The sequence below is a fragment of the Diceros bicornis genome, chromosome X (assembly GCF_020826845.1).
Source record: "Diceros bicornis minor isolate mBicDic1 chromosome X, mDicBic1.mat.cur, whole genome shotgun sequence".
Taxonomy (NCBI): Eukaryota; Metazoa; Chordata; class Mammalia; order Perissodactyla; family Rhinocerotidae; genus Diceros; species Diceros bicornis.
In genome coordinates this window covers 122227488-122299576 of record NC_080781.1, presented here as the reverse complement: position 1 = coordinate 122299576, position 72089 = coordinate 122227488, and the positions used below count along the sequence as shown (strand labels likewise).

At 38.6% G+C, this 72089-nt stretch overlaps 1 protein-coding gene across 1 annotated transcript; it reads right to left on the bottom strand.

Annotated features, from left to right (window-relative positions):
• Window positions 1-62515: 62515 nt before the first annotated feature.
• CCDC160 (coiled-coil domain containing 160) lies at window positions 62516-69964 on the bottom strand. Its single transcript, XM_058536779.1, has 3 exons — window positions 69955-69964; window positions 68910-68956; window positions 62516-63901 (listed from the first exon to the last, which is right to left on the bottom strand). The coding sequence occupies exon 3, from the start codon at window positions 63875-63877 to the stop codon at window positions 62897-62899; it is 981 nt and encodes a 326-aa protein (XP_058392762.1). The 5' UTR covers window positions 63878-63901; window positions 68910-68956; window positions 69955-69964; the 3' UTR covers window positions 62516-62896.
• Window positions 69965-72089: the final 2125 nt, after the last annotated feature.

Sequence of the window (72089 nt, the reverse complement as noted above, 5' to 3'; positions counted from 1 at the left end):
TTGCTCATCTATCTGCATATTCAGCAGACAGTGCCAATGTAAATTTTGGAAATCAGACAGCTTTAGAATTCAAAGTAAAATGTCACCAGAAAAGGGCAGTCACATTAAACAGGACTTTCTCAATTTCTTACAAAAACTCTAACTTATTTGGAATCCATTTTTGAATTCACAATTCTTAGTTATCTCTGTGCTTGAACCATTTTCCCTGAGAAAGAGTTAACTTATAATGACATCCAATATGCTTCATGATGTTTAAAAATTATGGACATTTTAGACATGCATAAGCCTGTATGATGAATTTATAGATGTAAAGGATTTGTTTGGCAAACAGCTGGTCTACCAAAAGTAGCTTGAAGATACAAAATGAGTGTACATTTTTGGAGAGCTGGAAACTAATTCCTACAAGTCTAAAAACCTGATGTTTTTACTTGGTAAAATCTATGTATTCCATGCTCAGCACTTTTGATGAGAAAATATTTTAGCTCTTACATTTAAATCTTTAATCAATTTTTGGTTAATTTTGTATATGGTAGGAGGTAGGGTTCCAACTTTATTCTTTTGCATGTGGATATCCAGTTGTCCTCACACCATTTGTTGAGGACACCATTCTTTGCACATTGAATTGTCTTGGCACCCTTGTTGAAAATCAATTAACTGTAAATGTGAGAGTTTATTTCTGGACTCTCAATGTTCTTCCATTGATCGATATGTTTATCTTTATGCCAGTACCACATTGTCTTGATATTGTAGCTTTGTAGTAAGTTTTGAAATGAGGAAATATGACTCCTCCAACTTTGTTCTTCCTTTGCAAGGTGTTTTGGCTATTCTGGGTCCTTTGAATTTACAGATGAATTTTAGGATCAGCTTGTCAAATTCTGCAACAAAGCCAGCTGGGATTTTGATAAAGAATAGTGTTGAATCTGTAGATCAATTTGGGGAGTATTGCCATTTTAACAATATTAAGTCTTCTGATCTATAAACATAAGATGATTTTTAATATTTTAGGTCTTTAATTTCTTTCAACAATATTTTAGAGTTTTCAGTGTGCAAATCATCACTGTTTTGTTAAATTTATTCCTAAGTATTTTATTCTTCTTGATGCTATTATAAATGGAATAATTTTCTTAATTTCATTTTGATTCATTCATTGCTAGTGTATAGAAAGACAAGTGATTTTTGTTTATTGGTCCTGTGTCCACAACCTTGCTGAACTCATTTATTAGTTCTAGTAGATTTTTAGTGTATTTCCTAGGATTTACTATATACAAGATCATGTTATCTGCAAATAGAGATAGCTTTATTTACTTCTTCATTTCCAATCAGGATGCCTTTTTTTTCTTGCCAAAGCCCTGGTTAGAACCGCCAGTACAATGTTGAATAGAAGAGTTTGAGGGTACAAACTTGCAACTAGTAGATAAATAAGTCCGGGAGATCTAATGTATAGTATAGTGATTATAGACAACAATATTGTATTATAATCATCGAATTTGCTAAGAGACTAGATCTTAATTATTCCTATCACAAAAAAAGAAATCATAATTATGTGACATGATAGAGGTGCTAATTATTGCTACAATAGCAACAATATTACAATATATAAATGTATCAAGACAAAATGTTGTATGCCTTAAATTTATACAATGTTATATGTCAAATATATTTCAATTAAAAAAATGTTGAATAGAAGTGAAGAGAGCAGACATCCATGTTTCATTCCTGATCTTAGGGGAAAAGCTTTCAATCTTTCACCACTAAGTATGATGTTAGTTGTGGGTTTTTCACAGATGTCCTTCATCGAGAAAGTTTCCTTCAATTCTTAGTTTGTTGAGTATTTTTATCAGTAAGGGATGGTGAATTTTGTCAAATACTTTTATTGAGATAATCATGTGAGCTTTTGCCCTTTATTCTATAGATATGGCATATTACATTAATTGATTTTTGGATGTTAAAATGACTTTGTAATCCTGGAATGAATCCCTCTTGGTCATGGTCTATAATCCTTTTTTGTATGTTGCTGGATTCAGTTTGCCAGTAGTATTTTGTTGAGGATTTTTGCTTCTATTTTCATAAGCGATATTGGGTCTTTAGTTTTCTTTACTTGCTATTTTTTGTCTGATTTTGGTGTCAGTGTAATACTGGCTTCATAAAATGAGTTAGAAAGTGTTCCCTTCTCTTCCATTTTTTGGAAGAGTTTGTGAAAAATTGCTATTAATTCTTCTTTAAATATTTGATAGAATTCACCAGTGAAGCCCTGAGTTTTTCTTTGTGGGTAGTTTTTAAATTACTAATTCAACCTCTTTGCTTATTATAGGTCTACTCAGATTTTTCTATTTCCTCTCCTGTCAGTTATGATAGTTCGTCTAATAATTTGTCTATTTTATTTAAGTTATCTGATTTGTTGGCATACAGTTGTTCATAATATACACTTATAATCCTTTTTGTTTCTGCAAGGTTGATAGTAATGTCCTCTCTTTCATTCTTGTTTTTAGTAAATTGAGTCTTCTCTCTTTTTCCTTGGTCAGTCTAGTTAAATGTTTTTTAATTTTCTTGACTTTTTCGAAGAGCCAACTTTTGGTTTCATTCATTTTTCTCTATTCTTTTTCTATTCTCTACTTCATTAATTTCACTCTAATCTTTATTATTTCCTTCTAGTTGCTTTGGGTTTAGTTTGTTCTTCTTTCCTAGTTTCTTAAGGTGGCAAGTTAGGTTATTGATTCGAATCTTTCTTCTTTTTTTAATGTAGGTGTTTACAGCTATAAATTTCCCTCTAAACACTACTTTAGTTGCATCTCATAAATTTTCCTATGTTGTGTCCACATTTTTATTCATCTCAAAGTATTCTGCAATTTCTCTTGTGATTTCTTCTTTGGTCTATTGTTTATTTAGGAATGTGTTGTTTAATTTCCACATATTTGTGTATTTCCCAATTTCTTTATGTTATTAATTCCTAATTTCACTCCATTGTAATCAGAGAAGATACTCTGTATGGTTTCAATCCTTTTAAGTGCATTGAGGCTTGCATTGCCTAATATATAGTCTATCCTGGAGAATGTTCTCTGTGTGCTTGAGAAGAATGTGAATTCCACTTTTGTTGTGTGGAGTGATATATATATCTGTTAGCTCAAGTTGGTTTATAGTGTTATTCGAGACTTCTATTTCCTTTTGATTGTCTGAATAGTTTTTCTATCCATTACTGAAAGTGAGGTATTGAAGTCTTCAACTATGATTGTTGAATTGTTCAATTTCTCCTTTCAGTTATGTCAGTTTTTGCTTCATGTATTTTGGGGCTCTGTGGTAGGTGTATATGTGTTTATACTTGGTATATGTTCTTGGTGAATTGACTCTTTTATCAATATGTAATGTCCTTCTTTGTGTCTAGTAATGGTTTTTGTCTTGGTGCCTATCTTGTCTGATGTTAGTAAAGCCACTTCAGCTTTCTTATGGTTGCTATTTGCACAGTGTATCTTTTTCCATCCTTTGACTTTTAACCTATTTGTATCTTTGAATCTAAAGTGTGACTCTTCCAGACAGCATATAGTTGGATCTTGTTTTCTTAATCCAGTCTGACATTCTTTGCATTTTGATTGGATTGTTTAGTCCATTCACTTTTAATTTTATTATTGATATAGTTGGATTTACATTGATATTTCCCTTCTTGTTTTCTATGTAATCTTATATCTTTTATATTTCTCTATTCCTCTTTTACTACTTTCTTTTGTATTAAGTGAATATTTTCTAGTGTAACAATTTAATACTTTTAATGATTTTTTTATTCTATTTTCAAAGTTATTTTCTTAGTAGTTGCTTTAGGGTTTCTCATATACATCTGAACCTATCAGAATCTACTTCACATTTATATGAACTTAATTCCAGTGGCACATCGAAGTACTCCTACGTAGCTCTATTCCCTCGGCCCTATTTTCTACTGTTATTGTTATACATATTGCATCTATATATGTTACAAACCCAAATATACAATGTTACAATTATTATTGTATACAATTTTACATCTAGTGAAGAAGCTGAGAAAAGATACCAAGTGTATATTTATAGAGTTTGTTACATTTACCTTCTCAATTACCATTTCTAGTTCTCTTCGTTTGTTCCTGTAGATTTGAGTAACCATCTGGTATCATTTCCTTACTCCAAAACAACTTGTTCCCACCCATCTCCTTTGTTCTCTTATTGTCAAATATATTACATTTTTTTATATGTTATAGGCACCACAATATAATTATACACATATTGTTTAATATAATTGCTTTTTAAATTAATTAAGAGAAGAAAGGTGATGAAATATGGATTTGTACTGTCTTTTATAGTTGCATAATTACCTTCACTGGTGCTCTTTGTTTTTTCATGTGAATTCAAATTACCATCTGGGGTCACTTGCTTTCAGCTTGAAGAACTTCCTTTAGTATTTCTTGTAAGGTGGGCCTGCTAGACTACATCCTGATTCATAAAACAAAGCAAATTTGATAGGATTGAAAAATTTTCTGACCATAACAGAATAAAACTAGAAATCAATTCCAGAAAGATAACAACAACAAAACCTTCCAAGCTCTTAGAAATTCAGCAACAGATTTCTGTATAATTCATGGATTAAAGCAAAAATCTGGAGGTTACTTAGAAAGTATTTTGAATGAATTAAAATGAAAATACAGTATATCAAGATCTGGGGAATGTAGCTAAAGCAGTCTAAAAGGGAAATGCCTGTTCAAGTCTTTTGCCCATTTTTCTATAAGACTGTCTGCTTTCTTAATTATTTGTAGGAATTCTTTATGTTATTATATATACGTAGAAAAACTAGAAGGACCTACAACTAGGATATACAACTATGTACTGGGGCTTTGGGGAGAAAAAGAAAAAGAGGGAGATTGGCAACAGATGTTAGCTCAGGGCCAATCTTCCTGAAAAAAAAAAGAAAATAAAAAAAAAAAGAAATATATTTGGGTTTTTAACTTCTGCTTTTTTTTTTCTATTGGCTCACCTGTTTTGTGTTCCCTTCTCTTTCCTTTTTTGCTTTCTTTTAGATCAATCATTTTTGTTGTTGTTGTTATTCAAGTTTTCTCTTGTATTAGCTTGTTGGTTGTACATCCTTTTGTTACTCTTTTAGTGGTTACCTTAGAGATTACACATGCATCCTTGACTTATTGCCAACTAACACAAACTATTTCTTTTCCACTTTCCCAGTAATGTTATAGTGCTAAAGATCTTTAACTCCATTTACACTCCCATTTTGCTTTATTATATTCGTGGTTTAAAAAAAAAGGAAAAAAGGAAGTGAATTAATACACCTAATTGCAAATTTCAGAGATAAGACTAGCTTCACGTATGGCTGGATCCAAGAGCTTAAATCCAAAATAAACCTCTCTCCACCTATCATTTCTGCTTCCTTCTGTTCTGGATTCATTTCAAATAGGCTAGCTCACTGTTACATTAAGATCTCTTAATCTGGGGGCGGGCCCCATGGCTTAGCGGTTAAGTGCACACACTCTGCTATTGGTGGCCCGGGTTCGGATCCCGGCTGTGCACTGACGCACCACTTCTCCAGCCATGCTGAGGCAGTGTCCCACATACAGCAACTAGAAGGATGTGCAACTATGACATACAACTATCTGCTGGGGCTTTGGGGAAAAAATGGAGGAGGACTGGCAATAGATGTTAGTTCAGAGCCAGTCTTCCTCAGCAAGGGGAGGAGGATGGGCATGGATGTTAGCTCAGGGCTGATCTTCCTCACACACACACAAAAAAAGATCTCTTAATCTACGTTAAGCCTTTGCAACCTGCTGCTTAACAACCCCAATGGAAAAAGAGTGCCTGTATCACAACACTTTCAGCTGAAGTTTCAGGGCTGGTGCTTGTTGGCTCTTATGTGTCCATCTTTGGTCACATACCCCTCACTTAGCCAATCATCATGGTATTTTATTGGCCAAGTCTATCGCACATGACCAACCCTGAAGTTAGGGATTGGGATCAACTCCACCCAAACTCCATGGTGTTGTCATGCATTTTAATTCTGTATATATTTTAAACCCTACTAAGCATTACTACTATTGTTTTGTGCAATCAAATCTATCTGTTTTTACCCACATATTTACTTGTACATTGCTCTTCATTCCTTCCTGCATTTTTAGTATCTATCTGGAATTGTTTCCCTTCTCCTTGAAGAATTCCTTTTAGTGCAGGCTCGCTGACTATAAATTCACTGAGATTTTGTTTGTCTGACATATCTATGACACCTTCATTTTTTTAAGGATATTTTCACTGGTTATGGAGGTCTACTTTTGTAGTCATTTTTTTTCACATTATAATAATGCCATTCCATTGTATTCTGGCTTCTATTGTTTCTGTTGAGAAGTTAGTTTTTTTTAATGCTATATTTTATTTGCAAAATATATAATTAAAACAGCATGGTGTTTACACTTTTTCATGCACACTACTTTGGAACCGACACATTTATTATTTATAAATGCCCTCAATATTGAATATCTATATATTTTTAAAGTCTAATATATTATTATATTGCTTTGGCATATTGTGGCAATAAACTTCCATTTATAGAAATTTGAATTTACAATTCCAGTTTTTCAAGTTCTTCAAAAATGAAACTCCTTAAGTATATATCTCTAAGTGCACTATTTTGTGTGTACATGTGCGTGGGTTTGTGTTATTCAGTTTTTCTCTTAGATATCTTCTTCTGACCTCAGACTTCGCTTGTTCAAAAGCAACATCATCTACCATTTCATTCTCAACTTTCCACATCACAACTCATCCAGTCAGCCAGGATTGAAACTTTGAAATCATCTTGGAATCCTTCCCTTTCTCCATCTATTTATATTATATCAAAGAATAAAGGCAGCAGGCAACAGACTTGGATCAGGAGAGATGCTTACATTTCAACTATTTATCTTGAAATATATAGAATGGGTCTATGTAATGAAGCTAGTGAGGTAAGATGTGAATGTAAATCCATATAATTAATTATTATCTTCTTGATAATTAGAAAAACTTTTGCCCGACTTTTTGTTATATCTGATTAGAATGTCTCAGTCTTCACCTTGAAAGAGAGATGAATAAGTGCTTATACTGGGAGAATGAGAAAAGTCTGCTCTGCCATTTTCTTTGTGCTTGCATTGTTAGCATTCACTTCAACCCCTGGATTCTTTGCAAAGATCTTCTGAAACCATTTGTCCATTACATTAGAGTTGGTTTAGCTAAAATTAGATAATATTATGCATAAATACATTTAACCCTCCACAGGCAAATTGCAAAACTAGAAAGCCAAGGAATGTGGGAGAGCACCACTGGCAAGCTATTTGCTTTGTGGAATTCCTCCTCTTACTGAAGAATCCTCCAGGCCTTGTATGTGTCCATCTGATAATATGAACCCACAGAAGGTGCTGATGTCAATTTGCTTATTAAACAGTGAAGCTGACTTAAAAAAATTTCTTTGGATTAAAAAACTATAGATAGAGGTTCTGATATTTTCTTACAGCACCCAGTGGAGCATCTTGCACCTCCCCTGGGTATATGTGCCCCATTTTGGGGATCATTACTATCCACTGTGCTGTAATGATGACCAATAAATGAGGGAGAGGAACCTCAACACAGACAAAATGACACTCTGCATTCCTCTTCCTCCTTCCTATCCCAACCCTAAGGGTCTCAGTGCAGAGAAGAGGGAAGAGAGAGCAAGAGAGAAGGAAACCTCCTACTCTGCTCTAGACCCGTGTTGGAAACTCTTTGTTGCCCTGAGAGAAGTGAGCTTTGAATGAAATCAAAAGTTGAAGCTTAGGGGTCAGCCCGGTGGCATAGTGGTTGTTTGGTGTGCTCTGCTTCAGCAGCCCAGAGTTCATGGGTTCAGATCCCAGGGGCGGACCTACACCACTCATCAAGCCATGCTGTGGTGGTGACCCACATACAAACTAGAGGATGATTGGCACAGATGTTAGCTCAAGGCCAATCTTCCTCAAGCAAAAGAAAAAGGGGGGAAGATGGGCAACAGATGTTAGCTCAGGGCCAATCATCCTTACCAAAAAAAAAAAAGCAAAAAAGCTGAAGCTTAGAAATCAGCATAACTGAATCTTAATTACTAAAATAAAACTATTACTCATTGAAGGGGATTAGAAACTTGTGGGATTGGACTGAGATGTCATTGAGACAAGTGAAAAGTGGGAAAGGGAAGTTCAATACAGTAGAATGGTAACCATATTAAAAAAGAAAATCATAGGGAAATGTCATATTTTGAGACTTCAGAGGCATCCAGTTGTGTGCAAGTACAAAGAGCAGAGAGTGAAGAAACCACAGAGAAAAACTGGGCAAGGCTAATGGAGGGAGGCATGGAAGCAGTATCACTGTGGGGTGTAACACAGGGCTTCCAGATGGATCGTGTGGACAGTCTTGCCAAGAGCCCTGCCCAACCTCGCACAGAGAAGAGGTGGGGGTCATCTAACATCCTGAGCACAACTTCAAATTCGGGGACGTATTTTGGATCTAGGCTCTGCCATTTCCACTTTAAGCATGTTGCTTATCCTCCTTAAGACTCAATTTCCCCAACTGTAAAATAGGAATGACAGTAGTACTGATTTTATAGGGTTATTAGGGGTAATTAAAGATAAATTTGCACATAGTAAGTGCTCCAATAAATGGTAGTTAGAGTCATCATCATCATCACCATCAACCTCTTTATCATCAGATGGTTATAGATGTTTCTCTTTCTGCTAAAAGTGAAACATTTGGTAAACTCTACTTGCTCTGCTGAAAATGTTCCATCTTGAGAGAAGATATTGGCTGCCTTTCACAGAACTCCTATATCATAATGAGTACTGTGCTAACAGCATTCCTCACATAATTGCCACACTAAGCCCACAAGATGGGTACTGTCTGTATTTTACAGATGAGAAGCATCACCAAGGTTTAAAGAGGTTAACCAACTTGCCCACGGTCACATAGCTTGTTAGAGGCAGAGCCCTGCTCTTTCCACCATACCATACTGCCTCCCACCTGAGTATGGACCCCATTCTGGAGAACCTGTTGATAATACGGATGTGCCAATAACACTGAAAGAAAGTGACTAGGTTGACAGTAAGTTGCAATTGTAACAGAAAGAACTAAAGGCATACTCATAAATGTATCCTTGATCTTAAGGGAGTATACTTCAAAATGTTCACAGTTGGGGTGGGGAAGTCATTTTTAAGACTTATTTTGCTTTTTTGAAGGTAATTTGTCTTTTTCCCTCTAGTTGCTTTTAAGACTATGTCTTTGATCCTGTGCAATTTTACTATGATATGCCTATATGTGTTTTTTGTGTACATTTAGCATATATATGGTCATAGAATTTCTTGGATCCACGTATTAACGTCTTTACTCAGTTTTGGAAAATGCTCATTCATAGTCTCTTCAAATATTACTTCTGCCCCGTTTATTCTCTCACTTCTCCTTCTGGAAATTAAATTACATATATATTTAACATTTTCAATGTGTCCCACATGTCTGTTCTTTTCTCTATTTTTTTATTCTTTTTCTCTCTCTGTACTACAATATATGTGCTATGTATTTAACTGTCTATCAATTCACTGAGTCTGCCTTCTGCCAGGTCTATTTTGTTGTTAAATGCTTATAGTTAGTTCTTAATTTCAGATATTAGTTTTCAGTTCTAGAATTTCCATTTGATTGTTTCTTTCCAGGTTTATTGTGATATAATTGACATATAATATTGTGTAGGTTTAAAGTGTACAATGTGATTATTTGATACATGTATATATTGCAAATTATTTACCATAATAAGGTTAATACATTCATCACCTCACACAATTACCATTTTTTTGTTGTTGTAAGGGCAAGAACATTTAAGATTTACCCTCATAACAACTTTCAAGTATACAATACAGTATTGTTCACTATGGTCACCATGCAGTACATTACATCCCCAGAACTTATTCATCTTCACCAACATCTTCTCATTTCTCCACTACCCCAGCCCCTGGTTTTCTTTATCCATTCATCCACCAATGGATACTTAGTTTTTTTCCATGTCTTTGCTATTGTAAATAATGCTGCAATGAACATAGGGGTACAGATATCTCTTTGAGATAGTGAATTTGTATCCTTTGGATATATGCCCAGAAGTAGGATTGCTGGATCAAATGGTAGTTCTATTTTTAATTTTTTAGGAAACTCCATACTGTTTTTCCTAGCAGGTGTACCAATGCTGCAGGATCTCACCACAGGTGTGTGCCTGGCCGTGGAGACTGATGTTGGGAGATGGGCTCGGGGGGCATACAGGTGCACAGCTGGAGGGGTTAGGCCTGAGTGCATGCACAGTGGTGGGGATCAGCTGCGGGAGTCTCAGATGGGGAGCTATCTGGGAGGGACTCACGTGGCTGGTGTCTGCCAACATGAAAACCTGTGGGGCAAAAACCGATAAGATCTGTATGGGGTCCTCAGTGGCTGTGCTGTGCTGCCCAGTGGCAAAAGCTACTGGGGTCCTCTGCAGAGAAAGTCACAGGGAACAGCTGTTGTTCCCACTGTGTGGTTGATAATAGTAGCCCTTGACTTTCTTCTTTGTTCCCAGCTGCTTTTATACATTTCGGCTTTGCCAGTCTCTGGGTGAGGTGAACCAAAAGTGGGTCCTTCATGTGGTACCTCAAAAGTCTGAGGAAGCTGGTTGCTCATCCTGCTTTTCCTTTCCCAGCAAGGGGAACTCTTTCTAGCTGGGCCTTCACCCTAGACACTAAGCAATGCTGGCTTGGGGGATGGGATGATGCAGGCAAAATGAAGCTGTTCTCCCTTCCCTTCTTGTGCAGTTATTCTCGGATTTTTTGTTCCACGGTGTTGCCGAAGTTCCTTAAGTGGACTCCAGACCTCTCCCAGAGCTGTTTTTGTTTGTGAATAGCTGTCTAATTGTTGATCTTTGTGGGAGAATGGAGCCTGAGGTCTCCTAGTCCACCATCTTGGTCACATCATCCTGTGATTCTTTATTATAGATTCCAAGTCTCCGGTGAAATTCTTCATTTTATCGTGTATTTTCTCCAACACATTAATCATCACTATTTTAAAGTCCTTGTCCGTTAACTCAAATTTGTGGATCCTCTGTGGGTCTGTTTCTATAGTATGGTTTTTTCTCATGGCACACCCAGTAATTTTTAGTTAAATGCTGGACATTGTATATGAAAATTGTGGAGACTCTGACTCCTGCTGATGTTCTTTTCCTTCAGAAAGTGTTCATCCTTTTCTCCACTAGGCAGATAGATTGAATGATCAATCATTTTAGCCCAACCAAAGACTGAGCTGATTAAGATTGGTTTGCAGTTTGGTAATGCTTAGGCTGCTTTGGTTCTCCTTTATTCCTAGAGCATAGCCCTCCAGGGCCTGCAATGTGTACCAGGTCTCCCCGCCTGGAGAGTCCTTAATGCTAATCTTTGCCTCTTGAGAACCAGTAGAGTCTAGAAAACTCTGCTTTGATTTTGTGAGGTTTTTCTCTTAGGTTTTTTGCCTCCCACCCCATGTATATTCTCTTCGTTGGTCTTCACACTTCCGCTCTTTGTTCCCCAACCCAATTTATTCTCCACCTTGCTTCCAGATTGATTATAAAATAAGCATTGATGTCATCATGCTACTCCCCTGCTTAAATTCAATCAAACACTTTCTATAGCCTTCAGGATAAAGTCCAATCACCTTAGCGTAGTTTCCAAGGTCCTTTATGATTGTGATCCAGATTACTTTTTCCACCTCTGAAAAAGGTATTCCTCTGCTTTCATCCTACAGTCCAGCCATACCACATTATTCATATTTCCTGAAATAATCCAGCTCGCTTTTCTTTCCTGGCCTTTGAACATGTCTCTCTGTTGTGAATCCTTTTTCCTGCTGTTTTCTCCAGGCCTGCTACTCATCCTTTAAAATTCAGTTCATATGTCATTTCCTGGAAGATTTCCATGGCCCTGCCTCCTCTCCTTCTGCTTGCCCCACTGTGCATCCTTAATTGGGTTAAGGTTGGGTTTCTCTCCTCTGAGCTTTCACAGAACTCAGTGCTCTACCTTTATCATAGCACTTTTCACATTGCAAAATAAATACCTTCTCAACTGTCTTTCTCGTTAGACTATAAACTCCGTGAGGACAAGAACCGTGTCCATTATGTTTATCACACACTCTCAGTGCTTAACCTATATGATACTCAGTTAATGTTTACTGGTTGAATGAATGAGTGAATGAAAACAAGAAGGCAAGAACACATATGCGAGGAAAAATACATAAGAGGGTTTCATAGCTAATTATGAACAGTCATGTGTTACTTCATGATGGGGATATGTTCTGAGAAATACATCATTAGGCAATTTTGTCATTGTGTGAACATCATGGAGTGCACTTACACAAACCTGGATGGTATAGCCTACTACACACCTCAGCTCTATGGTACTAATCTTATGGGACCACCATTGTATATGCAGTTTTTCATTGACTAAAATGTCATTATGTGACACATGACTGTACTGACAAGAAGGAGCTCTAAATGATTTGAGACTTGCAATGAATGCTGAAAACCAAAAAGGACTCTTAGGGAATTTATATTCAGAGAAGAAGGAGGAGGAAGATTAAGAAAGGTATACAACTGGTGCTTAGGGCTGATGATGCAATTTGATGGGTGACATAGAAAAGGAACAACTCTTCAACTCTTATTGTGCTTCTTTCTTCTCTGATTGAGGAATTGTTGGAGAAAAGAGATGTTCTGCAGGAGTAGAAGTAGGCAAAGGAGCTTGGAGGAATAAACATGGACATTAGAACTAGACAACATTGTGATGAATCCTGGCTCTGACATTTACTATTGTGTGGCCTTGGTGAAGTCACATAAATAATTCTCAGAGCCTCAGTTTCTCCCATGTGTAAAATGAGGATATACCTAATGTGCAAGGTAAGGATTTGAATAATAAATGTTATGTGTGTGATGCTTAATATATTATCGTTAAAAAGAAAACCACAGCCCCAAAATGGCATCACTCATGCTAAAGCCCATGATACCAAACCTAGATTTAATACCTGATTTAACTGAAGTTTCAACTTCTCCGAGAAATGCAATCTTAATCAGCCAGTCTGGAATTTTCTGGTCAAAGTAATCTGTCACGTGGGCCCCCTCCATTTCCCAACCCCCCACCCCCACCCCCCCCACCCCCCCCACCCCCCCCCCCACCCCCCCCCCCCCCAAGAAGAAGAGACAATCTGCATGATAAAGACCCCTGCCTCGCCCTTCTCCCAGGAGATGTCCTGGTCTACAAACAATCCTTTCTTTTCTGTTGCTAATAGCTCCTTTGTCCCACCCTTCTTCCTATAGAAACCTTCCATTTTGTACACGCCTTGGAGTACGCTTCTAGTTGCTAGATGGGTTGCTTCCCAATTCATGAATTGCTTAATAAAAACATGTTCAAATTTACTCAGTTGAATTTTGCTTTTTAACACTATAGAGTTTTTTCCCCCAACGAGATGAAGGTAGATTCCTTAAAAATGACTTGATATTAATACAATGACTAATTCTAGCAATTAATTCTAGCAAGGAATACTAATGGAAAATGTTTTTGAGTATTTGGGTAAAAAAGGGACCAACTGAAATGATATGTTTATATATATATCTATATAGATATACGGATATAGATATCAAACTAACTTCATTTCTTTCTTTGATAGGGTAATTTAGGCATGTTGGATTGGATTACCAAACTGGTTGATCATAAAATGTAGACATAGGGACTCTGGACTTCAGCAAGGCATGTGGCAAAGGCTCTTTGACAAGTGGAGAAGTATGAGCTGATTGTTTCTTTTATTGTGGTAAAATATACTGTGATATTGTTTTTTATAATAAATATATATTTGGTCTTCATCCGCATTTCTGGCACAGAGCTCATAAAACCCTTGGGATTTCCTAAGTAATGAGAGCCATAAAGGTGTCTTTTGTATGTTAATGAGGTGACTTTCTGAACTCATCTAAGTATGGGGGCTGGTTGCCAGGGGAACCAACCATGAATAGAGAGTTGGAACTTTCAGTCCCACAATCAATCACCAATGGTCAACGATTTTATCAATCATGCCTATGTAATGAAGTCTCTATAAAACCCCCAAAGGGCGGGTTCGGAGAGCATCCAGGTTGGTGAACACGTGGCTCACTTGGAGAGAGTGTGGATGCTCTGCATCTCTTCCCTATGCCTTGCCCTATGCATCTCTTCCATCTGGCTCTTCGTGAGTTAGATCCTTTTGTAATGAACTGGTGATCTAGCAAGTAAAATGTGTCTCTGAGTTCTGTGAGCTGCTGTAGCAAGAACCTGAGCTGGTCAGTCAGAAGCACAAGTGATAAACTGGACTTATGACTGGCGTCTGAAGTGGGGGGTGGGGAAACAGTCTTGTAGGACTGAGCCCTTAACCTGTGGGATCTGATGCTATCTCCTGGTAGACAGTGTCAGAAATGAGTTGAATTGTAGGACACCCTGCTGGTGTCCAAGAATTGTTTGGTGGCTATGTGGGGAAACCTTCCCTCTACATGTTGGAAATTGGGTCCAGGAACCCAAATTATATACATAACACAAAATTTACCATTTTATTCATTTTTAAGTGTACAATTCAGTGACCTTAACTACATTCACAATGCTGTGAAACCATCACCTATATCCGTTTCCAGAAATTTTTTATCATCCCAAACAGAAACTCCGTATCCATTAAAAAATAACTCACCATTCCTCCCTCCCCCTAGCCTCTGGTAACCTCTATTCTACTTTTGTCTCTATGAATTTGACTATTGTAGATACTTCACATAAGTGGAATTATATAATATTTGTTCCTTTGTGACTGGTTTATTTCATTTAGCATAATGTCTTCAAGGTTCATCTATGTTGTAGCATGTATCAGGATTTCGTTCCTTTTTAAGGCTGAATAATATTCTGTTGTATGTATATGCCACATTTTGCTTACTGATTCATCTGTTGATAGACATTTGTGTTGTGTCCAACTTTTGGCGTGAATAATGGTGCTATGAATGGGCTAACTGTTTAAACAATTTGATGAATGGCAACTGGTCAAATGATTGTACTCAAAGAGTGCTGATAAGTGAAATGATGGCACTCCTGAAGGAAGTTTTTTGTGGTTTGCCACAGGGTTCTTTCTGCAGCCTTCCCCTATTCATCAGTCTTCTCAAGAAAATATAGAGCACATGATTGATTCATTTGTATTGCAGTAGATGCAAGCATGGAGGAATGATAACTATATCAGATAGCAAGATTAGAACGCAAAGGGATATTGACAAGTTAGAGAGACTGACTGAATCAAGAAAGATGAAACTTCACAGGGGCAAAATGTAGGGTCATATATTTGAGTTCAAAAAACCAACTGTATGAGTACAGGTTGAGAATGCTGTCACTTTAAAAGATCAAGCTTAATGTGTGCCAATAATATTAATTGTCCCCTCTAAACATACAGTTGATGTTAGGCTACATTAATGGAAATATAACATCTAAAAAAGAGATGATAGTCATACTTTACCCCGTGCCACACTTAAGGTATTGGTGTTCATTTCTGAGTAACACTTTTAAGAATGCAGAATAGTGTAATCTGGGCTTTACTGTCACACTGCCCTACTTCACATTCCAGTTTCGTTACTTTTAACTCTGTGACCTTGGGCAAGTTGCTTAACCTCTCTCTGTCTCAGTTTCCTCAACTGTAAAACAGAGATAATAAGAGGGTTGTTGAGAAGATTAAATGAAGTAACACATAGTCAGTACTCCCTAAATATTAATTTTTAAATGATGTAGTTAGAATATATTCAAAGAAGAGCAATCACTGATTCATTCATCCCACAAATATTTATGAAGCACCTCCACTCTCGTAGGAGGAACACTTGAAGACACTAGGGATGTTCAGCCTAGAGAAGACATTACACCGGAGATATGAGAGCTGTCTTCAAATATTTGTAGGACTGTCATGTGGAAGCAACATTAGACTTTTTCTGAATGGTTTCATGGAGTAGAACTGGAACCATTGGGTGGAAGCTACAGATTTTGGATCAATGTAAGAAAAATGGAATTGGCTGCCTTCTGAGATAGTGAGTTACCTGTCATTGCACGTGTCTGAGCAGTGGCTAGACAAAGATTTGGCAGGGTATTGTAAAGGAGATTCTAGCATCACGTGTATGATGTGAGCTCATGATCCTTAATGCTCCTTAATCCTTCTAGACCTGAAGAGTCAGTCTATGATGGTATGAAAATGCTTTTGCTCTTTCTTACCTGCAGGATTGTATAAGGCCCATACATCTCTGACCTGCTTCCACTTTCTTCATCAAACCACATTTGGACCTAAACAGGATGAATTGAAGTCAAATGCAGGTCGACTTGGGAAACTTATTTTTCAGCTATTTAGTTTACAAATGACTCTCTTGTAACCACATCACTCAGAGTCTCCAACCGCTATCCCAACTCCTCCATACCATATAATTACTGAGCAAAATGGTGGTCCAGAATTCCTGGGATACAGAGGCTGAGGGAAGTCTGATGCATTTTTAAAGAAATTTTTGAAATGTTCCTAAGTGCTTCTTAAAACAAACGTCACTTTGGGGGAAAAAAAGATGTAAGCTTAAAATTTCAACCATAGATTCAGAGTGGCATCTGAGAACAACTGTAAGGTTTGGTAGAGTTTTCTGAAGAGCTGAGAATGAAAGAGAAAGCTTTCTATTTTTATAGACTATAGAATGCTTTGGAATTCATAGACTGTACATATTGTCATGAGGAAACTTGAGTAAGGGAAGTTTGACTTAGTAAGTGGCTCAAACATGCTCTTTATTTGTCATCTGAATTAAAACGTGAAACAGAATGAACCAAACCCGAAAGTTTCGTAGAAAAATGTATCATACTTTATTTTTCATTACTTCCTGAAAGAATAAGGATGCCCTAGAGAACAAAGGCACTAGGTAAATCTATTAAGTAAAGAATCAATTGTAACTAGACTGTATCATTTAGAGGGAATAGCTAGCCTTTGTCCACCAAATACAAAAATAACCAGGCAATTTAGATGAATCTATGACATAGACTAGTCTCACATACATTAAAAAAGAAGTTGGTAAGTACATTTTAAAGCTTCACAGCCAGTTGTCTTGGCACTTTGAGGTAGCATCTTAAAAATACAGAGAAAAATTTGAAATGTAAGCCAACAATACAGACTTTAATCTCATTTCTGGGTTAGATGCTAGTGGATGGCATCAATAATTCTGGAGCCAGAAAAGTGTGTACTGATTTGGCTAAACTTGTTTTTATTTGTAAGTAAATTGCTTCCCAACTGATCAACAAAAGCCTTAGTAGCTTTTGTTCGTGGGATTTTTTTCCTCACAGTAATTATTTTCTTACTAAAAGGTAATTCATTTTCAACAGGCTGCTCGGAGAAAGATTAAACAAAGGCCACACACAGCATAGTAGGTGGCAGAAGCACTCTACAGTTCATGAACTAATTGATATCTCTTATAAATCTATTGTTGGAAGAGCTACAGAGAATACTATTGACAATCAGTAAGTAACAAGATCATAGCTTATAAAAACCAAGTCAGAGTACACCAGAACCATTTTCCCCTGTTGTCTTTGAGGTTTGTGCCACAAAGTACATAATACCATCCGGTATAATTGTGTAGCACCTCACTGTTTATGAAAGTCTGTTCGCACCCCTTCTCATTTGATCCTCATAAAAGTCCTATGAATAGACAATATTATCTAGATCTTACGGATGAGGAAACTGATATTTAAAGAATTTAAGTGATTTGCTCAAGTGTTACAATGAGGAAAGACAGTTCCAGGACTCAAACACAAGATGGCTAACTCCAGGCCATTTACTGCCCCAGAGCTGTCATCCTTTATCTCCTGAAGGGAATATTCAGCCTGGTAGTGACAAACTATTGCTCAATTAGTAACTGAATCATTCTGATTAAAAGTCCAAAACACAAAAAATTTCTTATGTTGAATTCCTTTCTAATGGAAAGAGTTATAGCAAGTGTCACAATTTTAAAATATTTTGACTTTTTAGTTATGACTTCCTAGAATGTGTATCAATATGTAACATGAGAACAGATAAGTTATGTGACTGTCTGATCTCCATACCTGAATTAGGCATTAAGCCCTATTTTCTTGTGGAAGAAGCAATATATCATAAATATACTACTTGTGTCACTCAGTTATAATAATTGCGTGCAATAACAATGATATCAATTAGATATTGAGCATCCATGGTATGCTGGGCACTCTATGTACATTTCCTCATGGAATCCTCTGTGAGGTATGTATATATGTATCTCTCCAAGTAATATAACTATTACTCTCATTTTACAGATCAGGTATCCAAGGTTCAGAGAGATTAAATAAGTAGATGGAGACCACACAGCTAATAACCGGAAAAGCCGGGATTTAAACACACACTATCTGACTTTAAAACTTATTCTATTAACCAATATGCTACACTGCTTCTAACATAAAAGGAGCATGAAACCTCATATGGTTTCAAAAATGAAAGGAGAAGGGGCTGGCCCAGTGGCGTAGTGGTTCAGTTTGTGTGCTCCACTTGGCCTGGGGTTTGTGGTTAGGATCCCAGGCGGGGACCTACACACCGCTCATGCATGGTGGCGTCCCACACACAAAACAGAGAAAGACTGGCACAGGTGTTAGCTCAGGGCCAATCTTCCTCAAGCAGAAAGAGGAAGATGGGCAACAGATGTTAGCTCAGGGCCAATCTTCCTCACCAAAAAAAAAAAAAATGAAAGGAGATAGAAAAGTTGAAAAAAAAGAATAAAAGAAGGAGCACTTAGTCAAATTGCTAGTTATTTTGAAAACAGCTTTTTAGGAATCATTTCCTAATCAGTAGTTTTAAAGAACTCTCTTTCTTTCTCTCTCTCTCTCTCCCTCCATATAAATACAGGTTTCTCCTGCTATCTGAAAGTTTGCTTTAAGCCGCGTGGCTTTTACTAAAGACCTATATTAGTACCTGTTTTCACTAACTGAAAGAAATCTGAAGAGGATTGTTGTTTTTACAGAAAAAAGACGAAAAGAGAAAATAGCATCAGCCTTTGTTTTGCGGCAAACTGCTATAGAGACTAAGCAGTCAAGCACACTGTAGTATTTCAAGTCTTCCCCATCAGCCACAGCAGATGATGAATCTCGACCTTCGACTTCCAGGCAGCAGAAACAGAAGGTGCAGATGTTAGTGACCTGCCTGCCCTGATGGATTCAGACGACGATGAGATGGTAATAGATGGCCCTCTTCCTCTCTCTCCTCCACCCCAGTTTCCTGTACCTCCCACCACCCCAACCTCGGACGACTCAGCCTGACACCCCATCATCACCACCACCTCTCAGCCCTCCAGTGTGCTCTCTGGCTTCCCGGTTCCAGTAAGTGATACTACACTGTACACACATTATTTCTACTTTCTATAGGCTGTGTATTTGTCATATTATTCCTGCTTTTACTGTATGTTAGTGTTATTTTAGGTTTTATGTGTTATTTGGTAGGTTACTTTTTGGGTCTGGGAACACTCAAAAATTTTTCTCATATAAATTAGTGGTAATTGCTTCTTCACTTTTGGCCATTTCGGCTTACAAAAAGTTTCATAAGAACACTCTACTTTCTGATAGCAGGGGAAACCTGCAATGCTTTCTAGTAGAATAGAATATATTTAGGTGTGTATATAATGTATATAGAGACATATGTATCTTATACATATATTGAATACTTGCTAGTCCACATTCCAGGTTTTTTCTTAATTTTGGAGAAGTTGTGAGTGCATACTGATACTTCCAATTTCTTCTTTTTTTTTGTGAGGAAGATCAGCCCTGAGCTAACATCCTATGCCAATCCTCCTCTTTTTTTTTTTTTGTTGAGGAAGATTGCCCCTGAGCTAACATCCGTGCCCATCTTCCTCTACTTTATATGGGACGCCACCACAGCATGGCTTGACAAGCGGTGCATCGGTGTGCGCCTGGGATCCAAACCTGCGAACCTCGGGCCGCTGAAGCAAAGCACGCTCACTTAACCATTTGCGCCACTGGGCTGGCCCCTGATACTTCCAACTTCAATCCAACTCTATTAAGGTACTTCCTGCTTTCACCCATTTTATAATTTTATCTCCCTTCTTCCAGTGAGAAGTCTGGTTTCCAACAACATTAACTCATTTACTCCAATACACACAAAATCATTTCAGAATTGCTGCACTTATACTATTCTATGAAACAAACCTACTTAAAAGGGTTGAAGATTTGTATGCAGTGTTTCATCCCTAGTCTGAGGATACATAGACCAAGTATTGTGTTCAAAAGTTACTTGAATTTGTTATTTTCAACGTGGTTATGTTACTCATTTGAAATACGGTTGGGGACAAAAATAAAAAAAAAAATCAAAACAAAATAAACAAAAAAACAACAAAAAAACAACAACAAAAAAGAAATACGGTTGGGTTCATTCGTTTCTGCTTGCATTCAGTTTTAGGTTTCTCCTCCCATCCTGTTGATTCAATTTTATCTTTGAAAATGTAGAACATGGCATGTTTTCAAAAGTCAAAACTCTACAAAAGTGTATACTTGGAGAAGTGTGACTCCCTCCCCTATCCTTTCCCACCTGTCCCCTTCTTCCTGAAAAAGAATCTTAGACATTACAATGATTTGCGGCCTTCCAAAACTCAACCCTACCTGATAGAATCTTATTCCTTAACATTTAATTTGGGGGTAGTAATTAGAAAAAAAAGTCTGAAAAGTCTTCTTAGGGGGGTTGATAATGAAAAAAAGGGTTCAGAAACACTGCACTCATCTGTTCTCCATCTTTATAATGTTTTCATTTTGAGAATGTTAAATAAATTGAATCATACAGTATGTAACTTTTTTTGAGATTGGATTTTTTTCACTCAACATGATGTCCTTGAGATCCATCCAAGTTGTGTATATGAAAAGTTCTTTCCTTTATATTGCTGAGTAGTATTCCATGGGATGACCATACCACAGTTTGTTTAACCACTCACCCATTAAAGGTCTTCTGGGTTGTTTCCAGTTTTTAGAGACTGCAAATAAAGCCTCTATACACATTCCCATACAGGTTTTCATGTGAGCGTAAATTTTCATTTCTCTGGGATAAATGCCAGGTGTACAATTGCTGGGCTGTATGCAAGTATATGTTTAATTTTATAAGAAACTGACAAACTGTTTTCCAGAATGTCTGTACCATTTTAGGTTCCCACCAGCAATGTATGAGAGATCTAGTTTCTCCACATGCTCACCAGCATTTGCTATCATCAGTATTTTTCATTTTAGTCATTCTGATAGATGTGCAATAATATTTCATTGTGGTTTGAATTTTCATTGCTCTAATGGCTAATGATGTTGAATGTCTCTTCATGTGTTTATTTGCTTATTTATAGTTTTCAGCAAACAGAACTTATATATGTTTTGTTAGAATTATAGCTAATTATTTCACTTTATTTGATGATTGTGAATGGTATTGTGTTTTAATTCTGGTTTCCATTTGTTCATTGCTAGTGTATAAAAATATAATTAAATTGTAGGACAGTCAGCTGTTGTCTAAGAATTGCTTGGTGGTATGTGGAACCCCTCCACCCCCACAGTCACACACATACTTTGGAATTGATGACCAGAACCTTTTAATACCTATTTTCAGTTCTTTTGGGTACCTCCCTAGGAATGGAATTGCTGACTCATATGTAGTTTTATATTTAATGTTTTGATATACATTGAGACTGTTTCCAATGTGGCTGCTCTATTTATATACATACCAGCAATGCAGGGTGTATAAGGGTTCCAGTTTCTCCACAGCTTCACCAACACTTGTTATTAACTATCTTTTTTATTATAGCCATCTTAGTGGGTTTGAAGGAAATTTGAGTTGCATTTCTCTGATGACTGATTTTGTTAAGCATTTTTTCTTGTGCTTATTGTCCATTTGTATATATGGGAGAAATATCTATTCAGATCCTTTTTCTATTTTTAAATTGGGTTGTTTGTATTTTTGTTGTTGAGTTAAAAGAGTCCTTTATAAGAACAGATTAGTGGTTACCAGAGGGGAAGGGGTGGGGAGGTGGGGGAAAGCAATAAAGGGGCACGTATGTATGGTGACAGATAAAAATTAGACTATTTGTGGTGAGCACAATGCAGTCTATACAGAAACTGGTATATAATAATGTACACCTGAAATTACACAATGTTATAAACAAATAAGACCTCAATAAAATAATTGAAAAAAAAGAGCTCTTTATATATTCGGGATATAAGACCCATAACAGATATATGATTTGCAAATATTTTCTCCCATCCCGTGAATTGTCTTTTTACTTTCCTGATAATGTCCTTTGATGCACAAAAGATTTTAATTTTGATGAAGTCTAGTTTATCTATTTTTTCTTTTGTTGCTTGTGGTTTTGATGTCCTTTCTAAGAATCCATTTACAAATCCAAGGTCATGAAAATTTATGCCTGTGATTTTTTTTTCTAAGAGTTTAGTAGTTTTAGCTCTTTCAATCCACGAACATACAGATGTTGTTTCATTTATTTAGGTCTTTAATTCTTTCAACAATGTTTTGTACTTTTCTGTGTGGAAGTTTTGTGCCCTTTGGGTTAAATTTATTTCTATGTATTTTATTTCTTTTGTGTGTGTGTGAGGAATATCAGCCCTGTGCTAACATCTGCCAATCCTCCTCTTTTTTTTTTTTTTTTTTTTGCTAAGGAAGACTGACCCTAGGCTAACATCCATGCCCACCTTCCTCCACTTTATATGGGACGCTGCCACATCATGGCTTGCCAAGCGGTGCATTGGTGCACATCTGGGGTCCGAACCGGTGAACCCTTGTGCCATTGGGCCGGGCCCTGTATTTTATTTCTTTTTGATGCTACTGTAAATGGAATTGTTTTCTTAATTTCATTTTCAGATTTTTCATTGAAAGTGTATAGAAATAGTACTGATTTTTGTGTGTTGATCTTGTGTTTTGCAACATTGCTGAATTTGTTTTTTTAGCTCTAATAGTTTTTTTTGTGAATTCTTTAGGATTTTCTCTATATATGATGATGTCATCTGTGAATAATTATACTTTTAATTCTTCCCATCCAATTTTCATGCCTTTTATTTCTTTTTCTTGCCTAATTGCTCTGGTTAGAACTTTCAGTACAATGTTGAAAAGAAATGATAAAAATGGGTAGCCTTGTCTTATTTCTGATCTTTGGGGGAAAGCTTTTAGTTTTCATTGAGTAAAATGTTACTGATGGAGTTTTTATAAACATTCTTTCTCATGTTTGAGAAATTCCCTTCAATTCTTAGTTTGTTGAGTGTTTTTATCATGAAAAGATGTTGGATTTTGTCAAATACTTTTACTGAATCAATTGATGATCATATTTTTTTCTTTATTCTATTAATAAAGTATATTAAATTAGTTGGTTGAAATTTGTATGTTGAGCATACATTCCTGAGATAAATCACACTTGGTAGTGATATATAATCCTCTTAATATGTTGCTGGATTCTGTTTGCTAGTATTTTGTTGAGGATTCTTATGCCTATATTCACAAGGGGTAGTGGTATATAGTTTTCTTGTGATTTTTTTTTTTTTGTGAGGAAGATCAGCCCTGAGCTAACATCCATGCTAATCCTCCTCTTTTTGCTGAGGAAGACCGGCTCTGAGCTAACATCTATTGCCAATCCTCCTCCTTTCCCCCCCCCCCAAGCCCCATTAGATAGTTGTATGTCATAGTTGCACATCCTTGTAGTTGCTGTATGTGGGACGCGGCCTCAGCATGGCCGGAGAAGCGGTGCATCGGTGCGCGCCCCGGATCTAAACCCCGGGCCGCCAGTAGCGGAGTGTGCACACTTAACCGCTAAGCCACGGGGCCGGCCCTGTGATGTTTTTATCAGGCTTTGGTTTCAGGGTAATGCTGGCCTTGTAGAATGAGTTGAGATATATTCTTTCCTCTTCTATTTTTTGGAAGAGTATGAGAAGGATTGGTGTTAAATCTTCTTTGCTTGTTTGATAAAATTCACCAATGAAGCCATCTGGTCCTGGGCTTATTTTTGTTGGGAGGATTTTGTTTACTGATTCAATCTCTTTACTTGTTTAAAGTCTGTGCAAATTTTCTCTTCTTGAGTCAGCTCTGATAGTTTGTGTCTTTTTAGGAATTTGTCCTTGTCATCTAGGGTATCTAATCTTTTGACATACAATTATTCATAGCATTCTCTTATAATCATTTTTATTTTATAATGTCTGTAATAATGTCCCTATTTTCATTTCTGATTTAGTAATTTGAGTCTTCTATCATTTTTTTCTTGGTCAGTCTAGCTAACGGAGTATCAATTTTGTTGGTATTTTCAAAGAACTGACTTTTGGTTTTGTTGATTCTCTCTACTGTTTTTCTACTCTTCAGTTCATTTCTGTCCACTCAAATTTTTATTATATCCTTCCTACTGCTAGGTTTAGTTTGCTCTTCTTTTTCTAGTTCCTAAAGGTATAAAATTAGGTTATTGATTGGGGATATCTCTTTTCTTTTAATGTAAGCACTGACCACTATAAATTTCTCTCTGAGCACTGTTTTCACAGCATCCCATAGGTTTTGTCATGTTATGTTTTTATTTTCATTTTTTCAACTTATTTTTTATTGAAATGTAATTGACATATAACATTATATTAGTTTCACCTGTATAATATAATTATTTGATATTTGTATATGTTGTGACATGATCACCACAATAAGTCTAGTTAACGCCCATTACCATGCATAATTACAAATTTTTTTTCTTGTGATGAGAACTTTCAAGATTTACTCTCTTAGCAACTTTCAAATATAAAATACAGTATTGTTAACTATAGTCACCATGCTGTACGTTACATCCCCAGGACTTATTTATTTTATAACTGAAAGTTTGTACATTTTCACCACCTTCACCCATTTCACCCACCCCCCACTCCCACCCTGCCTCTGTCAATCACCAATCTTTTTCTGTATCTATGAGTTCTTTCTTTTTTTTTTAGATTCCACATGTAAGTGATATGGTATTTGTCTTTCTCTGTCTGACTTATTTCACTTAGCATAATGCCCTCGAGGTCCATCCACATTGTCACCAATGGCAAGATTTCATTCATTTTTTTTTAATGACTGAAATATATATGCACCACAAACCACATTTTATTTACCTATTCATTCATCAGTGGACATTTAGGTTGTTTCCAAGTCTTGGCTATTGTGACTAACGCTTCCATGAACATAGGGGTGCATATATCTATTCGAATTAGGGTTTTTCTGTTCTTTGGATAAATACCCAGAAGTGGAATTGCTGGATCATATGGTAGTTCTATTTTTAATTTTTTGAGGAACCTCCACAGTGTTGTCCCTAGGGGCTGCACCAATTTACTTTCCCACTAGCAATTCCCAAGGGTTCCCTTTTCTCCACATCCTCGGGCCAACACTTGTTGTCTTTTTGATAATAGCCATTTTAACTGGTGTGAGATGATATCACATTGTGGTTTTGATTTGCATTTCCCTGATGATTAGTGCTGTTGAGCATCTTTTCATGTACCTGTTGGCCATCTGTACGTCTTCTTTGGAAAAATGTCTATTCAGATCTTCTGCCCATTTTTTAAGCGGATTGTTTGTTTTTTTGTTATTGAGTTGTATGAGTTCTTTATATATTTTGGATGTTAATCCCTTATCAGATATATGATTTGCTTGTTGTCTGGTACCTGGCCCTGGGGTGATTGGGAACGTGGATAGTGACCTGGAGGGTCAAAGTCAGATAAAGAGGTGATTTCAAGTATGGGCTCTAGATTTATTGTTTTGCATTTGAAAGGAGCCCTCTGAGGTGAGTTGTGTACTATTTCTAGGAATTAGCTAACCCTGAGAGCGGCAGTTCCTCCAGTGTCAGCAAGGTCCCAGATGTCAAAGCATCAAAATACAGAAAATAAAAAGACATGGTTAACACAGGTATTTATACAGGGATAGCCAAATAGACCAGTGAAACAAAATGGAGAATCAAAAAGCAGTCCTATAAATATTCAGCCACCTGATTTTTGACAAGGGTGCTATTTTAGTTGAATGGGGGAAATGATATTTTCAATAAATCGTACCTTATTTGGTACTATCCACATGGAAAAATAAGAATTTGGACCCTTACATCACATAACACACAAACATTTATTCCAGATCGATTGTAGAACTAACCGTAACAGGTAAAAAGATAAAACTTCTAGAAGGTAAAATAAGAAACAATCTTCATCAATTTGGGGTAGGCAAAGATTTCTTAAATAGGAAATAGAAAGCAATAACCAAAATGATAAAGATTAACAAATTTGTCTTCACTAAAATAAAGAACTTCTGTATACCAAAAGACACCATTTAAAAAGTGGAAAGGCAAGCCATAGAGAGACAATATCTGAAATACATATATCTGACAAAAGACTTCCAGTGTGACTAAATAAAGAATTCCTACGTATCAATGAGATACAGAAAGACAATTCATTTTTTAATGAATAAAAGACTTAAAAAGATACTTCAAAAAATAGGATATACAGGTGGTTAATTACCATACACAAAGGTGCTTAACATATTCATTATTAAATTAAAACCATAATGTGATATAAAACAAATCTATCAGAAAATCTAAAATTTAAAAGCCTGATAATAGCAAGTGTTGGCAAGTATATGGAATAACTCTTATGCTCTGCTCATTATATGCCAGCCAGCATGGAAATGATGTGACCTCAATACTTAGAACCCACTTTTGGCAGAAACAAGACACACACAAAAAGGCTTGTTAGGAAGTGCACCCAGAAGTGGACTAGGCCTGAAAGATAAGGATAAGTCACATTTGAGCTTGGTAGTGGTGGGGGGTCTGGGACCAAATCGTACTGTGGCGTAAGAATGAAATGTCTGCAAATTCAGGTGAGAAATTTAAACAGCAGGAAGATTTTGCAGCAAGAAAGGAATTTGAACTTGCCACCAAGAATGTTTGGTTAGTCCAGTAATTCCCTGAGTAATTACCAGGAGCAGGCACTGTTGTCCAAGTGTGGGTGGTGTTCAGGTTGGACTTTACACACCTTTCAATACACTCCCAAAGAAGGGAAGAAAAATAGGGCTGACAAATGGGCTAGGAAAGAGGGCATGACAAATAGTCAGGGTAAGGAACTAGTGGGCCAAGTACTGTCATCTACAAACAAACAATCAAAGCAACTTCCAAGCTTAACACAGATCCTGCCCTTATTTATTGACTGTACAGTTGTTAAGACTCTTTGACCTCTTGATTATTTCATCTCCCATGATGCTGCTGTGCCTTCTATCAGTTTATCAGGAGATGCATGCTGTATTCCCTCTGTGCATCCACAAGGGGCAACAAAGAGCAATAAGTGTTAGTTTAGCCTCAACAAACCCAATCTTTGAGGGTTCTTCAAGAAACTACACTCCATACCAGTATGAAGACTTCATTCAGTAATTGGAGTTAAGGTGAGGTCATTGCTTGGAGGAGAAAGTAAAGAAATTGAGCACAGGAAGACTCACCTTCTCTTATGGCCTAATCCTCACTCTTACCTGGCTTTTTTCTGGACTACTAGGTACTATGCTCTTGGTTGGGAACAAAGATGATCTATGTTCATAAAAGATGCCAACATACCACTGTCTATCTGCTTCCTGGCATCTGACTTCCCATTTAAATGATGGTGGACCTAATTTCTTAGTGGCTGAATCACAATACTATAAAGCATTTATGATACTGTACTGTCCATGAAAAATAGACAAGAAAAACACATCATTCATTCATTCATTCATTCATCCCACATTTGTTCAGAATTTACTACTGCAGAATTCTTTCAGATGACGAGATGACAATGTGTGGTAATTGTTACCGAATTGGCAGGAAGCCCCGCAGCATCAACAACAAACAAGTGGAAGAAGAACTTTTCAGTGGCAAACGAGTTGGCAAAATCATTACACACAAACCTAAGTATTTATAATCTCCCATTTCAGCATAAAAACAGATGCCATAATAAAAAATCTATGGGATTTAAATTACAAACTAGAGCATGTCACTTAACTGACACAGCATTAATCCTCTTTCAGAGGCCAGCAACGTGTGTAAGTGAGATTCAGCTTCTCATCAAAAGATATAATCAGCTCAGTGGCATGCCTCCCAGCTGAAGAGGAAAATTTCTTTCTGGAACAACCTATGCATCTAACTTTCGGGTAAAACATGGAACAGAAAACATTATCGTGCTTTTAGCAAAAATTGTTGGGGAAAGTAAAACGTACTGCACACATTTCTGGAGAAATTACTAGAGTAACCATTAGAGGACTGTTAATAAAGCTCATCCTGCAGGGTCCTGGAGCACAGCCATTCCCAATTAGATGTTGGCTTTATCAGGGGCCTATCTTTCCCTCCATAGAGAAAATAATTGGCACCTTAGGAGAATCTCTGACAACATCAGCAATTTCATTTGCTTGGTAGTGGTACTTCTTTCCCTCCTTCTTTACTTCCTCTTTTTTTCCCCAAGATATAATTCACACACCACATCCATTTTAAAATGTACAATTCAGTGCTTTTTAGTATATTCACAAAGTTGTGCAACCATGACCTCTAATTTACTTTCTGTCTCTATGAATTTGCCTATCCTGGATGTTTCAAATGAATGGAATTATCAATATGTGGCCTTTTGAGTCTGGCTTCTTGGACCTAACATCAGGTTTTCTTTTTTTTAAATCATTTTTTAAATTTATTTAATTTATTTTTTTTCCCCAAAGCCCCAGTAGATAGTTGTATGTCATAGGTGCACATCCTTCTAGTCGCTGTATGTGGGACGCGGCCTCAGCATGGCCGGAGAAGTGGTGCGTCGGTGCGCGCCGGGGATCTGAACCCGGGCCGCCAGCAGCGGAGCGCGCACACGCAACGGCTAAGCCATGGAGCCGGCCCTAACATCAGGTTTTCAAGGTTCATCTATGTTGTGGCGTGTATCAGTACTTCATTCCTTTCACGGCTGATTAATACTCCATTGTATGGGTATACCACATTTTGTTTATCAATTTATCAATGGACACTTGAATTGTTTCCACATTTCGCTATTATACATAATGTTGCTATGAACATTCAGGTACAAGTTTTTGTGGGAAGGTATGTTTTCATTTCTCTTGGGTGTATATCTAAAAGTGGAATTACTGGGTCATATGGTAACTATGTTTAAATTGTAAGGAACTGTCAAACTGTTTTTCAAATCATCTGCACCATTTTGCATTACATCAGGAATGTGGGAGGGTTCAAATTTCTCCATATCCTCACCACTAACATTTGTTGTTGTCCATCTTTTTTTTTTTTTTGTAAGGAAGCCTAGCCCTGAGCTAACATCCAATGCCAATCCTCCTCTTTTTTTTTTTTTTTGCTGAGGAAGGTTGGCCCTGAGCTAACATCCATGCCCATCTTCCTCTACTTTATATGGGACGCCGCCACAGCATAGCTTGACAAGTGGTGCATTGGTGCATGCCTGAGATACGAACCTGTGAACTCCCAGCTGCTGCAGCAGCAGTGGAGTGCGTGCGCTTAACCACTTGTGCCACTGGGCCGGCCCCTCCATCTTTTTAATTGTAGCCATCTTAGTGGGTGTGAACTGGTGTCTCATTGTGGTTTTGATTTGCATTTCCCTAATGACTAATGCTATGGAGCAACTTTTCATGTACTTTTTGGCCATTTGTGTATCATCTTTGGAGAAATGTCTATTCAAGTCCTTTGCCTGTTTTCAATTAGGTTGTTTGTCTTTTTGTTGCTGAGTTGGAAGAGTTCTTTATATATTCTGGATACTACAACCTTATCAGATACACAATTTGCAAAAATTTTCTCCCATTCTGTGAATTGTCTTTGCACTTCCTTGATAGAGTCCTTTGATGCACAAAAGTTTTTAATTTTGATGAAGTCCAATTTATCTATTTTTTCTTTTGTGTCATGTGCTTTTAGTGTCATATCTGAGAATCCATTGCACAGTCAAGGTCATGAAGATTTCTCCTATGCTTTCTTCTAAGAGTTTTATAGTTATGGCTCTTTCTTTTAGCTCTTTGATCCATTTTGAGTTAATTTTTTAATATGGTGTAAGGTAGAGGTCCAAGTTAATTCTTTTGCTTGTGAATATACAGTCTTCCAAGCCTCATCTATTGAAAAGACTATTCTTTCTCCACTGAATGGTTTTCACACCCTTCTCAAAAACCACTTGACCCTAGATGTATGGGTTTATTTCTGGACTCTCAATTCTTTTCCATTGATCTATACATCTATCCTTGTGCCAGTATGGTAATATTTCGATTAATATAGCTTTGTAGTAAGTTTTGAAGTTGGGAAGTATAACTCCTCCAACTTTGTTCTTTTTCAAGATTGTTTTGGCTATTCTGTATCCCTTGCACTTCCATACTAATTTTAGGATAAACTTGTCCATTTATGTAGAAAAGCAAGCTGGAGTTTTGATAGGAATTGCATTCCTTCTGTTGATCAATTTGGGGAGTATTGCCAACCTTACACTATTATGTCTTCCAACCCATGAATATGGGATGTCTTTCCATTTATTTAGGTCTTCTTTAATTTCTTTCAGCAATATTTTGTAGTTTTCAGTGTACAATATTTGCAGTTCCTTAGTCAAATTTATTCCTGTGTATTTATTCTTTTTGATGCTCTTGTAAATGGAATTGTTTTCCTAATTTCACTTTTGTATTTTTCATTGCTGATGTATAGAGGTAGCATTGATTTTTGTGTGTTGATCTTGTTTCCTCCAACCTTGCTGCACTGGTTTATTACCTCTAATAGATTATTTTGTGAATTCCTTAGAATTTTCTAGTTTATGCAACTAGAGATAGTTTTACTTCTTCCTTTCCAATCTGGATATCTTTTATTTCTTTTTCTTGCCTAATTGTCCTGGGTGGAATCTCAAATACAATGTTGACTAGAAGAAGCAAGAGCAGACATCCATGTTTTGTTCCTGATCTTAGGGAAACCTTACAGTCTTTGGCCATTAAGTATGAGGCTAGCAATGGATTTTTCATAGATGCCTTTTATCAGGTTGAAGACATTCTCTCTTATTACTAGATCTGAGTGTTTTTTTATCACGAAAAGGTGTTGGGTTTTGTCAAATGTTTTTCTGCATCTATGAAGTGATCATGTTGTTTTTGTCTTTTATTCTATTAATATGCTATATTACATTCATTGATTTTTGTATCTTGAACAAACTTTGTATTTCTGAGATAAACCTTACTTGATCATGGTGTATAAACTTTTCTATACGTTGAGGGATTTGGCTTGTTAGTATTTTGTTGAGGATTTTTGTGTCTATACTTATAAGGAATATTTGTGTGTACACTTATTTTCTTGTGATGTTTTTGGCTGGTTTTAGTATCAGGGTAATATTTGTCTCAGAATGAGTTGGGAAGTGTTCTGTCTTCTTTGATTTTTTGGAAGAGTTTGTGAAAGATTATTGTTAATTCTTCTTTAAACTTTGCTAATTCACTAAACTAAGCCAACTGGTCCTGGACGTTTCTTTGTTAGAATTTTTTTTTAATTTTTTTAATTTATTTTTTCCCCCAAAGCCCCAATAGATAGTTGTATGTCATAGCTGCACATCCTTCTAGTTGCTGTACGTGGGACATGGCCTCAGCGTGGCCGGAGAAGCGGTACGTAGGTGTGCGCCTGGGATCCGAACCCCGGCTGCCAGCAGCGGAGCGCGCGCACGTAACCGCCAAGCCATGGGGCCGGCCCTGTTAGAATTTTTTTGATGAACGGCTCAATCTCTACTTGTTATAGGTCTATTTCTGTTTTCTATTTCTTCTTGAGTCAGTTTCAATAGTTTTTGTCTTTCTAGGAATTTGTCCATTTCATCTAGGTGATCTAATTCATTGGCATACAGTTGTCCATAGTGTTCTCTTATAATCCTATTTATTTCTATAAGGTTGATAATAATTTCCCTGTTTCATTCTTGATTTTAGTAATTTGAGTCTTCTTTCTTTATTTCTTAATCAGTGTAGCTAAAGGCTTCTCAATTTTGTTGATCTTTTCAAAGAGCTAACTTTTATTTTTGTTGATTTTTATCATCTTTCTATTACCTATTTCATTAATTTCCACTCTAATCCTTATTATTTATTTCCTTATGCTTGTTTGGGTTTAGTTTGCTTGTCTTTTTCTAGTTTCTTAAGATGAGAAATTGGGTTATTGATCTAAGATATTTTTTCTTTTTGAGTTTTGGTATTTACAGCTATAAAATCCTGCTAAGCATTGCTGGACCTGCATCCCATAAATTTTGTATGTTGTGTTTTTGTTTCATTCATCTCAAAGTATTTTTTAATTTCCATTGTGATTTCTTATTTGAACTATTGATAATTTAGTTGTGTGTTTAATTTCCATATATTTATGAATTTCCCAAATTTCCTTCTGTTATTGATTTCTATTTCCATTCCATTGTGAATGGAGAACATACTTTGTATGATATAAATCCTTTAAAATTTATAAACGTGTTTTATAGTTTAACATATGGTCTATTCTGAAGAATGTTCTGTGTGCACTTGAGAAGAATGTATATTCTGCAGTTGTTGGGTGGAATGTTCTGTAGGTTTCTGTTATGTCTCTTTGTTTTATAGTGTTGTTCAAGGCCTCTATTTTCTTGTTAATATTCTGTCTACTTTTTCGATCCATTATTCAAAGTAGGGTATTGAAGTATCCAACTATTATTGTTGAATTGTCTATTTCACCTTTTAATTCTGTCAGTTTTTGCTTCATGTATTTTGGGGCTCTGCTGTTAGGTGACTACATGTTTATAATTGTTATATCTTCTTTTAGATTGGCTGTTTTTATTATAAAATGTCCTTTTCCTATAGTAATAATTTTTTACTTAAAGTCTATTTTGTCTGATATTAATATAGCCACTCCAGCTCTCTATTGGTTACTGATTGCAAGGTATATCTTTTCCCACCTGTTTACTTTCAAACTATTTGTGTCTTTGAATCTAATTGTGTCTCTTGTAGCTACCATATAGTTGGGCATTTTTTCTTACCTGTTCTGCCAATCTCTGTTTTTGATTGGCATGCTTAATCCCTTTAGATTCAATGTAATTACTGATAAGGTAGGATTTGCATCTGCAAATTTTCTATTTGTTTTCTATATGTCTTTTGCCTTTTTTCTTCCTGTATCCTTCATTACTACCTTCTTTTGGTAGTGTACTATTTTAATTTCTACTATTTTCTAGTGTTCTATTTTAATTCCCATGTCATTTCTTTTATTATGGATATTTTTGAATAATTTTCTTAGTGGTTGCCCCAAGGATTACAATTAATATCTTAATTTATAACATTAATAATGGATTAATAATAATTTCAGTGCTATAGAAAAACATTATTCCTATATAATTTGTTCCCTCTCCCCCTACTTTGTGCTATTATTGTCTTATAAATTACATAATTATACATTATAAGCTCATTAACAGGGTTCATAATTATTGCTTTATGCAGTTGCCTTTAAATCAGATATGATGAGAAAACAGTTACAAACAAAACATACATTTTACAGTTTTTTATATTTACCTATGTAGTTACCTTTACTGGCTCTCTTATTTATTCGTATTGATTTGAGTTACTGTCTAGTGTCCTTTCATTTCAATTTGAAAGACTCTCTGTAGCATTTCTTGCAGGGAAGGTCTCGGCAACAAATTCTCTTTAGTTGCTGTTTATCTGGAAATGTCTTAATTTTTCCTTCCTTTTTGAAGGACAATTTTGATGAATATAGGGTTATTGACTGACAGTATTTTTCTTCCAGTTCTTTGAATATGTCATCCCACTGCCTTTCAGTGTCCATGATTTCTGATTTAAAAAATTAGCTGCTAATCTTTTGAGAATTCCTTGTACATAATGGGTTGTTTTTCTCTTCCTGCTTTCAAGATACTTTTTGTCTTTCGACACTTTGATACTAATGTGTCTAGGTGTGAGTCTTTTTGAGTTAATCCCACTTGGAGCCTATTAAACTTCTTGGATGTATAGATTAATGTTTTTCATCAAATTTGGAGAGTTTTCATCCAATATTTCTTCAAATATTTTTTCTACCACTTTCACTTTCTCCTCTCCTTTTGGAGATTATTATATTCCCATTATACCTATTTTTTGTATGCTTGATAGGGTCCCATATGTCTCTGAGGAAATGTTCATTTTTTTTTCATTCTCTTTCTGTTCTTCTGATTGGATAAATCTCAAGACCTTCCTTCTGCCAGGTCAAATCTGTTGTTGAGCCCCTCTATTAAATCTTTTACGTTAGTTATTGTACTTTTCAACTCCAGATTTTTTATGATTCTTTTAAATAATTTTTATGTCTATTGATATTCTCTATTTAGTGAGACCTGTTCTCATACTTTCATTTAGTTTTTCACACATGGTTTCTTATAATTTTTTGAACATATTTAAAATAGCTTATTTAAAGTCTTTGTCTACTCAAAGACTACAAGAAAAGAAAACTAGAGACCAATATCCCTAATGAACATTGTTGCAAAAATCCTTAACAAGGGCCGGCCCCGTGGCTTAGTGGTTAAGTGCGCGTGCTCCGCTGCTGGTGGCCCGGGTTCGAATCCCAGGATCGCACAGACGCACTGCTTCTCCGGCCATGCTGAGGCTGTGTCCCACATACAGCAACTAGAAGGATGTGCAGCTATGACAGACAACTATCTACTGGGGCTTTGGGGGAAAAATAAATAAATAAAATCTTAAAAAAAAATCCTTAACAAAATACTAGCAAGCCAAATTTAGCGGCATGTTAAAAGGATTATATACCATGACTATGTGGGATTTATCCCAGGAGTGCTAGGATGGTTCAACATACAAAAGTCAATCAATGTAATACAGTGCATTAACAGAATGAAGGACAAAAACCACATGATCATCTCAATTGATGAAAAAAAAGCATTTGACAAAAATTCAACACTCTTTCATGATAGAAACATGCAACAAACTAAGACTAGAAGGACACATAATAAAAGCCATATATGAAAACCCACAGCAGACATCACACTCAATGGTAAAAGACTGAAAGGTTTTCCTCTAAGATCAGGAACAAAGCAAGGTTGACCACTTTCACCACTTCTTTTCAACATAGTACCACATATTCTAACCAGAGCAATGAGGAAAGAAAAGAAATAAAAGGCATTCAAATTGGAAAGAAGGAAGTAAAATTTTTCTATTATTTCTATCTCTAGTGATCTTAGAAAACCTAATGATCTGTAGAAAACCCTAAAGATTCCACCAACCAAATGTTAGAACTAATAAATGAATTTAGCAAAGTAGCAGGATACAAAGTCAACACAAAAAAATCAGTTGCACTTCTATACACTAACAAAGAACAATCTGAAAAGAAAATTAAGAAAACAATTCCATTTACAATAACATCAAAAAGAATAAAATACTAAGAATTTACTTACCCAAGGAGGTGAAAAACTTGTATAATGAAAACTACAAAATATTGCTGAAAGAAATTTAAAAAGACATAAATGGTAACACATCCTATGTTCATGAATTGGAAGAATTATTATTGTCAAGATTTCAGTACTAACCAAAGTGATCTACAGATTCAATGCAATCTCTACCAAAATCTGATGATGTTTTTTGCAGGCATAGAAAAACGTATTCTAAAATTCCTATGGAATCTCAAAGGATCCCTGAATAGCAAAAACAATCTTGAAAAAGAACAAAGTTGGAGGTCTCACACTTCCTGGTTTCAAAACTTACTACAAAGCTACAGTAATCAAAACTGTATTGTACTGGCATAAAGACAGACATATAGACCAATGGAATAGAATAGAGAGCCCAGAAATAAACCCTTGCACATATGGTCAAATGATTTTTGACAAGGTTAGCAAGACCATTCACTGCAGAAAGGACGGTCTTTTCAACTTATGGTACTGGGAAAAATGGATATCTGCATGTAAAAAAATGAAGTTGGATCCTTACCTACACCATATACAAAAATTAAGTCAAAATAAATCAAAGACCTAAATGTGAGACCTAAAACTGTAAAATTCTTAGAAGAAAACATAGAGCAAAAACTTCACAACGTTGGATTTGACAGTGATTTCTTGGATATGACACTAAAGGCATAGGCAAGAAAAGAAAAAATAGACAAAATGGACTTCAAGAAAATTTAAAAATTTTGTGCATCAAAAGACAGTAGCAACAAAGTAAAAAGGCAACTCATGGAATGGGAGAAAACATTTGCAAACCATATATCTGATAAGGGATTAATATCTAGTATATATAGAGAACTCCTAAAACTCAACAACAACAACAATGAAAACAACATGATTCAAAAGGTATTTCCCTTCTCTCATATGGAAGGCTAGAGCTGACTGGAGTTGGGTAGTGATAATATCCCAGCAGGTTAGGCTCTGGTTAAAGAGTTTCCCCTGAGGGCAGGCCTTCTTAAGAAGAACAGAGTGCGGTGGCATATTTCAAAATGGTTTCTTTTCCTTTGCCCCTGCTGGATGCTTGAGGGGGTTTTTCTCTGATACTTACAGTGATAACCAGGTTGAGCTCCTGGAGGTAAATCTCACAAAATTGTGGGGGCTCCCTATGACTGGGTCCCCCAGGGGTTTTTAACTCTCAGACTTGTCTGTACTGAGCCTCCAGCAATTTGTCAATTACAGTTCAGGTTTCCTACTCCGGCACTCGTCCCATGGTGGGTTGCACTCGTGAATCTCTACCCCAGTTAGCTGTGATTCCCTGTATTCACCTGCCTGTTTCTCTGATCTTGGGGACAGTGATTTGCCCTGTGTCCTCTCCTCTCCTATGAACCCAAAAAGTGTTGTTGATTTTTCAGTCTATTCAGCTTTTTACTTGTTGTTAGGATGGAGTGGCGACTTCTAAGCTCCTTACATGCAGAACCGAAAACTGGAAGTCTCCTATGACTTTTTAGATACCACCCCATGGGCGTGATCCATGAAAGAAAGAATTGATAAGTTGGACTTTATTAAAATCAAAAACTGCTCTATGAAAGACACTGTTGAGATAATGAAAAGACAGTCCACAGACTGAGCGAAAATATTTGCAAAAGACACACCTGATAAAGGATTGTTATCCAAAATATACAAAGATCTGTTAAAACTCAATAATAAGAAAAAAATACCAATTAAAAAATGGGCCAAGGACCTTAACACCTCACCAAAGAGGATATAAAGATGGCAAATAAACATATGAAAAGATGTCCCACATCATCATATGTCATCAGGGAAATGGAATATTATTTAGTACTAAAAAGAAATGACTTATCACCATGAAAAGACATGGAGGAAGCTTAAATGCATATTACTAAGCGAAAGAAGCCAATCTGAAAAGGATACACACTGTATGATTTCAGGAATGACATTCTGAAAAAAGCAAAACTATGGTGACAGTAAAAAGATCAGTGGTTGCCAGAGGGTGGGGCAGGGGGAGGGGAAGACAGATGAATAGGCAGAGCACAGTGGATTTTTAAGACAATGAAACTACTCTGTATGACACCATAATGGTGGATGCATGTCATTATACTTTTGTCCAAACCCATAGAATGGACAACACCAAGAGTGAACTATAATATAAACTATGGCCGTTGGGTGACTATGATGTGTCAACGTAGGTTCACCAATTGTAACAAATGTACCAAATGTAACAAAAGGTTAATAATGGGAGAGGATATGAATATGTGGGGGTAGAGGGTATATAGGAAATCTCTGTACCTACTGCTTAATATTGCTGTGAACATAAAACTGCTCTAAAATATAGTCTATAAAAAAAAGAAATCAGGATAATGCAAGAAGCATTTAGGGAATAGTGCTCAAGAACAAGTATATGTCTTACATCAAAATACAATTAAATATATTTTTAATGTATTAACTTTTGTGTTCTTGACTCAGCTTCTAAACTATAAAGACCTTGAAACTATAAAAACCTTGATAAACCATAGTTTATCTTTTATGATACGTTTAAGTTCTAGTACAATGAATGGAATAAACTTTCAATATATACTTTTACCAAGAAAAAGAAAAGTGAATGGATAATGTCTCAAATGGACAAATCAAGAAATAATAGTATGCATATAATAGTATTTGGAAATATCACAGTGAACACAGCCAAGATTAGTTTAAATATTTTGAAAGCAGTTATATTTTGAAAAAGAAAGCTGCCCCCATAATCACATATTTAATTTAAAAAAGCAACAAACAAAAGAAGCCTTATCTTGAGTGAAGTTTATAAACCTTTATATATATTCACTACTATACTCCCCTTGGTTCTTCTGACTCCTCTTGTTTTCAAAATATTTTTGAGTCTTTTGTTAAAAGTATATTTTACCTGGTTTCTAGTTCTCCTGTTTTCAAAATGCATGCAACTTTTCAAGTACATATTATCAGCCTTTTGAAATATGTTTACTTACAAGTGCAAGGGCCTGCCTTTCCCGTGGATCTCAAAGCTACTCCTGAAAATGCTTCTAGGAGAAATCTTAGATTGTGCTCAGGTGTAAAAGATATCTGGTTAACTTCTGCCTGGGAGTTCCTTCCACCTCTTATCTCTTCCTGAAAGCATTTTTTTTTTTTTTTTGGTAAATGGCCAAAGCCATATCCCCCAAATTTCCAGGTCTATGGTCTTATTTTCACATTTTATATCAATTAAAAGACTGAAAGCAATGTCCATCAATAAGGGCCTGGTTAAATCAACTATGGTACATCTATCCAATAGAATATTACGCAGCTGTTAAAAATAAGGAAGCTCTCTACGTACTGATAGAAAAAGATATGTTGTTAAATATTACGAAACAATGTGCAGGACAGTGTTTAGAGTCTGATACTTTCGTGTATCAAAGGAGGAGAGAATATATATTTCATAAACACTGGAAGAACATACAGGAAACATAAAAATGGGATAAAAGGGGAGAGGGAGAGAGACTTGTCAATGTTTACTTTTTTTGTACTTCTAATTTTTGAACCATGTGAATATATTATCTTATTAAATAAAACAGGAAAAAGGACAAGAAATTGATTACTTTTGGAGGAGGAGAAATAGAGAGGATGTGTCAGGAGACTGATATTTTGCATTATAAGCATTTTTGGCACAATTTGAGTTTTTTATACATTGTGCGTGCTATTTAGCATTAAGTGCGTAACCACCAGAAGAATTATAAAGAGTAATGGTTAAAAATGGTTACTTCTAGGAAGTGTATATCAAAATGGAGAAGAATGGGGCAGGGGACTATTGCATTTCATTCAAAAACTGTGCTATTTTACATTTTTAACATTATGCTTATGTTACTTTGATAAGAATTAAAATAGAACACTCCCTCCACCCTCGACCCCAGCAAAAACAGAGCAGTAAATAGAAGCTATATTGATAAAGAGAAAATATCTACCAGTCACAAAGAGGGACTGTGTTTACTCTGTAAGCTTTCCTAGTCAAAATTGTCTCTTTAGTTTTGGGTTAATAGGATACATTTTACTAAAGTAATCAAGACTCAGCCTCTTCAACAGGAAAAGCAATGTCTGATTGTGATAAAGATACTATTAAAGGTAAAGAAATATATGTGTCAGAAACCATTCCACGTGAGTTCATATAGAGTAACATCATTTTTTTTAGCTGCTGCATAGATTCCATAGCATGGAGATACTGTAATTAAACTATTTCCCTTTTGATGTACACTTCTGTTGTTTTCCATATTTTGTTGTTACAAACAATGCTACAGTAAACATCCATGTACATCATAAATCATTGAGCCAATGTATATAAAATAAATTCCTAGAAATGGAATTGGTGGGTCAAAGAGCACATTCTAGTGTAGATTTTCCACAACGAATATGTATTACTTTTTTTTTTTTGTGGGGAAGATCAGCCCTGAGCTAACATCCGTGCTAATCCTCCTCTTTTTTTGCTGAGGAGGACTGGCTCTGAGCTAACATCTATTGCCAATCCTCCTCCTTTTTTGCCCCCCAAAGCCTCAGTAGTTAGTTGTATGTCATAGTTGCACATCTTTCTAGTTGCTGTATGTGGGGCGTGGCCTCAGCATGGCCAGAGAAGCGGTGCATCGGTGCGTGCCCAGGATCCGAACCCGGGCCGCCAGTAGCGAAGCGTGCGCACTTAACCACTAAGCCACAGGACCGGCCCCTGTATTACTTTTATAATCAGAAAAATACAAACTTAAAAAGAATTACCTGTAGGGTGAAGGTCTTGTTTTTCTAGTATCTTGTAGTATGTACAATACAAATTTTTAACCTTTCTGATTCCACACAAGTCAAAGGAAGAGGGCCTGGCCTGAAATAGATCATGATGACTTGTCATGACTGGTTCATTGTAAACTATGAAGTCACGGATGTCTCAGACACGCAGACATATGACTGAGCGGAAGCTGCTTTAGAAGAAAGCATTTCACTTTGTTTTAATAGAATTTTAAGGCATTCTCCAAACCCATATCTCTAAAATGAAGTAAAGTTAAAAGTGGAGCAATTATCTGCTATGTTTATGAAACTTTGCGTTAACATTGATATTTGGTAAAGTCTTATTTTATCAGCTGGGTTCTCATTACTAAAAGATCCAAATTATAATGCCCCCAGTATGAACTCTAAGGACCATGTTATGATTACAATCACTTTCATTTAGGTAGTCTAAAGAATTAGAAAAATTTAACACAAACATTCTCGTTTTACCCTGAGCCAAATATTTTGCCTGAATTACCAGGATAATCAGTGTAGCTCTCAAATCCACTTTGCCTTTTGCCTATGTAGACACAGTTTAAGAAAACTTCTAAAATAAGATTTTAGTGAGATTATAGATCCCCAAAGATAAATTCTCCTCTGCACCCCGGAAACAGGTACAGCCTAGATATGCTTATCAAGAGATTGGAGTTAAGTAATGGGGAGCTGAGGCAGGAAGCTACTCAAGATTTTTCTATCATGATAACCTATCCCAGAATGACTCATTTATGCACTCTCTTCCACTTTCCCTTGCCCTTTTCTCAAGAGTGGTATTGTTGGGGGAGAACAGGGGAGTTTAGAATTAGGGTGAGTATGAGGGTTAGTGCTCAAGTTGGGGAAAAGGTAGGAAGATTATGGAATAGGCCAGTTGTTGGCTAATCCAGCCAGTTCCTTTTATATTCCTATTTAAAACACCATCTTGAGCATGGAACCCAAGCACATCTTTGTGAGGCCATCTCAGGAAAGTGGGTCACTCAGGCAGCAGCACAGGAAGTTAAAGAGGCTGATGGTCTAGACTGCAGCAAAAAGTTTAAAAAAATGTTCAAGTCCAACTACTTCCTTTGACTGTCTTGCTAAAATAACAGCAGAAATAAAACTAGTGAGATATAAGTAGTGTACTCAATTTTTCATTGTTTTTCAAATTGATTAGAGTAAGAATGTTTGACCTAATTAAATGCAACGAGGATAGTGTATAAATTAAATAGTAATAGCCAGTTACTAATTATCCAAAAATTACATATATTTCTTTGTTTAATTGTTATTTTCAGTTGCCTAAATCTATTTTTGGTTAGGTTAATAATTAAACTTCTTTTTGTTCCCTGAGCAGCCGCCAATGATCATGAGATATATGAGTAACAGGGATGCAAGTGTGAGATTAAACTGGATTGGTGAATAATCCATGAAGTAAAAAATTTACATGCTGAGAATTAAGAATTGATTTTCTATTAAATGCATCCCGAGTTTCTCAACAGCTTAAACATAGAGTTACCATGTGATCTAGCAATTCCACTCCTAGAGAAATGAAAACATATGTCTTCACAGAAACTTGTACTTGAATGTACATGCAGCATTATTTCATAATAGCCAAAGAGTGGAAACTACACAAATGTCCATCAACAGATGAATGGATGAACAAAAAGTGGTATATCAACACAATGGAAATATTATTCAGCCGTAAAAAGGAAATGAAGCACTGATACATGCTACAACATGGATGAACCTTGAAAACAGTATGCTCAATGAAAGAAAACAGACATAAAAGGCCACGTATCATATGTTTCCATTTATACAAAATATCCTGAATAGGCAAATCCATAGAGACAGAAAGCAGATCGGTGGTTGCCTGGGGCTGGGGGAAGGTGGAATGGGAAGCAGCTGCTTAATGAGTACAAGCTTTCCTTTTGGGGTGATGAAAATGTTCTAAAATTAGATAGTGCTGATGGTTGTACAAGCCTGTGAATATAATAAAAACCATTGAACTATACACATTAAATGGGTGAATTGTATTGTATGTGAATTACATCTCAATAAAACTGTTACCAAAAAAGAAAGAAGCAATTAGGGCAGATCAGGGAAGGATAGCTGGTCATACATGATCACATCTCCTGGGAGACCTGACAGGACTTGACTGGAGACAAGCAGATCTAATGGTGAGCCTGTGAACACAGCTAGATTTGAAGCCCCTCAGGCCTCTATTCTCAGACCTGTGGGTGTTTGAAGGATCCACAGCTGTGGTTTGCCAAGCATCTGAATGGCTCCAGCAGTTTCAGCCTGTCACAGGCCAAGAGAAACATCTTGAGCTGGGAGAAGCAGGGTGCTCGGTCTGCACGGCAATCAGCTGACTCTCCAGCCACCTAAGCCCGTGGGTGGATGAAGTCCGCTGCCCAGCACGGAACACTAACCACTGGGAGCTGGGAAATGGAAGTCACAGGGTCAAGCAGGGGTGGTACCACCTGGAAGAAGAGCAAAACAGAGGGTAGATGGGAAGCAAGCCCTTATCTGGGATACCCATGGGATAAACGAGATTGTCAATAGCCAGTTCTGATACAGGAGACCAATAAATGCTAACTACAAGATTATACAAAAAAAGGAAAAGACATACATGAACATTTTATTCTACCTTAAAACCTGTACGCTTGTTCACCAATCTATTGATTTAAGGCCGAGGCTTTTATTCCCAAGTGTGAATATGCTGATGAGTTTTCTCCTTGTCGTTCTTATTTAAACAGAACATTTATGCTTTGTCTGATTTCCAGTTTCTGTTTATTTAAAATGAATAAAGGACTTAGAGACACAGGCAAGGAAATCTGAGAGCAGAATATTTCTAGATTTTCATTTTTCCCCATGTTTACAGATGTCTCAACCGCAACTAAATTGACAATGACGTTTTAGCAACTTGAGTCTTTTAACAATAATTTCTATAAGCATTAAACTTAGTTTTTATAAAAACACATTTATTTCATAGCCATATCTATTCAATTTATGTAATACTTAGTTATATAATAATGTAATTACAATAACTGATGTTATCAGGTTTGGAGACTGCTATAGTGTGAATATGTCCCCCCAAAATTCATATGTTGACATCCTAACCTCCAAGGTGTTGGTATTAGGAGGTGAGGCCTGTGGGAGGTGATTAGGTCATGAGGGTGGAGCCCTTATGAATAGGATCAGTGCCCTTATAAATGCGGCTCCAGAGAGCTCCCTCACCCCTTTCACCATGTGAAGACACAGTGAGAAGTTGGCAGTCTGCAATCTAGAAGAGGGTCTTCACAGAATGTGACCATGCTGGCATGTTCATCTTGGACTTCTAGCCTCCAGAACTGTGAGAAATACATTTGTTGTTTATAAGCTACCCAGTCTGTGGTATTTTGTTACAGCAGCCTAAATTGTCTAAGACAAGGACAAACTCAACTGACTTGTGGAAGGCATACCACCCAAACAGGGGAGACAGAAGTACTCAGGGCTGGCCTGAGAGAAGCCTTCCACTGTCCTGCATGCTCCACAGAGACTAGAAAGCATCTGTTATTTCAGCTGATCATATTAGTAGAGTTGACCAAGAGACCTTTTGTTGTACCCAGTTCGCCTCTTGGCCACATCCAATCTTAGTAGAGCCCTGTTCCTGAGTGACTGGACATAGTACTGAAGGCTGTTTTGAACTTTGATCTTATCAACCATCCTCAAGCATCTCAGGTGTGATATATTGGCCTTTAGATGCTCCCAATGATCACTGTCTCCTGGCATTTGCACCTTGTGTAATCATCTCCCCTCAAGTGTGTGAGAGACCTGCGACTTGCTTCTAACAGTAGAATGTGGCAGGGGTTACGGGATGTCACCTCCATGATTACATTACATAAGATTGTAACTTCTGTCTTGCTAGCAGATTCTCTCTATTGCCTTCTCAGCTTGCATGCTTTGATGAAGCAAGCAGCCATGTTAGGAAGGCCTAGGTGACAAGGAAATGAAGTGAGCCTCTGTCCAACAGCCAGCAAGGAACCGAGGCCCTCAGTCCAACAGACCATAAGGAACTGAATCCTGACAGCAACCATGAGATCTTGGAAGTAGATTCTTCACCACTTGAGTCTCAGATGAGACCCCAGCACCAGCCAACACTTTGCAGCCTTGTGAAAGACCCTGGAGCAAAGGACCCAGCTAAACTATGGCTGGACTCCTGAAACTGTGAGATAAAAAATATGTGTGTTGTCTTAAGCTGCTTGAAAAAAAATGCAGGACTAAATACCAATAGTACGTTGTTGAGAATATTTGATTTTATATCTTCCTCAAGGGGACTGATATTGTTATACACACTGGTAGAATAAACAAACAAGACATGGCAAATACTTCTTTCCAAACAGTTTCTATAAACTGAAGTATTTATAGGCGAAATGATATGCTGTCGGGATTTGCTTTAAAATTGTCCAGTAGGAGTTGAGTGAGGGAGAATGGAGGGAATATATATGAAACAAGTTGGGCCATGTGTTGGTAATTATTGAAGCTGAGTTATGTGTAAATGGGGGTTCATTATATTATTCTGTCTACTTTCGTGTATGTTTGAAATTTTCCGTAATAAAAGCAAAACAATTTCTATAATGTCACACTGTTCTGCAAAGGTAACAATAATTAAACAAATAATGAGTGTTCCAGAAGCTGTTAAATTCTATGTATAAACACTGTACAGAGTAATGGAAATATTGCAATTCAAAGTAGGTGGTATAGATATTTTTGTACTTGATTTGAAATGTTATTTTTTATCAAATAGTATTTATACATGCAAGACATTGTTAATTATTCAGTTTGGGGGAGGGAGTGGTCTAGGACTTCCATTTTAAAAATGTATTTTGGTTATTTAAGCTCTATGCCATCAATGACCATATTAATTGGCAGTGAATTGTATAGAAAATTTAAGCAGAAAAGTCACAAATATATTGACTATAACATATACTGACTCTCTCTCTCTGTGTACATATACTTACACACATATATATAGTAGCATAAATAAAACTGAAAATCGTACTATAAAAAGAAAACGTTTCTACATAAATAATATTAGTAGAGTGGAGACCAATGACACCTTCCATTCAGCAAGGAACATCTCGTTTTTATTGCCGTTTAAAAATATTTCATTCAGTCACTCAATCATGCAACAAATATTATTCAATATCTGTATTGTGATAATCAAGGAGCTTGTTGTTTGGCAGGAAAGAAAGGGGAAATTACTTAAAGTCCAGCCTTCAGAGAGAAAGTGACACATTTGAGCAACGACCTAAGGATAGGATTCCTTTACAGTGGCTTGAAATTACCTTTCAAGCAAGGAGTGATGGGGCAGAAAATAATATTAATGGAAATTAAGGCATGTGCACAGTCCTTTACAAAGCTTCTTATGTATATGGTTACATGTGCTCCTCGTAGGATAGCAAGAAGCGCTGTCTTATCTAAACAAGAGCATACTTGCATGAAACCCAGTCAAATCCTGCCAACAATTTGTGCCTGTTACAAGGAAGTAGATGACTCTTGTCTCGGACTGTGCAGGCCTCATCTGATGGGAATTCTCAGCTCATTGGTAATGGCATATTCAAACTAAAGGATTTCCTAACCTGTTGGTCTACTACTGTAGCTACATCATGAAAATCAAATATTCTGGATTTATTATTTAATATAATTTTCCAGATAATTATTCACTTCTGATAACATTTTCTTTTCTCCTCTAAAAGTGGGCATAATGATTCTTCTTCATTAATTCATTGAACAAGTGTTTATTTATTGAGTGCCAAGTTCTGTATTAGGCACTATTGGATATCTAAATATGGGTCAAACATGGATCTTCACATGAATGGATATTAAATATCCCAATATAGGAAAAAATGCATAGACTTTATCCAGTGTATCACTTGTTTTAATTTAGGTGGCTAAAAGAAGTAGAATTAGGCCAGAGGAAAGAAAAGAAAAAAAAAAACTCTATGAACCCCAGTTAATGTGGGCTTTTCCTACAATAAAAGCTCACATTTATAACACATCTTAGAGTTTACAAAATGCTGTCATGTGTGCATTGCCTTGTTTAATCTTCCCATAACTACCCCATGAGGGAAGTATTTCCATAGAGATTCAGCAATGTAGAGTACTTTGTCCAGTGTCACACAGCAAGTAAGTGAGTCAGGACTCAGACTCTCATCCTCTGACTCTGTGGTAGACACAGAGAAGTGCACCCTAATCCCTTCTCAAGGAAGGACATGCTGCCCAGCTCTGGGGAGTTCAGTCAGCAAACAGTCTCCAGCTGTCAGCTCCTTCCACAGCTGCAGAGAGCCACTGCCACCAGGTTGCACCTTTCCTGGGACAGCCTGCATCTGGTGTCAGAGAGGCAGGACTACAAAGACACAGCCATTTTTGCTTGATACAGGGCACTTTGATGAGTATTATTTGCTCCAGAGTTCCCTACCAGGTTGGTGAAGGCTGTGTTGGACTTGCTTAGCAGTTCAACTTCTCCCTCTACCCAATATTGCTTCTTCCCCCTTCCTTTCAGAAGCACAGAAATGTTTATCTCTAATAAATATCTTGCACTCCAAACTCCAACTCCACATCTGCTTCCAGAGAACCCAATCTGTGACAGTTGGGACTGGGAGTGGTCTAAGAAAGCAGCCAGTAAGATGAGCTTTTGGAGCTGGATCACTCTCCTCTCAGTGGCAATTAGAACCCTCTTATTAGTGGTAGGTGGAGCAGAGCTGGCCTCTGGTACCAGGTGGCAGCCCAATTATTAAAACTTTCACCTGATATGCATTGGAAATGCACTAGTGGGTACAATATATAAGGCATTTGAAACATAGGGAGGAGAAAATTACAGACCAATATCCCTGATGAACACAGATGCAAAAATCTTCAACAAAATACTAGCAAACTGAATTCAACAGCACATTAAAAGGATCATACACCATGATCAAATGGGAGTTATCCTTAGGATGCAAGGATTGTTCAACATGCACAAATCAATAAAAGCGATACACCCCAGGGGCTGGCCCAGTGGCATAGTGGTTAAGTTCGCGTGCTCCACTTCGGTGGCCTGGGGTTTGTGGGTTCGGATCACGGGTGTGGACCTATGCACCACTTATTAAGCCATGCTGTGGCAGGCATCCCACATATAAAGTGGAGGAAGATGGGCATGGATGTTAGCCCAGGGCCAATCTTTCTCAGCAAAAAGAGGAGGATTGGCAATAGATGTTAGCTCAGGGCTAATCTTCCTCACCAAAAAAAAAAAAAAAGTGGTACACTCCCTTAACAGAATGAAAGATAAAAATAAAAATCATATGATTATCTCAATTGATACAGAAAAAAATTTGACAACATTCAATATCCTTTCACGATAAAAACTCTTAACAAATTAGATATAGAGGGGATGTACCTCACCATAATAAAGGCCATATATGACAAGCCCACACCTAACATCATACTGAAAAGCTTTTCCTTTAAGATCAGGAACAAGACAAGGGTGCCCATTCTTACCGCTTCTATTCGGCATAGTACTGGAAGTCCCAGCCAAACAATTAGGCAATAAATAGAAATAAAAGGTATCCAAATCAGAAAGGAAGGAGTAAAATTGTCTCTGTTTGCAGATGAAATGATCTTATATATGGAAAACCCCAAAGACTCCACAAAAAAACTGCTAGAATTAATAAATGAATTCAGTGAAGTTGAAGGATACAAAATCAACATATAAAAATCAGTTGCATTTCTATACATAGCAATGAATTATCCAAACAAGAAATTAAGAAAACAATCCCATTTACCATAGCATCAAAAAGAATAAAATACTTCGGAATAAATTTAACCAAGGCGATGAAAGATCTATACAGTGAAAACTATAAGACATTGATTAAAGACATTGAAGGGCCGGCCCGTGGCTTAGCGGTTAAGTGCGCATGCTCAGCTGCTGGTGGCCCGGGTTCGGATCCGGGCGCACACCGATGCACCGCTTCTCTGGCCATGCTGAGGCCGCGTCTTACATACAGCAACTAGAAGGATGTGCAGCTATGACATACAACTATCTACTGGGGCTTTGGGGGAAAGATAAATAAATAAATAAAATTATTAAAAAAAAAAAAGACATTGAAAAAGACACAAATAAATGGAAAGATAACCCGTGTCCATGGATTGGAAGAATTAATACTGGTAAAATGCCCGTATTACCCAAAGTGATCCACAGATTCAATGCAATCCCTATCAAAATTCCAATGACATTTTTCACAGAAATAGAACAAACAATCCTAAAATTTATATGGAATCACAACAGACCCTGATGGCCAAAGCAATCTTGAGAAAGAAGAACAAGGCTGGAGGCATCACACTTCCTGATTTCAAGCTATATTACAAAGCTATAGTAATCAAAATAGTGTGATACTGGCATAAAAACAGGTACATAGATCAATGAATAGAATAGAGAGCCCAGAAATAAACCTACGCTTATATGCTTAACTAATCTTTGACAAGGGTGCCAAGAACACACAATGGGGAAAGGATAATCTCTTCAACAAATAGGGCTGGGAAAACTGCATAACTACATGCAAAAGAATGAAATTGGACCCTTATCTGATCTTGTTAGCCATCTAGTTAATATTCCCTCCCTGTATATTCTTTATTATTTGAATAGAACATATGCATTATTTTATTTTTTTTACATACACAAAAATTAACTTGAAATATATTAAAGACTTAAATGTAAGACCCCAAACCACAAAACTCCTAGAAGAAAACATAGGGTAAAACGCTCCTTGACATTGGTCTTGGCGATGAGTTTTTGGATTTGACACCAATAGCATAGGCAACGAAAGCAAAAATAATCAAGTGGGACTACATTAAACTCAGAAGCTTCTGTACAGCAAAGGAACAATCAACAAAATGAAAAGACAACCTACAGAATGGGAACAAATATTTGCAAACCATATATCTGATAAGGGGTTAATATCTGAAATATATAAGGGACTCACACAACTCAGTAGCAAAAAAACAAATAACCTAATTAAAAGTGGGCAAAGGACCTGAATAGTCATTTTTCCAAAGAAGGTATACAGATGGTCAACAGGCACATGAGAAAATGCTCAACATTGCTAATCACCAGGAAAATGCAAATAAAAACCACAATGAGGTATCACCTCACACCTGTTAGAATAGTTAGCATCAAAAAGACAAGAGATAAGTGTCTGCGAGGATGTGGAGAAAAGTGAACCCTTGTGCACTATTGGTGGGAATGTGAATTGGTGCAGGAAAACAGTATGGAGGTTCCTCAAAAAATTAAAAGTAGACCTACCATATGATCCAGCAATCCCACTTCTGGGTATATATCCAAAGGAAATGAAATCAATATCTCAAAGAGATATTTACACTTCCATATTCAATGCAGCGTTATTCATAATTGCCAAGATATGGAAACAACCTAAATGTCCATTGATGGATGAACAGATAATGAAAATGTGGTATATGTGGTATATATACATATATATATATCATGTCATATATATCATATATATAAAGTCAAACGCATAGAAACAGAGTAGAATGGTGGTTGCTAGGGGTTAGGGGGTGGGGGAAATGGGGAGATGTTGGTCAAAGGGTATAAACTTTCAGTTATAAGATAAGTTCTGGGGATCTATTTTACAGCATGGTGACTACAATTAATAATACTACACTGTATACTTGAAATTTGCTAAGAGAGTAGATCTTAAGTGTCCTCACAACACACACACAAAAGGTAACTATGTGAGGTGACGGATGTGTTAATTAATTTAATTGTGGTAATTATTTCACAGTGTATACATATTGTATACCCTAAAAATAATAATAAAAAAAAACAATGCCTATATTCTATTCAAATAATAAAAAATACAGAAGGAGGGAATATTAACCACATGGCTAACAAGATCAGATGACTACAGATGTAATGAACTGCTGAGTGTAACAGGAATTGAAAGCCAGGCATGAAAGCCAAGAAGGCCTCTTTGATTAAACACAGAAAAGCTCTCATCTCCTATATGGGGAGGGCAGAGAACTCGCAGAACCAAGCCCAGGACTTAATAGTGCGAGTGGCTGAACTTCAAATAAGGTTAAACACCCAACCAAGACAAGGCCTTTGGTTGGGAAAACCTAGCATCCTGACACATGGATGGGGTCTTGTAGATGAGTACTCCAAATGATTTTGACTCCCCAGACTTCCCTGAACCTTCTGAGCCAGTAGACATGAGCCACCCTGTACCTATTAAGAGCTAACACCCTCCCATCCTCATGCTGGAAGACCCATGCAGAGGCCTCTGCCCACAAGGCAATATGTGCTCCCTTTCAGCATCCAGTTCCACCTCCCTTTCTGGATACTAGCCTTACAGTTAGGGTTAGTCTAAGCATAACCCAGCTGGGGGTGAGCTGGGCCTGATAAGGGAGGAAAGGGATTATACTCCAAAGAAGCTGCAAGAAGTAGCTGGTGTGTACCAGCAGGAGAAAGGGGAATATACGTAAGACTGGATTGGGTGCTTGATCAAGGTGGGGACAGATAAATTCAATAAGAGGTTATTGAGTTTGTTGAGTGGTTCCCTGAGATACAGGATTTAACACTGTGTTAAAGACCCTAGGAAATGGTGCACATTTTCTACTAGGATGTCTCCTAGAAGGAAAATGTGATAGCCTATACCGAGTGGAGTTGAAATGTCAGATTTGTTGTGGCAAATAGTTGAGGACAGATTTAGAAGGCTCAAGGAAGTGGGAATGGATATCACCATGTACAGCCACAAGATCCACCAGAAGATTGTATTCCACTAAACTTAGCTCACTGATAGTGTAATAGATGATAAGACCCAAAACAACAGAGGCTAGGTGGTGGTACTTAATCGCCTGACGCCGGGAGGTTGCAATTATAAGACAAGGTTCACCTGGCAGCCAAGGGGCCTGACCCACAGAGAGTTATGGAGATGCTTAATAGAATGTGGCATCCCTAGGGGCAATATTTATGGGCAGCTGAAAAGGGTACTACTCAGATTGTAATAGCATAAAAAAGCTGGGAGGCCAAGGGCAGTTGTTTCAATAAAAATTCATAGTCTTCTCTCCAGTTTCCAGATCTGAGCCAGTTTTCAAGCCCAGAACTCACTTACAAAAGAGGTGGCTGGGTCTCTAGGAGAAAGGACCCTGCAATACCACAGCAAGTATACACTATAGTGATTCCCCTTTTTCCTTCTGCAAAGGGACCTCTGGCCATTTATTTGGGTAACAGTGCACTGGAGAAAGGGTATATAGACATTTTCAGGACTATTGGATGTAGAGTCTGAGTTGACATAGATACCTGGAGACTCCAAACATCATCACGGCCCCCTGTGAGAGTGGGGACATATGAGGACCAGGTAACAAATGGAGTCGTGGACAAGATCCAGCTCACGGGCGGCCCACTGGGTGCAAAAACTCAGTGGTCATCATCCCAGTCTCCAAGTGTACGATTGGGTGGTTGGCACCACCACCACTTTGTGTCTTTGACCAGTGAGATAAAAGCTATCACAATGGGGAAGGCCAAATGGAAACCTCTGATACTAAACCACCACCACCACCACTGCCACCACCCCTGGCCAAGATAGTAAATAATCACACAGGGGAGTGGTTGCGGAGATTAGTACCACCCTTAAGGATCTAAAGGATGCAGGTGGTGATTCTCATCATATCTCCATTTAATTTACCAGTCTTGTGCATGCAGAAACCAAATGGGAGATGACTATAGACTACCACAAGCTCAACCAAGTAGCAGCTCTGATCACAGCTGCTGTGCTAGATGTGGTATCTTTGTGGGAACAGATTAATATAACCTCAAATACATATTTATGGCCACTGATTTGGCAAATACTTTATTTTCTGTCCCAATCAGAAAGAGTTGGCATTCAAGTAGAATAGGAAATAGTACACATTTACGGTTTTATCGCAGGGCTATGTTAGCCTCCCTATCCTCTGTATTAATTTAGTCTGAAGAGATGAGAACCATCTGGACATCCTGCAGAACATTGTATTAGTCTATTACATTGATGACATTTTGTTGATCAGACTGAAAGAATAAGAGGTAGCTAGCGTGACACCTCCTGGTAAGACACATGCACTCCTGAGAGTGGGAGATAAAACCAACAAAGATTCAGAGACTTACCAGATCCATAACATTTTTAGAGGTCCAGTGGTCAGGGGTATGCTGGGGCATTCCCTCCAAAGTAAAAGACAACTTCTTGCACATAGCACCTCTTGCCACAAAGAAAGAGTCACAACACCTAGTGGACCTCTTTGGGTTCTAGAGGCAGCATATCCCACACCTAGGGATTCTACTCCATCCCTTATAGCAGGTGACAAGAAAGGCTGCCAGCTACGACTGGGGCCCAGAGCAGTAAAGGGCTCTGCAGCAGGTCCAGGCTGTCAGGCAAGCTACCCTGCCACTTGAGCCATACAATCTGGCAGATCATATGCTGTTGGAAGTATCAGTGGTGGGAAAAGATGCAGTATGGCATCTGTGGCAAACCTCTGTGGGAGAATCACCATACAGGCCTATGGAGTTCTGGAGCAAGGCCATGCCATCTGCAGAAGAGAATCACATGTCTTTTTAAAAACAGCTCTGGTATACTACTGCGTCCTGGTAAGGATGGAACACCTGACCATGGGATGCAAAGTAACCACGCAGCTAGAACTGTCTATCATGAACTGGGTCTTATCAGACCTGCTAAATCATAAGGTCACATGAACCCAGCAACAACCCATCAAAAGATGAAATGGGGAATATCCAGGAGTGATTATGAACAGGACTAAAGGGCACAAGCAGACTGCAAGATCTGGTAGCTCAGATGTCCATGGCACGCACCACTGTTGTATCAGTGCACCTCCCTCAGTTCATGCCTACAGCTCTATGGGGACCCCATCAGATCAACTGAAGGAGGAAGAAAAAGCTTGGTTTAGGGATGGGTTGGGTTAATGGGAAGGTGCAAGCCAAAAACGGACAGTGGCTGAATTATAGCCTCACTTGGGGGATGGGGGACTTGAAAGACAGTGCCGGGTGAAAACCCTCCCAATGGGCAGAGCTCTGGGTGATGCGCTTAATCATGCTTGGGTGGAAAGAGAAGTGGCCTGAGGTTAAAATATTTATGAATTTATGGTCCGTGGTGCATGGCCTGGCTAGCTGGTTAGGGGTTTGGAAGCAAAAAGATTGGATTGAGAACAAAGAGATCTGAGGCAGAGGCATGTAGATGGATATGTAGAGGGGGCTCTAAGAGTTGTATCACATATTAATGCCCACCGGAGAGCATAGAGCTCAGAGGAGGCACTGAAAAACCAAGTAAACAAAAGTCTTTGTCGTTAGCCACCCCAGTGATGGCGTGATGGGTACATGAACAGAGTGCCCACAGTGGCAGAGATGGAGATATGCCTGGGCCCAACAGCATGGACTCCCACTTACCAAGGGCGATCTAGCTATCGCTACTGCAGAATGTTCAACCTGCCAAGTACAGAGACCAACATGGAGTCCCCATTACGGCACCATTCCTTGAGGAGCCCAACTGGCCACTTGGTGGCAAGTTCACGACATTATGCCCCTTCTATCCTGAAAGGGCCAATGGTTCATTCTCATAGGAACAGACACATATTTCAAGTATGAGTTTAGCATTCTTGCCTGCAGGGCCTCAGCCAGCACCTCTTTCTCAAGACTTAGGGAGTATTTGATCCACCAGCACGGGATCCCATATAACATTGTGTCAGATCAGGATGACCAACTTTACAGCAAGGGGGTGCAAGAGTGGGCCCAGGACCACGGGACCCACTGGTCATATTGCATACCACACCATCCAGAAGCTGCTGGTCTGACAGAGCATTGGAATAGCCAGCTGAAGGCACAGCTGAAGCCCCAGCTTGGAGGCAATACTCTGTGAGAATGGAGTGCCATCTTCGAGGATGCAGCATATGCACTGAATCAAAGAATTTTATATGGCACTGTGTTCTCAGTTGGAAGAATACTGTGGTCTGGGAATCAAGGGGTGGAAGCAGGAGTGGTTCCAACTATCATCACTCCCAGTGACCCACTGAGGGATTGCAGGAGGTTTGTAATGTGACAACTTGCCTAGACTGAACTACATTTCCCAGAATTCCCTTAACTGTGAGATGTTTTGTAGACTTGATGGGCCTTGGTGAAGCAGGAGACATATAGTTTCTAGGTTGGAAATTCAGTGCAGGGGCACCAGGTGCAGTCGCAGGTCACGCACACTGTCACTTATCTACTGGCTGACCTCATTGGTGTGGGGCAACGACTGGGCCTGCAGCTGCTGTTACATCCTCCCCTCAACCCTCCTTCAGCTTCTCAGACTCCTAGACCAGGGCCAGGTGTGTGTGTAGTTATAGGCAAAGAGCACCAGCTTCTCCTGCAGGATAGCCACATCATCAAAGCTGGAGATAATGAGAGACTGATACAGACTCTAGTTCATCCCCCTGGGTTCCAGCTCATGCTTCTGGGTTCTAGTTTGTCCTTGTTCTCCCCCACCTTATGCCTGCAGACTTTGAGCTCCAGCATTAGATGTGAAGATTATAGAGACTATTTAATCAGCTGCCACAATTGAGAAAGGTGAAATCTCTGATATCTAGATAGATAGATAGATAGATAGATGATAGATAGATAGATAGATAGATAGATAGATAGACAGATATAAATGATATAGATATAAAAATAAAATCTCTTAATGATTCTACTTCCCTGAATCCTGACAAATACAGGACCATTGTGCTTACCATCCCTGTAACTATACAGGACTAGAGGACCTGGTCTGCAAAGGGGGTACACCTTCTCTAGAGGCACAGCAAGAATCCCATTGAATTATAAGCTACAGCTGCTGCTTAGGCACGTTGGGCTCCTTGTGTCCAGGGACCAGCAGGCCAGAAGAGGGGTCATTGGCTTGGCAGGGATAATTGACCCTGATTATCAGGAGGAAGTAGGGCTGCTGTTACACAAGCAGGGTATGGGGAAATGTGTTGCCACTTGGGCATGTGTTAGTACTCCCTTGATCAATTGTGACTCTAAGCGGACAGGCACAGCAGACCCAGCCTGAGAAGGGCATGATGACCAGGGGCTCAGTCCCTTCAGAGACGAGGGTCTGGGTCAGGCCAGCTAAGTAAGGCACTGAGGCCACCAGAGGGTAGTAGCTTAGGGTGAGAGTGACCTAGAATGGATAGTGAAGGAAGGAGGTGCTGAGTATCAATTGCAGCCCCAAGAACAGCTGCAGAGGTGGAGGCTGTAGTTAGTCCCACTAACCTCACTCTTGTAAGTTTCCCCTCTAGAAGAGAGGCCTGAAGGAATCCAGAAGGAGAGGTGCAAGGGATGGACTGTGGTAGACACAAAGATGCACCACCCAGGTCTCCTTCAAGGAAGGACTTGCTTCCCAACAGAGGGGAGTGAGGTCAGCAGAGTCTCCAACCGTCAGTTTCTTCAGAGTCTGCCCTATCTGCAGAGAGCCACTCTGTCGCAGGTCATGCCCTTCCAGAGGCAGCCTGCATCTGGTGACTGAGTGAGGCAGGGGTATACAGGCCCAGCCATTTTCATCCAACATGGATGGACTATACTCCGGAGCTCCCTGCCCAGGTCGCCGAGGCTTTGTCAAGTTTCCATGGCAACTCGACTTCTGTCTGCTCAATCCTGCTTCCTCTCCTTTTCCTTCACAGCTGTCGATTCCTAATAAACTTCTGGCACCCCCAAGTCCATCTCAGTATCTTTGACCAGTGAACACAACTAGGCAAACTCCACACCTCCTGCTTTTTCTAGTACACCACACTGCCCTGGCACAAACACAGGAACTGGAGCCCTTTTCTCTCAGCAGTTTATTTATAAACATGCTTTAATATATACCCAAAGGGAAAGATTTCAGATAACTCATGTTTTATGGGAGAAAAGTCCTTATGCTACATGCAAATATATTTTTTGTACTCATTAAAACCACATAAAAGTATATTACACATTTTAAAAGGTTGATTACCTCAAAACCAGAAATGCCCTCCAGGCTCTCTGCTGACATAACCCACATTTATGAATGCCAAAAGCAGCTCTCCAGATTTGCTTCTACTTCATTGTATGAAGGGGATATGCTGTTTTGTAAAATCCTGAATAAATTTGTAAATTTAAAGAAAACATTTTGTTTTGTTATTGAAGACATTTTAATAAAGAGATATTGAAATCATTTTCTCAAGAATCATTTCCATTATGAGTGAATAGAATATGATTCCTTTATTATAACTTTGAGAAACTTACCAGGGCATCAAGGAAAGAATAAGAGGGAAATATATAAATCAGCAAGCATATTTAACACTTTCTAAGCAACAGGGGGGCTCACAGCATTTTTTTTCTTAAAAAGTAGTCAGCTTTCAATGAAAACACTTTAGGAGGTAAAGATTCCAAGGAAAGCAATAAATATTGGAATAAATATGTTAAATAATTTTGAATTATAAAAAATAAAATATCACACTCCAAAGCTACAATGAGTGTTGATCAAAGAGTCCTGGTTGTTGATTAATTTGGTTCCATTCATGCTGGAGCTTGCTTTAGAGAGCTGTCATTTGGGTTTCATATTCCAATTGTTTTTGTTTGGTATTGTTATAGTTAATGTCATTGCTATAGGAAGAGGATGCTGTGTTCTTCATGTAGACCTAATAACTCCCCATCAGAAGACCTGTACACTTTATGTTCCTTCCAATAATGAGATGCATCTTCACTGCTCATCTCAGCCACTTATGAGATGGCTGACTCAAGTTGAGTCCAGATTGCAGTAATAAACCAGTTTGTCTTTGAGAAAATTAAATAACCTCCATGGTGATTGAACTTTTGGCTCATTAATTTTAGCACAAAAGGTAGCCTGATATAATGGAACAAGCATCATATGTGAAGTTGGCCATGCTGGGGTTTGAATCCCAGATTCACTACTTACTAGCTGTGTGATATTGAATAAGTCATTTAATATCTCTGAGCCTCAGTTTTCTCATCTGACGATCAAGGATTGTTGTGCCGATTACACAAGACAATGTACATGGAAGTGTGTGACACATAATAAAGTTTTGTAACTAGGCTTTGCCAGCCCTGGTGGTTTAGTGGTTAAGATTTGGCGCTCTTACCACCACAGCCTAAGATTGTTTCCCAGTCAGGGAACCACACCACCCGTCTGTCAGTTGTTGCACTGTGGTGGCGGCATGTTGCTGTGATGCTGAAAGCTATGCCATCGGTATTTCAAATATCAGCAGGGTCATCCATGGTGGACGGGTTTCAGCGGAGCTTCCAGACTTAGACAGACTAGGAGGAAGGAACTGGCCACCCACTTCCGAAACCCTGTGACCAGCAGTGGAGCATTGTCTGATAGAGCACCTAAAGGTGAGAGGATGGTGCAAAAAGACCAGGCAGGGTTCTGCTCTGCTGTACACAGGGCCGCTAGGAGTTGGAATCCAGTCAACGGCACTAACAACAAACTAGGCTTTAACCAACAGTCCAAATGCAGGCTAGGGTATTAGCGACATAAGGAGAATCTCTTGGTATGTCTCCTGTCATGGTATGGAATATACACGACAACACCTGTTGTGGAATCAACAGGCATGGGCTGAAAGGCAAAACAAATGCTTCAAGGATACCCCAGAACACATCCTCAGAGGACAAGGTATAAACCTCATCTCCTGGGAAATGGCAACCTGAGCCCCCTGAAATGCAGCAATCATCAAAAGGCTGGGTATGCTCAGTGGTGAAAGAGAGAGAGAGAGAGAAAGAAACCCTGTGAACAGTAGCTCTGGCCCCTAAACAGGGGAGACACCACCTTGATGCTCAGTATGGAAAGGAGGGCACACCTACAATACATGGGAACCACAGCTTCAGTGTCTTATGTGTACAAAGAGCAAGACAATGACCTATTCTTATCTGAGCAGCTGTAGTAGTGGGTCCCCAGCTGCATGGCTCCCTGTGCCAAGGGGAAATGGAAAATACTATAATAGCCTCTCTTGTCTCCATTCCCTTTTCCTTGACAAGCTTTTTCCCACTGGAGCACTAGAGCAGAGCTTTCTTCTCCCTTCTGGTACTCTGCCTGTCAGGGCCAGGGGCCAGCCTTACACCGACCTGATTGGAGGGTGGCTGGGTAGGCTCTGACCCAAGAAATCTCCTTTACAGGATCTGTCTTGAGGCAAGAAAGTCCATCAAGACAGATTCATTACTTTGTCTTAAGGCTTCATATACTAATAAAATCAAAATATCTTCCCCACAACTTATCCCACCTTCCCAAATATATTACACATCATTGATACGCATATTATGAATCGGTTTCATATTCTCTCCAGAGAGCACAATTTGAGGAACAATAAATGTAAAGGTCTTGGTGAGAATAACAGGTGGGAGGAGACAGATGGACTTGGTCAATTTCCCCTTGTCAGTTATATAATAACAATACTAATAATGATAACAACAATGGTAACATTTATTGACTGTATGTGATCTCATCTTAGCCTCCCAACACTCCTAATACTAACTCTATCCTGCAAAGTGAGGAAAGTGAGCTACAGGAAATTATGCAACTTGCCCAAGGTCACATGGCTAGTAAGTGGATAACCAAAGTGTGTGCACTTCATCTCTATGCTATACTGCTTCTTTGGAGAGAGAAGCAACTGTGGTGTTTCTCTTTCGTTCATCTCTTGGAAAGCAGACCGCTCACGGTGGACTTAGCTGGATGTTATGACCCAAATCTCTTAGGTCTTTTGTTTCCAAAACAAAAATGATGGCAGCCAAAAGTACAGTGGTATCAGCAAATTTTTTTCCTGCAGTTTGTTATCTGGAACTTGGTCTTTATGTCATGAGAACTTCATTCTCCAGTCTATCTGCAAACGAGCAAAAAAGTTGGACTCATGGTAGTTTTCCAAGTAGAACCTCAAATGGGACTTTAAAAGTCAGCAACATGTGTTCTAATTCACTGCTGTTAAGAGTCCTCTTTGAAGCCAAATACACTTTCCACATTCACATTCCAGAAATGCCCCCGCCCCTGCCCCCATGCTTTGCCTGGAAAAATCCTTCTTATCCTTCAAGGCCCAGCTCAAATGTCACCTCCTTTATGAAGTCCTTCCTAGCCCCACAGGCAGTATTAATTGATCCTCCTCTGTGCTCCCACAGCACTTTATATTAGCACTGCTAGTATAGCCCTTACCACATTGTTTTAGTTAGTTGCATAAGTAAGGTTCTTGAGGTCAGAGACCTGTCTTATTCATAAATCCTTTTATCCTCATATCCCCAGCCTAGCACATACCACATTTCATCAAATCTAAGACCCCATTGATTGTAAGATGCACCATTATTTTACGAACCACTAAGAAAGATTTAAAAACCCTGACAATTATACTATGACATGCCATTGATTTGAACATGTGTCCCAAATTCAGGGATGCCAAAATGTTAAAAAAAAAAAGGCATGTCTTAGAAGTGATGAATGATGATAATAAGTGCTTAGCAAATGTTTCTAGAACTAGATTGTAAACCCAAGGTGGAGCAGATATTCCTAGAGCTCTGTGACAGCCCATGTCTTCTTAGTAAGTAAGGAATTGGGAGTTGTTGTGGAATGGTATGTGGTGGCATTGCTGATCTCAAATATTTTACCCAACAGATTAGTTAAAGTGGTGAGTGGCCTGATGTGCCATTCTTGTTAAAAAAAAAAAAAAAAAAAACACCTCCACATCTCCCATTTGATATACTAGAAGGTATGGTGACAATACATTCTGATCAAAATTGGGGGTCACCTAATGCATTATGGAGTGATTACGGTGACAGTGGGGCAGAGTATTTGCATCTGCCTTGATTCTGGTTCTTTAAGCCAGTTCAATCCACTGTTCCCATCTGCCCATGAAGAGGAACAGTAACTGCTCAGCTTTCTTCCAGCTTATTGCAGCCCTGCTTTTAAAATAAAAGCATAAAAAGATGTGATCCCTGCCCAGCTCCAAACTGTTGGCTCTGACCTTGGCTTCCATTTCTGCTTGGCCCTCTGGACTTGGTGATTTTGTACTGTCTCCCTGGTTAGTGTCTGGACCTAGGATTTCCACAGGGGCTTTCCATAGCACAGGCCTTGCTGGGGGCTCAGCATCCCAGGCTTTCTCATCAAGAATCTGTTTTCCAGCTCCATCCTAGAAATACAGACCCTCACCCTAGAGCTGGGCTAAGCCATGCACTTATCTTTTCTGGACCTCCCTGCACCACACTCCTTCCCTGCCCTCTAAGCACACATAAGCACACATACAAACTCATGCAAGATAAACCAAGTTGTCACTGAAGACTTTAGATGTGTGGTTGGTTGATAGAAATTCTCCTGGAGTAAAAGCTCCTCTTTAAAAATTGAAATACACTAAGAGGATTGAGCCTAGTAGCTTAAGTAATGCAATTTGTGAAATCTTTTAAACATGTAAGCACCTCTGCACACTAGCAGTCAGGGACTGAGAGTCTTTCTGGGGCAAGGACAAAGCGGTAATTGTTAAGGGGGCGATAAGGAAGAGAGTCAAACGGGGCAAAGAGTTCCTAGTTTGCTTTCATATCTAGACCCTTGGTGGGAAGCCAGTGACCACCAAAAACCTGAAAGTCATCTTGCCCTTTGAGCAGGCTGCCAGTGCTGGGGTTAAGTTATCACGACTAAGTCAGAAAGCTCCAAAGATTATTATCATCCAATTTAGTCCAAGCTTCCCAGGCCAGACAAGCCATGCTCAGCCTCCAGGTCTGCTTAGTTTGTGTCCATTCAATGCCTGCCCCGACCTTGATGGGTAAAAAGGAAACGAGAAAGGAGAAGAAATAACCTCATTTACTCTCTCTCCTGATTTATTATGGACACAGTACTTGGAGATGTTCAAACTATAAAAAGAGCCTTTGTATCTTATGCACCCCTATGTTCATTGCAGCATTATTCACCATAGCCAAGAAGTGGAAGCAACCTAAGTGTCCCTCGACTGACGATTGGATTAAGAAAATGTGGTATATATATACAATGGAATACTACTCAGCCATAAAAAAAGACAAAATCGTCCCATTTGCAACAACATGGATGGGCCTGGAGCGTATTATGTTAAGTGAAATAAGCCAGAAAGAGAAAGACAAACACTGTATGATCTCACTCATATGTGGAATATAAACCAACACATGGACAGAGAAAACTGGACTGTGGTTACCCGGGAAGTGGGGGTGGGGGGTGGGCACAAGGGGTGAAGGGAGTCATATATGGGGTGATGGACAAACAAAAATGTACAACCCAAAATTTCACAATGTTAGAAACCATTAAAATATCAATAAAAAAAATAAAAAAAAAGAGCCTTTGTATATTTCCTTTGAAAGGAGGGGTCTGCAAAGTAGATCCCTCAAAGTATTAGAACTGAATGCACCCTATGCCATAGGAGTTTTACTTCCCCACAGGTACAGTTACACTTGCAAACCAAATCACTGAGCTGAAATCACAGAACATTAGAACGGAACAGAATCTGGATGCCAGATCTACTCTCGTTTTACAGAGGAGGACTTTTAGACCTAGAAGGTTAATTAGCTGGTAAATGGCAAAGCAGGTCCCAGAACCCAAGTGTCCAGACTCCCAGTCCGGGGATTTCCCATTAGGGAAGATATCTAAAACCTTGCAATTGTATCCCACCCTCATAGTCTGTAACTACATTTGGTTCATTGGACTTAAAAATACCATGCAAACAGAACTCCAATGATAAGAAATCTTGATGACTGATACAAACAAAGAATCAACTAGCCCATCATTTCTACCAAAGGACTGAGGCAGTACATTTTTATTCTTTATAAGTATAAAATAAATTGTCATTGCCTGGGCCCTTACAGGGCTGGATTCCTGTATAAGTCAAGCCAGCTCACTGACAGCTTACCCAGATGACATCCAACACCTTTTACCCCAGTCCCGGGCAGCTGGTGATGTAAACTGGGCAGGAAGCTTAGAAATTTTCCCCTGGTAGAATTTTGGAAGAACTGTGTAAACAACGCCCCTTGCTGGTCAACGTAAGAAAATGCAAAAGCCATTGCTGACAAAATCAGGACTCTAGCAAAGGTCACAGCCTTGTCCCTAAGTCGTCTTCTAGTCTTTGGGAACTGTGGCCAGGTCAAGGAAGAAGGCATGAGGAAAACAACAGTGGGAGAAAAAAACTGTGTTTTTTTCTGAGATGTTTATATGTGCCTAATGAAGGTTAGATCTCAAAGAAAGCAGATACATTTTTAGTATCTCATTGAGTCTGAACAGGCAACTGTAAGACCCACAGACACGTTATGCTTATACACATAAACAAGATTTTTATTGTTAACATCAACGAACACAGATGGAAGAATATTCACGTGCCAAGGACATATTGCTCACAAGATAACAAAATGGCTGCTGATTTGTATTCATAAATGATTTGGTGAATCACTACATGTCTTTGAGTGAAATATATATAAAAAAGATTTCTGAAGCTTCATTTCCATTTGGACTCTCGCAACAACTTCATTAGAAAGAGAAAGCAGAAGCTTTGAAGTTAACATCTATACGTTTTACGGATATTCTGATTCACCAAAAATGAAAATTACATCCCATTACACACATTTTAAGTAGTACACAAAGCACAAGAAACATTGATTTGGCTCAACGAGTTGCCTAATGAAAGGCTTTTAAGTTTTAAAAAAAGTCCCCTGTGAAGCTGTCAAGGGCACTTGATGACGTTATGGAAGCAAAGTGTTTTCTAAGCAACTCCAGAGCCCTGTTATTTCTTTCTTGCAGGGTCTTCTCAGCTCTCAGTTCATTCTTGATGGCATCGAGCTCTCCATGGATCTTTTCCATTTCTAATTCATAATACAATTTCATTTCTTCCCTGAGGAGTGCATTTCCAACCTCGGTTTGACGCTTTAACTTCCTAATAGCTTCTTTTAAATCTCTGTTCTCTAGGCTCAGCTTGTGGATGACTTCTTTGGCTTGCTGGAGCTCTTCAGTTAAGTTTTTGACATTAATTGCTTTTTCAGATAGGTCATTTCTTAAAGCTTGAAGTTCCCAATCTTTCTTCGAAGTTTCCATCCCCGTTTCTTGAAAATTTAGAGGTTTTGCGGAGACTTCCTTTTTGGAGTTCAAAAGTTCTTTTTCAGCATTTTCAAATTCCTCTTCTATTTTTCTGCATTTCATATTGAGTTCTTCCAGTTCTTCATTCAAAAGATTCAGGCGAAATTTTGGAGACATTCCTTCGGTCAATTTCTTCTTCTTGTCCTTCTTGTCTTGCTGTGGTAGAGTTGGTAATTCCTTTGTACTCCAGGTAGAATGATCTTCTGTGCTATTCAAGCTTTCTTCGGCTACAACATCCAAATTAGATGACTCACAGGAGGCAGAATTCATGTCTGCTTCATTCTTTGAAATGTTTATCTTTCTCTCTCTTAAATTTGGTTCTTGCTCTTTTTCATTTAGTTGGGAAATAAATTCTTTCCTCTTAAATTTATTTTCTTCTTGAAACTTTCTACTAGACAGATTATACACTCCTTCCATTCTCTTGGTCTTATCTAAAGTCATTTGTTCAGAAGAAGATTCAGGCTGAGAAGCCTCATCTAGAACATCCTGTGCACTAAAAAAAGGAGCAAACATATTCTCCTTCCAGTGTTTTCTTCTAGCATCCATTTCTCCAGGCACCTCTTTCAATTCCTGAAAAACAAAATTTAAAATCAAGGCACCTTATTTGTACTGGCAGCTGGTGTAGTGGAAAGAACTAAGAATGCTGGCTCTTGGGTGAAAGAACCTAAATATTTGAGGACTGGCTCTCCCTCTAACTTATTGAGTGACTTGGGCCTCAGTCCCTCATTTGTAAATTGAAAGAGCTAAACTAGCTAAGTTCTACAGACCCTTCCAGCTTTAAAATTCTCTGATCCTATGAAATTTAACCAATAAATTGACACATTTGGCTATGTATTGTAGATAGAGAAAATAATTCTATGAGAATGCAACCACACACATGAAAACAGACTGCTTCAAAATAGTAAAAGTGATTTAAAATTATTAGGTTAATATTAAAATAGGTTAATACCTGTGCTTCTAACGTACCTGAATTTTTTTCCCTAGTTCTTTTGGGTTGGACTACTGTTTATTCATTCTTTAAAGTGACTAAAACATCAGGGCTGCAACGTGAGCTGCTTTTGGTAAAGTATACCACGCAGACTTCCTTATGACTAACTCTGCCAAATGCCCTTCTGTCTTGACCTATAAATTCCTGCTATTCCAGTCTTGGGCTTTGCTTTTAGGCAAGACTGCCAAGTGTACAGAATTCTATCCGTTTTGACAGCAATTTCATGATGAGAACCGAATGTCAACAACTGAAAATATTAATGCCGTCAAATGTGTTTTTCTCAAAATATTGACTCCAAGTGTAGTTTTTAGGTGAAAACAGCATACTAAATCACAAACAACTTTCTAAATTTATAAAAATTGGAGGATATTTATTTTGTTTCAAAAGGAGTCTTTCCTATCCAAAGAGAATCCATAGCATATTTCCTAAAGCACGGAAATATGTGATCAGTAACTACTTCCGAGAGAAGGGAGAAAGAAGGAGCCACGAAACATGCTGAAGGGCCACTGGAATCTGAAGCCACCAAACTGGCAACTGCAGCTGCCATGAAAGGGCGGGAAGAAGAAGGAGGGCGTCGCTTTACTCATTTTATACATTAATTTGCTGTAATATATTTGTAGCATCACCACTGAGAAAAATCAAAGCATGCCTGCATCTGTTTTTCCCATGTACACAAGTGTAATTTTATCTTGGTAACGAAAAATGGCAATTGTGTTTATTTTTAATTAATATTTTCTTTAATATTATTAAAGATTATAGATGTTTTACTATTATGTTATATAATTATAAATAAAAATAATTTAAATTATTTTTAAATTTAAATATTTAAATAAAAACATAAAACATATAATAATATATAAATGTAAATATAATATTAGTGCATGTTATTTGTAGAATTTTGGAAAATACAGATAACAAAAGGAATCTCCCTCATAATCCCACGGCCCTGAGATAACCACTTTTTGGTATATTATCTCTCTAGTATTTTCTTTTTTTTTTTGTGAGGAAGATCAGCCTTGAGCTAACATCCATGCCAATCCTCCTCTTTTTGCTGAGGAAGACCAGCTCTGAGCTAACATCTATTGCCAATCCTCCTCCTTTTTTTTTCCCCCAAGGCCCCAGTAGATAGTTGTATGTCATAGCTGCACATCCTTCTAGTTGCTGTACGGGGGACGCAGCCTCAGCATGGCCGGAGAAGCGGTGCGTTGGTGCGCGCCCGGGATCCGAACCCCGGCTGAACCCCGGCCGCCAGTAGTGGAATGCGCACACTTAACCACTGAGCCACGGGCCGGCCCTCTAGCATTTTCTTTTTAACAACAGTTTAAATTTTAACAGATTTTCATTGCTACAGACCATGAGAGAATAAACCTGATACCTATGTGTACTGAACATGCCTAACCCACTCCTCCACAAAAAAGAGGGAAGGGACTTGCTATCCCCAAGGGTACACACCCACTGGCCACTCCTTGGCTTTGAGGAAAGGGAAAGGTACAAATATTCAGTGAAGGTGTTAAAATGAGTGGTTCAAAACCCCTAAGCCAAGCTTTATTAAAGTTTGGTCCACCAGACCACAGTAATAAGCTGAGACTTGAAATTCATAGTATATATTTGCCATTGGAGCATCATCTCCTTTCTCTTGAAATAGTCCTTTCTGACTTTTATTATTCTACTAGTCACCATCCAGAAGCATCTATGATCTATCTGTTCTTAAAGGGGAAGATAATCAGAATCCTAGTTTCTCTCCTCTCTAGAAATATGAATGCAAATAATTGGGAATTATTATAGTGATCATAAAGGAAAGGAACAGAGGAAAGAGAAAAGACAGTGATGCTAATTGCCAGTCACATTTTTTAGCAGTCAAATTTTTACCAGACAATTCTGTAAAAGATACAAATGCTTCTAATCAGGTAGCAATGGGAGAGAGATTGTTCCTCCTCCTATCTAATTCTGGATGAAAGGCATTGGTGAGACTGATCAGGAAGGAAGTACTCAGAAGGGCAAGTAAGGTGAGGCCACTTTATACCTGGAGATGGCAATAACGACAAACCTGAGACAGAGATCTGGGTATAGACAAAGGTTAAAATAGAAAACCCTTTTCATTAATAATTTTGCTCCTTGACAATGTGACTTCTATCTCCAACCCTCCCATAAATCTCTGGCAAAAAAATATACATATATTTTTTTCTTCAATTTCACTACATTTCTTTCCTGAGCCTCTATACAATTTCCTTCTATAGCCAATGCTTTTCACAGAACTGGGAAGAGTCCACTTATTTTATAACTGATACTCAGAGAAGTCAAGTGATTTGATCAAGGCCACACAGCCTGAGTGGTAAAATTGAGAGCCTGTCTCCCAGGTCAGTGCCTCTTCTAAAATTCCTCTTTATTCTTCTGCTAGGTTTCATTCCACAAATTGAAAGAAAACAATCCACTATTTTCAGAGCTTAGGTATTTTTTAAAGGGCCACAAAAGGAGAGAGGAGAAATGAAGGGGGGAGGGTAAGGAGAATTGCATGTCACATATCAAAGGACAGAAAGAGAAAAGGTTTGAAAAGCCTTTTGGAATTTCCCTCCCATGGCTTACACAGGGCAGGGTCAAGGGGTCTCGGAGCTGCTCCTTTCTTTCTTTCTTTTTTTTTTCTCTCTTTCATTGGCAAGATATCCTTTAAGGGCTTGTTCCCAAACCTAGTCACAGAGTATGACAACGCCCAGACTGGGGGTAAAAGCTGCCAGTCTCATTTTCTCTTCACAAACTGCACTGTTTGTTTTTTATGCAGAACAAGTATGACATTAGTATTCGGTGTGGACAAGGAATATGCTTTGAAACAGTGACATTCCTCTACCCCGGCGTGGCAGCCATTTTGCTCTCAATAAACTTGATTAGGTAATTTGTTGCAGCATAAGGCAAATCAAACCAGAAGCCATTATTAAAAGTATAAGCATGCCTTTTTAGGGGTCAATTGTGAACATTTATTACTATAAGTGCCTACCCAACACTACACTGGATACTGAAGGACTGAAGGGTAGGGGAAGGAGGTCCAAGAGAAATGAAAACTTTAAAGAAACAAATGAGCCAGACCATAGGAAAACAATATCAAGTCATGTGATAAAAACAATTAGTGGTCCTCTAAGACAGTGATCCCCCAGAAGTCCTTGGGCCTGCACTGTTAAGGCATGGGTGTCCATAATATGGCTACATCTATTCATTTGTGTCTGACATGAATTAATAATGGACTTTTGATGGTTCTAGTTACTATCTCCCTGAAAACATCACCATTCATCCTCTGGTGACTTTCTTCTTTTTGCAGTAGCAAAGCAGTAGGGCATTTTGGTGCAGTAAGGAATCTCTTGACTCATGGAAGTGGTTTATATTCACCTAAAGAATTTGGGAACCACTGATAAAATAAATTGAAAATTAATTTACAATGTAATGTGACGTAACATAATGTCATTGTTGAGAGCTAAGCAAAGAGTAGTCATTAATGATGGATCTTTAGGTAAACCGTTCCATAAAAATCTTGAGTGAATGCATATCTATCCTCAAATAGCTCCAGAAAAGAATACACTACCGTCCACTGTGAAAGGAGAAACCCACAAAACCATCTCACTTTCATTTTCAAAGTATGGGGCCCTGGGGAATATACTCATATTAAGGTTGATAAGTGATCAAATATGTGAAATCTAATTATTTGTTTTCTAAAATATTCATATTTTAAATCCCATGCTTGAGGGAAATTTGATGACAGAAAAATCAAACATCTTTCTTCTGTTGCCCTATCTCATTGACACCAGAATTTGATTTAAAATCTTCAGGACTATCTCTTTTGCATAAATCTAGATCTGTCTGCAAAATGCAATTCTTCTCTCAGGTAGGGGTAGGCAGGGACTGGGAGACAGTTCTGGAAAACCTCCAGAGGCTTTTTCCCACCTCACAAGAGTGCTTCATCCTAAATGCCGTAAATTGGGAATGATGGTTGCAAAAGGCCATCTCCAACCTGTGATGGGCAACCTTCTGTCACTACTCTCAGCCCCCCTCAACTCAAGGCGTGGCTTTTAGTCACAGCCCAGGGGCAGTAAGGGGAAGACAAAGGGCCCTTCTTAGCCCAGGGAACTTTTTCCCATTATCCTTGGATGGTTTCAGTTCTCCGGACCCTCAGAAAAACTGCTTGGTCAAAATAGGGAAAAAAAAAAGTTTGCTACAAAGAAAGTCACTGGCCTTGCTTCTTTGCTCAATTGTCTAATCTGTTCTCACTCAAAAGCAGTAGTTCTCAACTTTTTTTCTGCTTCCACCGTTCCCAGGCACAAAACGCTGCCAGCATTACCCTCTCTCCTTATTCAAGAAGATTCTAATCCGCCCCCTCTAGGGAAGCTTCCCTATTCCCCTCCCTCTTGAGAATCACTGGCTTGCAGAAAACTACTAAATACCAAAATGAGGACCCAAATGAACTGTCTGAAGTCAAGGTGGGTGAACGTGTTTACTGTGCAAAATTGTGGTTCTTGAGAAAGGAAGTGAGTATGGACTATGGTGAAAAAAAGACGGAAGGAGTCAGATATCTTGGCTCTCACGCTTTAGAACTATGTGAAAACTTACCTTTTGTGAGCCTCAGTTGCTTCAGGTGTAAAATAGGGACAAGCTACCTATTTCACAGGTGGTTAAGAGAAATTAATGAAAACAAAAATGGAAGCAGTTTTAAAGTACACTGTAAACCACAGGTTTTGTTCTTTTTAAGGTTTTCCCTTCCCCTCCCTTGGAACATAAACCAGCCAGTTAAACAACCCAACTGTTCTCCAAAGATATGTGCTCCAAAGTTGCCAGCCTGAAGCCATCAGACCTCAGAAAAAGTTAATTAAAAAAAAATGTAGGTACTGTTAAAGTAAGCAGGGGGGAACCTAAACTCAAATTTTAAATCAATTTAACCTGCATCCTCAGGAAAGCATTAGCCTTAAATCCTGTAAGTTATTGATGCTCCCAGATTTCTGAAGCTAAACTGATTCTAGCTAAGCAGAAAAGTGGTAGTCTTTTTCTACAACCGAAGATATTTGCATTTTTAGCACCAATTGCTTTACAAAGAACTTCCCAAATGCCCCAGTGCTTTTCAGAGCCACTAATAACTTCTTTGAAATATTATAATTGGAGGATCAGTTTGAAGACCAGCAAGGATGACTCTGCACTCTGAGCTTTTCCTGTGCTTCTACAGAATTTCATACATACTTTTATTTTACCAATACACTGTGATCTCCTGGCATCTTATTCATCACTGTTCCATAGCTGTTACCTGACACAGAGTAGCCCTCAATAAATATTTGTTGAATGAATGATCCTTAATATTCTTTCTGAAAATTCTATAATGTTTTCATTCTAATTGAGTTTTTGTAAATACTTATAATTTCTCCTCTGGTTTATGAAGTTTTTGGGTGACATTTTAGGGAAAGGACATTTATTTTTCCCTCCAAGTTTATTTGGCTCAGCTAAAGTCTTCAGGACACTTTTCTTTTGTATTTTTATGAGGCTTTTTTGATAGTGTACTGACAATGCAGACTAATGGTCTAGTCACAAGGTGGAAGATTTATGCTGGGTGAGGCTCTGTGCTTAGAAACACCCATAACAAGATATCAGCTAGCACGACTGTACTTACTCTTCCTGACGTCCAAGGCCTTCTCTTGGATGCTGTTGTTCTCCTTCTCCACTTTGAACTGAAAAATAAAATCCCCCCAGTGTAATTAGAAAATACAAATAACCAGAATGCCCAAATCTGTGTTTATATCTGAGATGTAGCTGAAAATTAGAAGTGATTTCCTTAGAATGTCGTTGGGCCTATCTGAAATGTGATGCCAGACACTTTGAAGCAAGTTTTCTTTTTAATTTGTCAACTCACTTTCCCAACTATTATGCCACTAAGTCTTCCTTCCCCAAGCAAAGCAAATATCAAATGGGACGAGAATCACGGCAGCATCTTCTTCAACACAGTATCTCCTGGCATTTAGCACCTACTGAACAAACGAGCCAGCATCTTCTTCAACACAGTATCTCCTGGCATTTAGCACCTACTGAACAAACGAGCCACCGCTGGCGCCGCGGCAGCAGCATGCTTGTTATTAATGAGCATGCCAAGAGCCACGTTAGCAAAGGGCTGGAGACTAGGCCTTGCCTCCCTCCCTCAGAGTACAGTTAATTTGAAAAATCATTAAAAAGGGAAGTGATCCCGATCTTTGCCTTAATCTTTCATGGTCCTAACATATGAGCCAAGTGTCCACTTCATGGGACAAATAATCTTCTCTATTGTTTGGCAGATACTGAGAGTGCAGCAAAGTACTATTGAAAACTGGGCCCTGTGAACGGTTGTTACCCTCAATTCTTTGTTATTAGTGTAAAATTATTCCTTCTGGGAGAAAAGATACGGAGTCACCTTAATTCTGAAGGCTGAGTACTTTATTAGTATGGAAGTCACATTCTTGCTATAAAGCTGTATCTATGCATAGTTTGGGGGTTTTTCTGTAAATGGTTAACTGAAACTCCTGCCATCGCTGCTTCCAGTGGAGAGAAGGTGACTCGGGTCGGGGCGCTGCCCCGGCCCCCACCGCAGGTGACACCTTCCACCTCCCCAGTCCCTACCGTCTGGCTGGCGGGCGGCGGGGAGAGGGCAGCGGGCGAGGCCTGACTCCACTCCTCCTTCCACACTCCGGCTCCCTCGTCTCGTGCCCTTCCCTCCCAAACGCGCGCCAGCTCCCGGCCTGGGGCTCTAAAGAGAGAAGAAACCCGCAGTGGGGGTCGAGGTGGGGACCGCGGGCACCTCCGCCCTGGGTCACCCTACGGCCGAGCCAGGGAAGACGCGGGGCGAGCCCTGGGGAGCCCGGGCTTTTCCACGCGCGGACATACCTGGAGGCGTGGGTGGGGTCCGGCGGGCCCTGTCCCCTGTTCCCCGAAGCTGGTCACCACCGGCGGGCGGCAGCCCTTGGTTCGGCGCTGGCCACCGCCACCCGGCCGCGCCGGCCCGGGGCAGAGCCTCTGCAGTGCAGCGCCAGCGCCGGCCGCGCCGTTGCCTAGCAACCGGCCGGCCTGATTTAAAGGGACCCGGGCGCCGGGGACCCGCGCGGCGGGCGGGACGCTGCCTGCCGGCAGGCAAAACCCGCCCCAGCACTGAGCATGCCCGCTGGGGCGGGCCCCGCGGCGGCTCCTGCCGGGAAGAAATAGGAACTCAAAGAGCCGGAGAGCTGAGTCAGGGTGGGAAGGGGCGAGCAACTGCGAGGCCGCCCCACCCACCGTGGGCTTCATACAGAGGGTCTGGGTGACTCACAAAGCCACCTGGACACTGCGATTGTGGGGGAAGGAGGGAGTGGCACAGGGTTAATCCCCGGGCCTGCAGTTTAGTAACATGACGTTGAGGAGGGTTAGCTGTGGAAGGTCGCCTGGATTTGGTTCAGGGTCCCTAACGATGTGAGCATTGCACCCCGCCCCCGCCCCCACGCACAGCCTTGGTCCTCAGCACAATGGTCTGGCCAGAATTTCTGCCTCTGACCAAGCTTCTAAGGACCTGTGTCAGGAGAGCCTTGTCCCCTGGTTGTGCCCCTATGAGAGACTGGGCTTGTATCTCAGGTAACCCGTGGTTTCCTCCTTTATGACTCAGGAATTTCTCTAAACCACTCATGCACATATTTGAATTTAAAATCGATTGCGGGCAACTAGTTCTACACTGCTGGCAGTGTAAAATGGTTTCCTTTCATCAGTCCCAAAACTACTGTCTTCGAGCCTCAAAGGTTGCTCCCAACTTCC

Excerpts from the sequence above, each read along its gene's own strand:
- CCDC160 (XM_058536779.1), bottom strand. The coding sequence starts at position 63,877 with ATGGATGCTAGAAGAAAACACTGGAAGGAGAATATGTTTGCTCCTTTT.